Source organism: Anolis carolinensis, chromosome 5 (assembly GCF_035594765.1).
Source record: "Anolis carolinensis isolate JA03-04 chromosome 5, rAnoCar3.1.pri, whole genome shotgun sequence".
NCBI classification, from domain to species: domain Eukaryota; kingdom Metazoa; phylum Chordata; class Lepidosauria; order Squamata; family Dactyloidae; genus Anolis; species Anolis carolinensis.
The window spans coordinates 203,582,237-203,643,184 of NC_085845.1; the positions used below are offsets into that span (position 1 = coordinate 203,582,237).

Below are 60,948 nucleotides of genomic sequence, written 5' to 3' on the forward strand. Positions count from 1 at the left end.
GTACAGAGAAGGGTGATCAAAGTGGTCCAAGGCCTGGGAACTATGAATCCCACTGAGGAACAGCTTAGGGGCTGGGGATATTTATTGTTTACATTTGTGAGAAGAAGACTGAGAATAAGACATGATAGACATGTTTAAATACTTAAAAGGAGGTCACATTGAGGTGGCTAAGATACAATGGAGCAATGGATTCAAACTCCAAGAAACAGATTCCACCCGATGCAACCTCCTTTCAAACAGGGCCAGATGACCATCAGTTGGGAGGATGGATGGTGTCCTGGCAGAAGGGGGTTGAACTGGATGGCCCTTGGGATCTCTCCCCAGATTTTACTAGTCTATCATTCAGTTCAAACCTATCTCCACAGGTACAAATGCAGTCAATGACGTTCCTCCACCTCTCCCTTTTTGGCCTCCTGGTCTCCAGCTTCTTCTTACAAGGTGAGTCACAATCACTTACCAGAATCTCTCTTCTTTTAGGAAAGGTATGAAGAAAGACACATCCTTTGAAACACATTTCACACATTTTGACAGTTTTCTTGGTTAATTTGTTCTTGAACTTGAACATTTTTAATTTTTACTGTCTTAACTCCACCTTAGCTACCCAAATTCAGGTTTGTTTTACAGTTGTTTTAGTAGAAGGGTAGGAAATTTTATTTAAAGTCTGAGTCTAAAGTTAGTGCTGAAATGGAAGAAAATTCACCATGTTCCACCATGTTCCACTAGTTCCACCATGATTGATATCACATAGGACATATGATGGCCACCCAGATGGCTGGACAGCCATCTGTTGGGAGGACTTGGATTATGTGTTCCTATATGACAAAGGATTAGACTGGATGGCCCTTGGGGGTTTCCAACTGTGATACTATGATACAATTGGCAATAGGTTGTGTCTATCAAAAATAATGAGAGCTGGTAGTGTCCATGTCTATGGGATATTGTATCCAAAATGGGTTTCATTCAGAACTTGAAATGAGATATCCAAGTGCCAAATCTATTGGAAAGATAGGGTCCTTCAGCATGGATGGATTATGGTATCATAGGATTGTAAGTCTACTAGGGCCAGTCAATCCAACCCTCTGCTGTGCCCGAAGATACAATTAAAGCAGTCCCATAAGATGTCCATTCAATCTCCACGAATAGACGTCAACTAGCATTATTTTGCCTTGTAGTCATAGATCCATAACCTAGAGTTATGGATCTATAACTGCTTCAAATTCATTATGATAACATACTCACAATCATAGCAGTATTGTCATGATTATAAATGCCCCCAGAGTCCATTTTAAGAGAAGATGAAGGAGCTGGGGTTGTTTAGCTTAGTGAAATGAAATCTGAGAGAAGGGGTATGTTTAAATATCTGGAAAGGTCACATTGAGGAAAAGGGAGCAAGTGAGTTTCTGCTGCTCTGGAGACTAGGATTCAATTTCCCTCAAATCCCAACGAAACTGTCAGGGGTTGAATCGTGCTTGAAACACCCTGATTTATTGTTGAGACAAGTCCTCTCACCTTCTCCTCTCCAATCAGACCGCAGCACCGAAAAACAACACCTCAGTCGTAATTCTGCTGATCCCAGCGGTTCTAAGGCTTTATTTATTTACAAGTATATAAAGCTACAATAACAAACACTATCACTCTCTGGGCTCATGCTTCCCTGCAAGGGTAAAGCATGTCCTCTCTCTTCACCGTCTGCTATCAGTACACACTGGCAACACCCAACATTCCACTATCCATGACAAATGTTCCGTCCACGCTGTTGAAACTGGAAGACTTGACCTATTGGCCCTGCAGGCAGTCAATCAAGGCTGGCTGGTAATTAACTCGTGTGCTGCTGGAAAACTTGCCGGAACACACAGATGCAAAATCCAACAACAACATTTGATTTAACATTTCACACTAACAACAAAATACACCAACAGAAACATTAGTAAGGACTTTCTGAAGGTAAGAGCTGTTCAACACTGGTGTCCTTGGTCTCAAATGGAGCTTCCTTCTCTGTAGGCTTTAAGCAGAGGTTGGCTGGCCATCTGTCAGGAGGGCCTGAGTTGTGTTTTCCTGTCTGGCAGAAGGCAGTTGGACTAGGGATTCCTTCCAACTCTAGGATTCTATTATCATCTTGGTTGCTCTTCTCGCATTCTAGTGTATCAATACTCTTGAACTGTGGTGCTCGGAAGTGGACAAAGAACTCCCCTTGAGATCTGACCAAAGCAGGATGGCTTCTTTCCAACAAAACCTGTAATGCATTCACCATCCAATGACATGGGAGCCAACAGCCACAAACCGTTCCTTCTCTTCACTTCTTTCCACCAAATATTAATCTCTGATGATATTTTCCTCTCCCTGGACAGGCATTGAAACAGTAAGCTGCCCTGCATCTTGGTTGGAATACAAGGATAAGTGCCGTGGGATCTTTACTGAGAAGAAAACCTGGTCAGAAGCAGAGGTATGACACAGCGTCTGTCTCAGTCAGCTTAGGGTGCTGTTACACTGATGAATTAATGAAGTTTGATGCCACTTTAACCTGGAATCCTGGGAGTTGTAGTTTGGTGAGGGACTACCCCTCTTCAAGTTGGAAAGCTGAAGACCTTCTAAAACCATAGTTTTCTTGATCCGATAGCATTGGGCCATGACAGTTTAGTGCCAATCCACATTCATTCCACATTGCAGCTTGATGAGAATTTGTGTCTCTATTGATTGTCTTATTAGCTTTACTTTTATTAATTAGAATCCAGGATTTCTTGGTGGGCCTAGTTACTTTATCTTTATTTATTAGAATCATCGGTATCCATTCTTATATCATGGAGTCTCAGGGTGACATCCAATAACATCAATTTACCAAATGTCCGTTGCAGGGCATCAACTCCCTTTGAGACGTGATGCTGCAGAAGTGTTCTGTGGACACTGTGGACAGCTGTTTTGTCTTTTCTCTTTAATAGGTTTTTTAGGGGACCAAAAAAATAAGACAAGAAAGGCAGTACGAAAATGTAAGATGATAAGAGAAGGGCATTGCCTAGTCTGGTCTAAAACTGCCCAGATTCAGCGACGACTGACAGTCCATTCTCAATTAATTACTGGATCCTCACTGGATGTTCATCTGAACTTTAAAGGAGTTGTGGAAAGAGTCTGGCATCAAGAATAGCTCCCATGGAGGTCCAAACTAAAAATGGAGTAGATTCATTACCCAACGGACATGGAAACAATGATTTTGAGTCTGTCCACACTGCAGAATTATAGTAGGTTGACACTACGGCTCAATCCTACAAACCCATCAAGCCTGGGATTTATAGTTTGTTGTGGCATAAAGCCTCTCTGACATATAAATTTTTCACAAGACTACAAATTCCAGAATTGTATAGTAGTTCTGTTATAGATCTCCAATATGCCAATGATAATGTAGTCCGTGATCATTCAGAGGAAAATCTACAAGACCTTTGTTGCAGAATCCTATGAAAAGCTTGCCCTCTCACTGAACACTGAGAAAACCAGTGCTCCTCTTCCAGCAGAAGACACTAACCAACCAATCCTTTTGCAATACCATAAATACAGCTTAATGGTGTAATGCTAGAAAATTTCAATCATTTCCGCTCCTTATGCAGCCACCTCTCCACAAGAGCAGACATCAGTGCCAAAATACAGCACTGTCTGAACTCTGCAAGTACAGCATTTATTTTTCAAATGAAGGGTTTCAGGATCAGGATATCCATGCTTGTTTATAAAGCTATTGTTCTTCCAACTCTATTGTATGAAACATGGACAGTCTACAAATATCACTCTCTATTTCTGGAAAGACTTAATTAGCATTGCCTTCGAAGAATCCTACAAATTTCTTGGGAAGAAGATAGGCAGGCAAACGTCAGTATCTGGAAGAAGCAATGCCCACCAGCATCAAGGCTGTCATGGCCTGCTCCGATGGTGAGGATGCAGTATCTGAGTTGGGATCAAACAGGGCAAAAGCACCTTCAGACAGTTAAGAACCCACCACTTCTCAGGCTACAGATCAGGCATCTGATCTGAGCAGGCATCTGAGCTGGAAGCCCGGTTGCAGTTGCGGAGAGAAGGAATACAAGTTTGCAGGTCCAGTTGTTTGGCATAAAAGGGGGCCAGTAATTGCGAACAGTTGTGAAACTAGCATAAATAGCTAGGGTTTGAAGCAGCCAGTTGCTGGCAGCAACGTCGTTGTTGGAGCTCTGGCCTCGAGACTATGTGTGATTCCTTGGACCTTGTGTGATGGACTGTATCTAGGATTTTGGTTTGTATTTCAGATTCTACCTTGGACTGTGTTTGTTAGGAGATCCTGTCTTTGGAACTTTTGAACATACCATTTGCTTTATTGCTTATCCCTTGTTTTGATGATTGACTGGTGATTTGACCCTGGACTGACTCTGGACTAATCTTGTGGTGCTTGCTGATTGCTACAGAAGGAACCTTGGAAGCAACCTGACAGAAGCTATGATCCTCCACCATCCACTTTGATAGACCAAATGTTATGTTGTCTGAAACTTCGAAGCTCACCGTCTCCTAAAGCAGTTACTTTTACTCTCAGCTCAATAATAGAAAAGAAAATGTCAGTGGACAGCAAAAGACATTTAAAGTTAGGCTCAAAGCTAACCTTTAAAAATGTGGAATAAACACTGAGAGAGAACTAGAAAATCCTGGGCCCCAAGCATATAACTGTAAGTAAGCTGTGACCAATAGCTTCTGTAGGTTTTGCAGTGGCATGAATAGAGGGTGAAAAGGAGACATGGGGCAAGAGGAAGAAGGTGACTCCATCTGGAAATATACGTCTTCACTGCAAAAGACCATGCAGATCCAGAGTAGGCCTCCACAATCACTTAGACTCACAACGAAGACTCTGTCCTTGGAAAACAATCAGACTCGTGGACCACAAATGATGACCTACGATTGCTGATGATGCACAGCTATAATTCTGCAATGAGGACACGCTGAAAAAAGTTACCAATAATGCTTACAGATCGGGGTTGCATTGATGCACATCCTCTGCATCTCCACTAAATTTTGAACTCCATAATGAACTGAAACCCCCAATATCCCAGGAATAAGACAATCTGCATACGCGTATAGACCATCAAATGAACGCTATCTTGCAATGTATTAAATTTTCAACCCATGACAGCCAATCTAGAAAATGCACTTTGCTCTTCTCCTCCAGGTTGCATGCCAACAATATGGCCAGAATAGCCACCTGGCCTCCTTTCTCTCAGCGCAAGAAAATACCATGGTGGCTCAGTTCATTATTGCCAACTATCCAGGCATAGAAAGTGTCTGGATTGGATTTCATGACCCCAAAAAGGTGAGAACTCTGCCCTTCATTCCTGCCTGCCTCCATGCATGGCCCGAGGACTGGTTGCAGAAGCCAAGCTGCACAACTGCTGTCATTGTGTTGCACTGTGCTGACGTGCCTTCAAATTTGCTAGATGCATCCATTTGGTCGGGTTGCCCCTTTCCTGCCTTGTTCAGTGGTGCAGCATTGCCATTTGAGACAAGTCCCCATTAATATGCAATTCTGCATGCAGAGATGCACACTACACTATTATTATTATTATTATTATTATTATTATTATTATTATTATTATTATTATTATTATTATGCATCTCATTCAATGTATGGTTTTAGTCTTCCATGATCTTATAATGCTGCTGCTAAGTCCAGAATTATGTACACAGTTACAAATGCACAACCTCGAGTTACACAGTCATGACTAGTCATACTCACAACCCCTATATACTCACTAGAGAGCTAGTGTGATGTAGCTGTTGGATTAGGGGTGCATCTACACTGTAGAAACAATGCAGTTTGACACCATTTTTACTATGCTATGGAATAGACATGTCCAAAAAATCGTTTTGAATCGTATATCGGAATTATTTCAGATTGTTCTCGCTTTTTGATACATCCCCGGCCAATCAGAAACTTCCATGATGGACGCAAAGGTGGGGGCTAAGGTTGATGAGGATAGCTCAAGAAATGAGGGCGGGAGAGCCCTGTAAAAGTCCCCCCCCCGGTTCCTTTTTTTGGCGATTGTGCATGCGCGTCCGCCATTTTAGAAACATTTAGAATCATTACGAATTTTCAGAAATATCCGAAATTTTTGGGTGAAAAAATCGGAAATACTTTCTATATCGAAGCGCCAGCGCCCCCTACTTTAGAAACGAGAATTGAAACATTTTTTTCATCGATCGGACATGCCTACTATGGAATCATAGGAGTTTTAATTTAGGGAACCACCAGCACTCTTGGTCAGAGAAAGCAACACATCTTTGTAAAACTATGTACAGTTTCCATGATTCCATAGCATTGAGCCGTGGCAGTTAAAGTGGTGTTAAACTGCATCAATTCTGCAGTGTAGATGCACCTTGTGGCTCTTATGATCAGGGTTTGATCCTCCATCAGGTCATAGAAACCCATTGGAGGACTCTACCCAAGTCATGCATTCACAGCCTCAAAGGAAAGCAAAGGCAACCCTTCCTTTGGACCAATCTTACCAACAAACCGCCATGATAGCTTTGCTTTAGGGTCACTGTAAGTTGGATCTGAAGTCAGAATTGAAGGAATTGGTTTACATAACTATGAAATGTGTAGATGGTGGTGGTGGTGGTGGTGGTGGTGGTGATGATGATGATGATGATGATGATGATGATGATGATGATTTGACTCGCTTGATATGAGTGTCATTGCAGAATGGAAGATGGAAATGGACAGATTTAGCAACCACCAACTTCAGGCCTTGGAAAATTGGGGAGCGAATAGAGGCATCCAGTGAGAAAGCTTGTGTCTATATGGTAGGCTCAGAAGGTGAGGACCAGTTTGGCTAATCCAAGTCAGTAGTAATCTAGGAGGCTTTTGCAAAACATTGGATCCTTCTTAAACAACTCACAATGGTAGCTTTATGGTGGGGAAGAGTTTTCCCCAAATCTCTAGGAAGTTCAAGTTTTATTTGTAGGTTTCCAGTATGACCAATTGGATCATGAGTTAACATTGGCCAATAGGATCATAGATGATGAAACAGAGCCTTCAGAAACAAAGGATAAGTTGGGTAAACCCATTTAAAGGGCCATCTGGTTCAACCCACTCCTGCCAGGCAGGAATCCACAATCAAAGCACTCCCAACAGATGGCTATCTAGCCTTTGTTCAAAAATCTTCTCTCGTAAATATCCCAACTCCTTACGCTGCTCCTCAGAGGGATTCATGGTTTCCAGACCGTTAGCCAGCTTGGTTAAAGATCTTTGGATACCTTCTGGCTTGTCCATATCCCCCCTGAATACTGCCCAGAACTGGACACAGGGTTCTTCCAGGTCACCAAAGCAGAATAGAGCCGGACTAGGACTTCCCTCCATCTAGACACTTGACTCCTATGGATACAGCATCCCATAGTTTCCCACTTTGGTTTACTTTGGTGCAAAGGAGATAACCCTATATTAGAAAGAAATGATGCAGTTATGGAAATGGAGTATCTCTTGATATTGTTTCTCCCTTCCTTTTCAGGTTTCAAGGGATGGATGAACGATGATTGCAAAGTCAAGAGGCCCTATGTCTGCAAGATGAGGTAGAAAGAGCGGACAGCCAGCTTTGCAATCAGAGTCTTGCATGCATCCGTTTCCCCTTGTCTATATCTTCTATATCCATAAATAAAAGTGAAAACCCGTATATGTGTATGTGGCACGGGTGTCCGTTCACACAGCCAGCCTCCGGCCTCCACAAACAGGCTACAGTTCCCAGTGCTGAGGAGCCACCAAGTCACTCTTTTCCACTGACATTGCGGTTACAGCGAGCTCCATGAACATGTAGCCCAAAGCCTACCAATGTCCTTCCCAAACACTACGAACCACCACCCAAGGAATGCTTTCGTTTGGGGACCATTTCATCCTAGATTTTGCATTTTCCTCCACCACATCCCAGGGGTCTCCATTGGTGTGAAATTTGCATGACCCCGCCTACTGCCCTTCCCTTTCAAATCTGTCTGCAGAACAAACAGAGCAGAACTACACTTCCTGGAGGAGTTTGGGAATTGACTCCACATGGTGGAAGTTGTAGTTCACCCTGCATCAAGTCAGAACATTGTGACTCTTACTGGAGAATGTAGAGGAGTTATACTTCACCTACACCCAGAATACTATGAACCCAAACAATGATGGGTCTGGGCCAAACTGGCCATGCATACCTGATATGCTCAGATTTGAATACTGGTGGGTTTGGAGCGGAATTGGCCTAGACATTTGGGAGTAGTAGGTACTGGGATTTATATTTCACCTACAAGGAATGAGAGACGTATTTCGGTGAGCGCCCGCACTCTTTGGCAGAGAAGTCTAAAGACCTTCCAAAACTACAACTCCCAGAGTTCCATAGAATTGAGACATGGCAGTTCAAGAAGCATCAAATTGCTTTAATTCTAGATATCCCCTTAGAAGTCAAGAGTTAAAATGGAGGAGCAGATAAACATTCATTCTGAGGGAGAGATATAAAAAGAATTGAGGAGGCTTAATGAGTTACATTATGAGAAGAAGACTGTGCAGACTTCAAGGTACAAAGGCATCATTGGAATGGCACACTTGGATCTATCAGACTCCCACTTGTTGCACCTGGATGTCTGGATTTCAAGGGCTGATTCCTTCCTGTCATTTATGGCTTATGGAGACCCCAAGACAAAGGTCTCGTCGTGTTTTCTTGGCAAGCTTTCTTCCAAAGGAGCTTCTCTTAGAGGATGAAGATGCAGCCATACTTCAGAATTAATGCAGTTTGACATCACTTTAACTGCCATGACTAAATGCTATGCAATCCTGGGAGTGGGAGTTAAGCGAGTTGTAAAACTACAACTCTCAGTATTCCATAACATTGAACCACAGCAGTCAAAGTGGTGGCAAACTGCATTCCTTTAACAATGTGGATATACCCATGGAAAATTAGGCACGAAAGAACCAAAGAAGTGTAAAATACTATGATGTATACCCTTAAATACCAAAATGTGAATTCTCCATACTATAGGATTTCCATTTTCTATATGTGGATATGATGGTGGATGGTGAAGGAAAGATGACTGAAAGAGAATCAATTCATTTGAAATGCTGGCGGTGAAGAATTCTACCATCATCATGGACTACCATAAACGTAAACAGATCTGATAGGAAAGGGAGCATGAATTCTTCTAGGAAGTCAAGATGACTAAATTGAGGCTCCTGTTCTTTGGACAGATCTTGAGAAGACGGGACTCACTGCAAAAGACAATAATTATACAAGTGGAAGATGATAGGAAAAGAGGTTGGCCATGCTATAGAGCAGGGCTGTCAAACCTGAGGACCGCATTGGCCTTATTTGTGTTGAATCCATGCATGGAGAACCCATGGACGGCTAACTATAATCGTGCTGTCGAAGGCTTTCATGGCCGGGATCACAGGGTTGTTGTATGTATTCCAGGCTGTATGTTGTGTTGCCTCACAACCTCCGAAGATGCCTGCCATAGATGTGGGCGAAACGTCAGGAGAGAATACTTCTAGAACATGGCCATACAGCCCGGAATACATACAACAACCCTAACTATAATCATTTACATAGTAGTCGGAGCTCTTTAGTTTTTACCCAGTTTGGGTCCCCAGATGGTACTGAAGGACATCTCCCATCCCTTTGGGTGATCCATCCTGCAGACTGAGGATAATGGGAATGTCATCCCAAAGGCACTTGTGCTTCTGGGTTGAGACAAGGTTAAAGGACACTAAAATGTCAGGCATCCTATCCACAAGCCTTGTGTCTCAATCCAAACCCCACTCTCCTGATCCAACAGAACCAACTGCAGTCTTACAGGTGTTACTGCATCACAATTCCTATCAACTCTAGTCAAGATAATGTATACTAAGGAAGGATATGGGAGTTGGAGCTCAGCATCTATCTGGAGGGTCACATAAGATGACATGACAAGACTGATTGGTCCTTATGTTTGACACGAGTAGAATTGGATGGATTCATGAGTTTGCAAGACTTGAGTTGGGGATCGTGGAGATAGGCAGGTCCTGAACCATTTAAGGCTTTATAGGTGATAACCTGCACCATGAATTGGGCCCGGAAACTTATCAGTAGCCAGTGGAGCTGTTTAAACAAGAAAGTTCACCGCTCTCTATAACTTGCTCCCGTTATTAATCTGGCCGCAGATTTTTATACCAACTGTAGTTTCCGAACAGTCTTCAAAAGCAGCCCCATGTAGAGTGCATTGCAGTAATCCAGCCTGGAGGTAACTAAGGCATGGACCACCATGGCCAAGTTAGGCTTCACGAGGTACGGTTGCAGCTGGCACACAAGCTTTAACTATGCAAAGGACCTCCCGGCCACCGCCAACACCTCAGCCTCAAGCATCAGCGCTGAATCCAGGAGGACCCCCAAGCTCAGAACCTTAAGGGGGAGTGCGACCCTGTTGAATGCAGGTTGCCACCCTATGCCCCAATCGGCCACATGACTGACCTGGAGGACCTCTGTCTTGGCAGGATTAAGTTTCAGCTTGTTCACCCTCATCCAGTCCATCACAGCGGCCAGGCACCGATCAAGGATTCGAGGGGCTTCATTGGAGTTTGGTGGAAAGGAGAAGTAGAGTTGGGTGTCATCTGCATAGAGATGGCAGTCAACTCCAAAACTCCGGATGACCTCTCCCAGTGGTTTCATGTAGATGTTGAAAAGCATGGGGGACAGAATAAAACCTTGCGGGACCCCACAAGACAATGGCCAGGGGTCCGAGCAGGAGTCTCCCAGTTTCACCAACCAAGAGCGGCCCTCCAGGAAGGAGCGGAGCCAATGCAAAGCAATGTTCCCAATACCCATTCTGGAGAGCCGCCCCAGCCATGGTCAATGGTATTGAAAGCCACTGAGATGTCCAGGAGAACCATCAGGGTCACACTCCCCCTGTCAAGTTCTCTGCGGAGGTCATCCACCAAGGCGACCAAAGCCATCTCCGTACCGTGAACACATCAGCAAACTGGGATTTGTGGGGTACTACAGGTGTTCTGGAATTACAACTCATAGTACCTTCAGCCTTGGCAACGGTGGAGAATGAACTTGGGAGAACATATGGAGGGTCATCTAAGGGTGCAGCCACACTGTGGAATTAATGCTCTTTTGACACTACTGGAACCATGATGCCTCAATGCAATGGTATATCCAGGGATTTGTAGTATTGCAAGTTATTTAGCCCTCTCTCCCAAGAGTGCTGTTGGGTCACCAAAATATAACCCCCAGGTATCCAAACCATTGAGCAATGGCAGTTAAACCAGTGTCAAACATTATTAATTCTTCTTCACCCAAAGACAGGAAGGAGCCAACATCCTTTATCAATAATCTAAAAAGAACAAAATGAATACATTGCTTTCCTACGATCCCTAACTTGAGTTTCTTTCAACCCCCTTCCTTGCTGGGTTACTGCTCAATTGTGTGGGAGCTTCCAAAATGAAAGGGAGTGTGGGTGGCTTTGTGGTCTAACTGGTCTGCTTAAAGGCACGTCAACACATCATTTGGAGCCATCTTATATAAATGCTTTAGGAGTGTTTGGTGGGCAGCATTAATTTCACATAAGAGGAGAGGAGACAGGAACATAACGTGAGTAAGTATCATACATTGACATTCTCTTAGGGGGCATCTTCACTGGCACTTTACCCCAAAAGTATAGGGTGGGTGACTCTTGGCTTGGAAACAGTCCATGGGAAAGGGATCTAGGAGTCTCAGAAGACCTCAAGCTGAATAGTGTGATGCTGCAGTAAACAGGACAATGCAATTTTAGGATGCATCCATAGATAAGTTTCCAAATTGAGGGATATCATGAGAAAACTCTCTTCTGCTTTGGTCAAACCTCACCTGGAATAATATGTGCCCAGTCCTGGGCAAAACTATTCAGGAAGGAGATAGACAAGATGGAAGGTGACCAGAGAAGGGCCACCAAAATGTTCAAAGGTCTGGAAGCCACAAATCTCCATAAGGAATTCCTTAAGGAGCTAGGGATGTTGAGCTTGGAGAAGAGAAGACTGAGAGAAGGGGACATGTTTAAATATATGGAAGGATTTCCCACTGAGGAAGGAAAAGGCTTGTTTTCTGCTGCTCTGGAGACAGATGTGTAATAGAAGGTGTGTGAATGCCTTAAAACACTTGCCAGTTTGAATGCTACATTGAGTCCGAATTTTGAAACAGTTGGTGAAGTAATTTGGGAGATATGAGGTCCCTCACAAACGGACATTACATTTTTTATTTATACTAGCTGTGCCCGGCCACGCGTTGCTGTGGCGTAGTCTGGTGGTGTTGATAAAAAATTGTTGAGGAAGTGGTGGTATTTAATATACGTTATATTCTTGTATTTATGTTCAGTATGCATAAGGTTGTGGTGTGTACTGCAACATAATGCCTGCTTAGTAGTACTTAAAGTCTGTTATCTCCCGCAAGTTTGGTCTTGATAGAACATTGTTTGGGTTCAGTGTTGTCTTTGGTTTCTGGGTAAACTTGATCTCCCACTTTGGCTGTGCTCCTCATTGAAGATAAGGATTGGATGGGTCTGTTGATGCAAAGCTTTGTAGTGCTATTCGTGTTGGTTACTATTGTTTTGTGTTTGGAAGGAAGTAGTGAAGCTAGAGGGGGTTTATGTCCCTGTGGAGTATTGTCCATGTTTGGTGTTCAAAATCTTGTGTTTTGGGGGAAAGTATGAATGCTGCAATGTCATCCTGATTAGCATGTAATGGCCTTGTTGCTTCGAAGCCTGGCTGCTTCCTCCGTGGGGGTATTCTTGGCTGGCTGGTGTTGGCTGGCCCTGATTGTTTCCTTTCTTGAATTCCCTTGTTTTCAGATGGTTTTATTTTATTTGTTATCCTGATATATACATTATATTGTTTTGTATTATTTTTCCTGATTGTTTCCTGTGTGGAATTTCTCTGTGTTCAAAGTGTTATTGTTTATTTAATGTCCTGGGTTTTTTGGTTTTTAATACTGGAACCTTGGTTTTGTTCATTTGCCATCGTTTGTTGGAAGCTGTTAGCTGGCCCTGTTTTCCCTGTGTTCATAGTGTTGGTGTGTTTTCACTGTCCTGGTTGTAGATTGTTGCAACACTTGGAGCGAGGTGTTGTTGTTTTGCATTGGATTTCCCTTGCTAGGAACCAGACATGCATGCTGCAATGTGTCACCTTGTTTGTTATTTAATGGGCTTTTAGCATGATAGGCTGGCTGCTTCCTGGTTTGGGATTGTGGGAGTCGTAGTTCAAATGGGGGCCCATTTTGTCAGAGGACTGCTTGATGGTGCTTCAAGAAACGGCCTCGCAGCCCTTCGGAGGGCATCAGTTTGCTTACCAGACGCCCACGGAAGGGCTGCGAGGCCGTTTCTTAAAGCACAATCAAGCACTTGTCTGACGAAATGGGCCTCCATTTGGACTACCACTCCCATTGTCCCAAATAGCCGGTTAGGGATTGTGGGAGTTGTTGTTCGCCCTCCCTCCCTTCTCCTGCCAGCATTCGCGCTATGTCCTTTTAGCAATGTCCCTGACAGAATTCAAAGAAAATAAGTTTTTAAAAGCTTGAAAAGGGGAAAGCTTTCCTTCACCCTTTTTTCCTCTGCCTCGTTCACTTGCCAGATATGGTTGTTTAGGCCTATTGTCCTCCTCCCTCACATTACACAATCCGCCGGCCCGGTGGTTGGGATGCTCACGCGCAGCTACCTTTCATACATGTATGTCTTCCAAGGGTGGAGGCTACCCCGCGCATGCGCACAGTGCAGTTTTCGTTTTTGGGGTGTTTGAATGACTTCCAGTTTGAAATTTTTTTTTGGTTTGATGTCTGAACACAGCGGGGATGACGATGTCTTTTGTAGCCAAGTTTCATGGGTTTTTGGTGTTTAGTTTCGCTGTTTACTTTAAGGCAGAAATGGTCAGAATATATATATATATATATATATATATATAGAGAGAGAGAGAGAGAGAGAGAGAGAGAGAGATTGAGAGAGAGAGAGAGAGAGATTATGTTATATATTCATTACAGGGGAAAAGAGTAATCCCACTCATTAAATCTAACCATGTGTTTTGTTGCTGTCACCTTATCAATATGTTTATTCCCTCTCCATAGGTGCTAATGGCGCGAAAAAGGGTTTTCCACCTCTCCCTCTGCACTTTCCTGATCACCAGCCTCTTCTTTCGAGGTAAATAACATCCTCAGAGCTGAGTTTTCTATGCAGGAAACACATTTTCTGAATGAATAAACCTACCCGTCTCTCATCTATGCCATTTCCTTTCCCAACATCTTTACTTGTTTTGTAAGACTTGAGATGTCTCACAAAACATATAAAAAGATACACTTAAAACCATACCCAAAAAAGGTAAGATTTAAATTTTATAACACAAAATGAAAGAGAAGCGTTTAGTCATTTGGTCAATGGGTAATCCCTTTTTCATATATACAGACATGCATAATTGTATTACATTACACTATTACAGCACAGCAATAAATGATGAGTTAAAATCCTGCCTTTTCCATCCACCTTCCCTTCTTTTCCCAAGACACAGATATCCCTATAATAAATCCTATTACTGATTAATTATCTTCTAATCTATTATCTAATTTATTAAAAATTGTCCTCTCTTCCTCTTGTCTTTTATCCAACCATTGGTGAGCACCCTTTAGGTTCCGTCACCTAATCAATTACAGATTCACTTAATAATAGCATTTTCTAGCCCACATTTGACTAGTTTGCTTGAAAAAAGGTCATGCAAACCTTCTTGTTGAAAGCCTTACTATTTTTTATTGTGTCAGAAGCAACTAGAGAACATACTGCAAGTTGCTTCCGGTGTGAGAGAATTGGCCGTCTACAGAGTCGTTGCCCAGGGGATGCCCGGATGTGTTACCATCCTGCAGGGAGGCTTGTCTCATGTTCCCGCAAGTTAGAGCTGACAGACAGGAGCTCACCCCGTCTCATGGATTAAAACTGGCAACCTTCAGGTTAACAACCCAACCTTCAGGTCAGCAGTCCAGCCAACACAAGGGTTTACACATTGTGGCTATACAAAAGCCTTCCTGAAATAAAGATATGCTACATCCACAGCATTCCCTGTGTCTACTAGGCTTGTAATTCTATCGAAAAAAGAGATCAGATGAGCCTGGCATGACTTGCTTCCTAAGTGATGGAGTGTTGCCTCCTCGATGATCTGCTCCAGAATCTTTCCTGGTATTGATTGTCAGGCTGACTGGACACTGATCAAGGTTTAGATCTTCTTTTTCCTCCTTCTTGGGGCAACATTGGCCCTCCTCCAGTCTGCTGGGACTTCTCCTGTTCTCCAAGAATTCTCAAAGAACTGAATGGCCAAAACTAACAATATACATTTCAATAAGGATGAATGTAAGATGTTAAACTTAAGCAGAGATGGTTAATAGCCAACAGCAATATATCACTGCTGACCGAAAGGTCATGGGATCGAAGTCCGCGGTTGAATTGAGCTCCCGACTGTTTAATAGCCTAGCTTAACATCCATCTAAGCAGTTCGAATTCAGCTGCAGCTGTAAGTGGCGAAATTAGGGACCGCTTAATGCAGGGAGCTTAATTTAATTCAATTTACAACACCATAAAACTGCCAGCGAGTGAAGAACAAGGAGGAAATACTACGATCAAAGGACTTGGCGTCATAGTGGATGAAGCGACAGCTCCCCCTGTGGCCAGAATTGAGCATAACCTCCTGAAGCCAGAAGTTGGAAAAATATTGAATCACCTCTACTATCTGTCTGTATGTGTGTTATATGTAACTAGCTGTGCCCGGCCACGCGTTGCTGTGGCAAAGTGGTGGTGGTATTGGTTAAAAATTGTTGAGTAATTTTTCTTTGATGTTATTTGTATTTTTTAATTAATTTTATTGTAAGTTATCTTTTTATTTATTATATTTTATTATTTTCTCGTATTATTTTTAGTTATTTTCTGTTATTATAGTATTTTATTGTATTAATTTTTTAGTGTTTTTTATTGTTTTTTATTGGGTTGCTAGGAGACCAAGTTGGAGGAACTTAGCCTTCTAACTGGCAGCAATTGGATAAAAGCAATTATTCCTCTCTCTCTAATTAGGACTTTATTTTTCTTTTCTTTTTGTTGTATCAACCTAGAGGCGTGGATGATGGGTTGTGTTGTCAAATTTCGAGGTTGGGGGGGCCTGTAGTTTTGTTGTTTTGTGGGTCGCCGTGATGCCATCACTCTTTTATATATATATAGATAATGGCATTGAATGTTTGCCATGTATATGTGCATTGTGTTCTGGCCTGAGTCCCCTTCAAGGAGAGAAGGGCAGAATATAAATACTGTAAATAAAATAAATGCAAAGATACGGGATGGGTGGTGACTGGCTCAACAAGAGTCCATGTGAGAAAGACCTTGGAGTCTTTGTGGACAACAGGTTGAACATGAGCCAACAATGTGATGCAGCAGCTAAAAATGCCAATGGAATTCTGGGCTGCATCCAAAGGAGTCTGGTGTCCAGATCGAGGGAAGTCCTGGGCCCTCTCTGCTTTGGTCAGACCTCTTCACCTGGAATCACACTGGAAGGTGTCCAGAGGAGGGCAACTAAAATGATCAAAGGTCTGGGGACCATGAATCCCTCTGAGGAGCATCTTAAAGAACTGGGTCTCTTTAGCCTGGAGAAGAGAAGGTTGAGAGGAGACGTAAGAGCCATGTATGAATATATGAAAGGCTGTCATAAGGCGGATGGAGCAGGCTTTATTTATTTATTATGTATTTAGTTACAGTATTTATATTCTGCCCTTCTTTCTCACCCCGAAGGGGACTCAGGGCGGATTACAATGAACACATATATGGCAAACATTCAATGCCAACAGACAAACAACATACAGTAGACAGACTCAGAGGCATTTTTGACATTTTTCCAGCTTCACGATTCCGGCCACAGGGGGAGCTGTTGCTTCACTGTCCACTAGTGGCTGAACTTCCTCATTTCTTTCCTCGTGTTTTGCTGGCAGTTTTATGGTGTTGTAAATTAGTTAAATTAGCCTCCCGCATAAAGCGTCCCTAAATTTCCCTACTTGACAGATGCAACTGTCTTTCGGGGCTGCATAGGTCAACAGCAAGCCGGGCCTATTAATGGTCGGAGGCTTAACCCGACCCGGGCTTCGAACTCATGACCTCTCGGTCAGTAGTGATTTATTACAGCTGGTTACTAGCCAGCTACGCCACAGCCCGGCCCTGCGCCACAGCCCGGCTTTCTTTCTGCTGCCCTGGAAACTAGGACTCAATGGAGCCATGGGTTCAAATTACAGGAAAGGAGATCCCATCTGAAGATTAGGAAGAACTTCCTGACCTTAAGAAGAGCTGTTCAGCAGTGGAACTCTCTGCCTCAAAGTCTGGTAGAAGCTCCTTCCTTGGAAGCTTTCCAACAGAGGCTGGATGTCCATCCATCTGAGGGGCTTTGATTGTGCTTTTCCTGCATGGTGGATTGGGGTTGGACTAGATGGTCCATGTAGTCTCTTCCAACTTTATTATTCTACTAGCTGTGCCCGGCCACGCGTTGCTGTGGCGAAGTATGGTGGTATGGGAAATAAAGTATTGAGGAACTGGTGGTAGTTAAGGTAAAGGGTAAAGGTTTTCCCCTGACATTAAGTCCATTATAAATGGGTTATATAGCTGTATTATATGGCAGTGTAGACTCAAGGCCCTTCCACACAGCTATATTACCCATTTATAATCTTATATTATCTGCTTTGAACTGGATTATCTTGAGTCCACGCTGCCAGATAATTCACTTCAGTGTGCATTTTATACAGCTGTGTAGAAGGGGCCTCATATAATCCAGTTCTAAGCAGATATAAGATTATAAATATACAGTAGAGTCTCACTTATCCAACATAAACAGGCCGGCAGAACGTTGGATAAGTGAATATGTTGGATAATAAGAAGAGATTCAGAAAAAGCCTATTAAACATCAAATTAGGTAATGATTATACAAATTAAGCACCAAATATCATGTTATACAACAAATCTGACAGAAAATGTAGTTCGATACTCAGTAATGCTATGTTGTAATTACTGGATTTACAAATTTAGCACCAAAATATCACAATGAATTTAAAACACTGACTACAAAACATTGACTACTAAATCCAGAACTTTGGATAAGCGAATGTTGGATAAGTGAGATTCTACTGTAATATGAAATAATTACTGTGGTAATCCAGAACAACCCAATTCTGCCATGGAGGACACAATCCAAGCACGCCCAACAGATGGCCACCCAGCCTCTCAATAATAATAAGAATAAGAATATTGTACAATCCTAAGGTTAGCAGATACCCCTAAGGATCATCCAGTTCAACTTCCTTATATCATGCAGGAGGACACAATCCAACCACTCCTGACAGATGGCCATCCAATATCTGCACAATAATAACACACATCGAATCATAGCATCAGACAGTTAGGAGACACACCTAAAGGCCATCCACTCCAACTCAACTCTGCCATGGAGGACACAATCCAAGCACTCCCAACAGATGGTCACCCAGCCTCTCAATACTAATACTACTACTAATAATAATAATAACATCATACAATCCTAAGGTTTGGAGTTACCCCTAAGGGTTATCCAGATCAACTTCCTTCTACCATGCAGGAGGACACAATCCAAGCGCTCCTGACAGATGGCCATCCAGCCTCTACATAATAATGATGATGAAGAAGATGATAATAATAATAATAATAATAATAATAATAATAATAATAATAATAATAGAAGCATAGAATCCAAGAGTTTGGAGAGACTCCTAGGGGCCATCCAGCCCAACCCTTTCTACTATGCAGCTGGACACAACCCAAGCTTTCACAACACATGGACAACGTATAAATACTATACAATACTAAAGGTAAAGGTAAAGGTTTTCTCCTGACGTTAAGTCCAGTCATGTCTGACTCTGGGGCCTGGTGCTCATCTCCATTTCTAAGCCGAAGAGCCGGCGTTGTCCGTAGACACCTCTAAGGTCATGTGGCCGGCATGAATGCATGGAGCGCCCTTACTTTCCTGCCGGAGCGGTACCTATTAATCTACTCACATTTGCATGTTTTTGAACTGTTAGGTTGGCAGGAGCTGGAGCTAACAGCAGCCGCTCACGCCGCTCCCGGGGTTTGAACCAGGGACCTTTTGGTCTCCAGCTCAGTGCTTTAACGCACTTCGCCACCGGGGCTCCTTATACAATACTACACAGGGACATAGACCCCCTCTATCCTCACCACTTTCACAGTACACAAATAACTAAATGCATACTAAACATAAACCATACAACAGACATTCAATACCACCACTACCTCAACAAGTTCTCACCAACACCACCAGACAACGCCACAGCAACGCGTGGCCGGGCACAGCTAGTTTATATATATAGATGACTCTTATGATTCTGTGATGAGTAGATGTCCCCTTTGATCTTTCCCTCCCTTGAACACTCTATAGTTCTTGACTATGTGTTTTCCTCCTCTGTGGCCAGGCTTCGAAGCAGGTGTCTGTCCTGAAAACTGGATCCAAAACCAGAACTCTTGCTTTGGCGTCATTCTCCAGAAACTGAGCTGGCCAGAGGCAGAGGTAAGAAGGAAGACTTGGGGTGGCATCTACACGGTTGCGTGAATGCAGTTCGACACCACCTTAACTGCCATGGCTCAATGCTACGTAGCAAATCCTGGGATTTGTACTTCAGTGTGGCATCAGCACTCTTTGGCAGTGAAGCCAAAAGTCTTTTTAAAACTACAACTCCCACCATCTCCAAAAGTCAAAGTTGTAAGTGCAGAGGGGAACCACGCTAATGTGTGTATCTACTACCTCTAACCTCTAACTTTCTCAATTTCCAAATAATGTATGACAAACTTTGTTCTTATTTTGGATGGGGAAAATATTGGAAAATGAGGAAAAAGCGGTCTAAAGGACGTGTTTCTTGAGTGTTTGGACTGATTATAATTTTTTCAATTTGGGGCCTGTTCTACACACAATTCCCACTTGCTTTGTGCCAACAATACAAAAATGTCATGGGCTTCTTTTTGAGTGTACACAAAATAAGCGTCAAATTGCAAATAGTCCTTGCAAACTGCAGTGAGTAGATTTGCTCAAAGGACCTCCTGCTTCTTTGCTGCAGCATAAACTTGTCTGCTTTCAAATATTTTTATGAAGTTCTACAAGGGTTGAATGAAAAGTAATGCCTCCACCTTCGCTACTTGGGTTTGGATGGGAATATTTTCACAAATCAAACACAGAAATAATCCTTAGAATGTGCTCTTTAACTACCACTATTCACTTTTCCACATCATCGCCAGACAATTGGATACATTTCTGCCAACGATGAACAAGTTTTCTGAAGCCGTCACGGAAGAAGTCGACACTCTGTTCCCGCAACAAGTGTCTCACAGGACCCATCGTCCACAGATCTTCCGACAGCCAAGCAAAGCAATAATGTGACCCACACGTTCTTGTGAAATGCCAATTATGCTCAAAATTTCTCTCTGAGTGATTCCACGATCGTCCTGAATCAATCTGTCAACCTTTTGCTTGTGAAACTCAGTGGTTGCTGTCGCAGGACGTCCAACTCTTTGTTTGTCACGCAAGTCAGATGTTCCCACCTCAACATCTTTAAACTCACTCGCCCAACGACGCACAGGACTCACATCAACACAATCCCCATAAACCGCTTGCATTCTCTGATGAACCTCCTTTGGGGTGACACCTTCTGCTCTCAAGAATTCAGTGACTGCACAATGATTAAGTTGCATTGACCGACCGTCTGCGCAGGGTTCCATACTTTACACTTTAACAACACAACCGTTCAATGCTAAGGCTTCCCCATTTGCGCAGGGTTCCATACTTCACATTTTAACAACACAACCGTTCAATGCTAAGGCTTCGCTGTCTGCGCAGGTTTCCATACTTCACACTTTAACAACACAACCATTCAATGCTAAGGCTTCCCCGTCTGCGCAGGTTTCCATACTTCACACTTTAACAACACAACCTTTCAATGCTAAGGCTTCCCCATCTGCGCAGGGTTCCATACTTCACACTTTAACAACACAACCATTCAATGCTAAGGCTTCCCCGTCTGCGCAGGTTTCCATACTCCACACTTTAACAACACAACCATTCAATGCTAAGGCTTCCCCGTCTGCGCAGGTTTCCATACTTCACACTTTAACAACACAACCGTTCAATGCTAAGGCTTCCCCGTCTGCGCAGGGTTCCATACTTCACACTTTAACAACACAACCGTTCAATGCTAAGGCTTCCCCGTCTGCGCAGGGTTCCATACTTCACACTTTAACAACACAACCGTTCAATGCTAAGGCTTCCCCGTCTGCGCAGGGTTCCATACTTCACACTTTAACAACACAACCGTTCAATGCTAAGGCTTCCCCGTCTGCGCAGGGTTCCATACTTCACACTTTAACAACACAACCGTTCAATGCTAAGGCTTCCGGCCAAATGGAACTAACCGTAGAGGAGAGTCTACTGAACAAGCGAGGACCTGCCTCAGACCAGGACTGCCATCTGTTGAGTTACGAAGGTGGAGACATTACTTTTCATTCAACCCTAGTATCTTCTTTTAATTGCATTCTTGAATTGTATTTGAATATTTACCTTTAAATGGTTTTTAACTGCACTGTTCTTTAAGCTGTTAGCTGTTTCGTGTCCCACAGATTATGATGATAATGATAATGATGATGGTGATGATGATGACAACAACAACAATAATACTAATTGTAGTCCACTGCAAACGTGTCCCTGGCAGGGAAGGAGCTCCACTTAAATTTTCCAAAAAAAAAAAAAAAGGAGAGTCCACCATGGCTCAAAGAGGTTTCTCTAAACTTCTCAATGTTCTTCCTATCGTTTAACCAGATCTCTCCACCTTTCTTATAATCTTTCAGATAGATTGCCAAACCTATGGCAAACACGGCCACCTGGCTTCCTTTCAAACCAAATCTGAGTGGGATTTGGTGGCCAAATATGTTGTTGCCAACTTTAAGGACGTGGAAGACATCTGGGTTGGGTTGGAGGACTCTCGGAGGGTGAGTGCCCTGGACTCCGGTCCACAATGGCAGGTTCCCTCTGCCATTGTTAACTCTGTGTATCTTGTTATATGTCTTTTAGCAGAGTTTTATCTCTGGTTTTGATGATGTTGTTATTTTAGTGAAGGGTTCATGAAATGATTTATAGTTGCCAAATTTTGACCTCCCTGAATTTCTGTATGCTAAATAGCAAGTGTCCCAGAAGCAGGAAAAACACAGCAGAGTCCAACTGCAAGCATCTGATATTGTCTACACACTGTTTGGTAAACTCACTGATTCAGGTTTTCGTTCAAAATATAGAATAATAGAATCATAGAGTTGGAAGAGACCTGGTGGGCCATCCAGTCCAACCCCATCAGGAAAATCGCATACAAAGCACCCCCAACAGATGGTCATCCGACCTCTGTTTAAAAGCCTTCAAAGAAAGAGTCTCCACTACACTTCCGGGGCAGAAAGGGAGAAACTCAGTTATAGGTCACTAAGCAGATTCTAGCTTATACCTTCGCTTCTTTTGTCGCTTTGTGTCTCAGACCAGACAATGGACCTGGGTGGATCGGACTCCGCTGACCTTCTTCCCTTGGAATATCGGGGAGCCCAACAACAAAGGCGGGAAGGAATATTGCGCCCACACAACCATTGGGGAAGGTGAGGATGGACTCAGAGGATGGCAGTGGAGGGCTTGGAACACTCTGAAGCCTCAGTGATAGTTTGAAAGATGTATGGCCACAGAATCCTAGAGACCCCAAGGGCCACTTAGTCCAACTCCCTTCTGCCAGGTAAGAGGATATTAGTCAAGTCCTCCTGACAGGCAGCCATCCAGCCTCTGCTGGAAGACATCAATAGAAGGTGATGCCACCAGACTCTCAGGCAGGAGCATATCACACTGTTGGAGAGCTCTTACCATCCAGATGTTCTTCTCTTATCTTTAGATGGAATCTCTTTTCCTACTATTTGAACCCATGGTCTCTGGAGCAGTAGAAAACAAGCCTTGCCCCCTCCTCAATGGGACCTCTTTCCAATATTTAAATATAGCTTTCGCATCCCTTTACAGCCTTGCTTTTCTCCAAGACCAATATACTGAGCTCCCTAAGCCATTCTTCATAAGGATTCGTGGTTTCCAGAACTTTGAACATTTTGGTTGTCCATCTCTGGACCCCTTATTCTTGTCCATCTCCTTCTTGACTTGCTGGATCCAGGATTTTAGTCCAGGTGAAGTCTGACCAAAGCAGAAGAGATTGAGACTAGGACTTCCCTCAATTTAGATGAATGGTTCTCAACCTTCCTAATGTTGTGACCTGTTAATACAGTTCCTCATGCTGTGGTGACCCCCCAACCATAAAAAAAATGTTGCTACTTTATAACTGTAATTTTGCTACTGTTATGAATCATAATGTAAATATCTGATATGCAGGATATATTTTCGTTCACTGGATCAAATTTGGCCCAAATTTCCATACTGGTGGGGTTGGAGGGGGGTTAAATTTTGTCATTTAGGAGTTGTGGTTGCTGGGATTTATAGTTAACTTACAATCAAAGGGCATTCTGAACTCCACCAATGGTGGAACTGAACCAAACCTGGCACACAGAACTCCCAGGACCAACAGAGATACTGGAAGGGTTTCGTGGACATTGACCTTGAGTTTTTAAGTTGTAGTTCATCTACATCCAGAGAGCAGTGTGGACTCAAACAATGATGGATCTGGACCAAACTTGGTGTTGCACCTCAGATTAGCTTCACCTTGCTATATACACCAAACTGCACACAGGTTGAAGTCTTTTTAGTTTATTAGAAAAAATAGAAGATAAAAAAGTTCTTTAAAAGAAAAAGTAAAGTTCTGAAAGAACATTGAAGATACAGCCTTAGAGAATAGTTCCAGAAATCACAAGGTATAAACAAAGTCCCAATTGAGCATGACAAAGTCCCAAGAACCTGAACACATAGGCTGTAAGATAATCTAGGAAAAACGAGAGCTTGCTTTTTGGTAAAATGAACGTTGCTTTGACAAAGTTTTGTCTTCAAACACATTGCTTTAATACCCTTTGCAAAAGATGAAAGCATTTCTCTGGCCTCTAACCTCCCTCTTGTTAGCGATTCTCACACTCCTCCGATCCCTGAATCCCAGACGGTCAGCTCGATCTGAAGATTCCGTTCCATCAAGGTCAGCCTGCTCGTTAATGTGCTGAGCCTCATTATCAGACTGAGAACTGTCCTCCTTTTCCAAGTCAATGTGCACATGGCTAGTTTCAGTATCAGCAACATCATTCCCTGCTGTGAGAAAGTGAACTTGCACTCTTTGTTCCTCACCTTCTACAATAGGGACATTTTGAACCTGATTCTGAACCTGAATCCCATCATCCTCATCAGAGACAATCTGAGGTTCCAGCTGAGCCACAACACTTGGCATGAATACTCAATACAGTTGAATTCCGGTTAACCGATTTCCTGTTATCCGACCTACCATATTATCCAACATGCCAGGCCGGCCTTTTGGAGAAGCCCGGTGCATGTTGCTAGGCAGCAACGTGCACGGGGCTTCCCTAAACCGCTTGCCGGGAGTGATAATAGGGCCTCCCTATTATCTGTCAGTTCCGGTTATCCGACATTCGGCCCACCAATTTATGTCGAATAACCGGAACTCTACTGTATGTCCAAATGTGAATACTGGTGGAGTTTGGGGAAAACTAGACCTTGTCATTTGGACTAGATCCCTTTCACATGGACTGTTTTCAACCCAAGTGTCACCTATCCTATATCCTATATTTCATTTCTCCTGCGCTTGGCTACCTCCTCCTTGCAACTAGGCACCCATTGATGTCCCTTGGAGGAAAAATAGAATCCCAGATTTGGAAGTGACCCATGGGGTAGTGGGAATTTTATCTTTGGGAATATTCTAATCTAACTACCAGGAACCAAAGAAGTGAGTTTGGGATCATTTGTGTTTGGTGGGCATAGTTGTAGAATCAGCAACCCACGCTGGATTCTCAATATTTATGAAATGAAAAGTGGCTGGCATCAATGGCATCCCTGACCTTTCATCTTTGTTCCTTTCAGGTTATAAGAAACTCAATGATGCCAACTGTGAAATCTTCAAGAGCTATCTCTGCAAATCCAGGTTGCTGTAATAGCAAGAGCATGTCATTTCATATACAGCAAATAAGTGAATAAATCCTTCTGTTCAAAGAAATTATTGTGGGGTGTTCTCATTAGTTGCCAGAAATTCTCTAGAGTTTTCCTAGGTCTTTCTTTCTCTCTTCCTGCATTCACAGTATTTCCGAATCACTGAACAACCATGAAATCAGAAAGTCCCCTTGGTACTCGAGAAAGGGGTTTATAGTGTTTATATTCCTATTGATACAGCCTAGAATCCCATTGACTTTTTTAGCTGCCACATCACACTGTTAGCTCATGGTTAATTTTGTCAGCATGGATTGTTTTCAAGTGCTGGCCAAGGTCTTTAGGTACTGCACTCAGTGTGCCGATCACCACTGGGACCACCTTTATCATCAGATGACTAATAATAATAACATGATGATGATGATGATGATGATGATCTGATGGCCCAATATAATTCCCATCTTAATTTATTATATCTGGCACCTGAAGAAATACAGCAACAAGAGCATGTCATTTCTGAACTTCAGTAAGCATGAGCTCATACTGTATGAGTGTTTAATAGTCAATAAAGCCACTGGTAAGGAACATGGCTCCAACCAGGAATCTCATTTTGCGCTATGTGAGGAAATGTCCTCTTTCATGACTGGGAAGTAATGATCCAGGTCCAAGTACAGATTCTTTTCAATGGTCCATTTGAGGACCATAAAAGAATTCAAATGCATTTCTTATGGAAGAGCAAGAATCAATAGGCCTAAAACAATGACTCCTGATGCAGACCACGGAGGTGTCTCGAAGGAAATGACCCACAAATCAATTCCATGAAGGAATCGGTCCCCAGATTTTGTGGAGTAAGCACATCCCTACGGTTGGTTCTCCGATTATGCACATTTCACACATTGTTAATACCATGAAATGAACTCAGGATTTTCTAGATGCAAGCCATGCACCACGTCATTGAACAATGTCTTCTAGGAAGGATACGCAACATAAATATGTTTTTACTGAATGCCATTATTCTAGAACTCATTGAAATCTCTTGGTTCCCTGGTCATTACTCACAGCTAGGACGTTCCTACTGAAATGGACTTCATATACTTTTCAGTTGAGTAAACTTATGCATTGTATGCATCACCCCATCACCAGCTACCTTATAAATGGCCAGGAATATTTAGTGTCTTGTAACGACAAACATTGCTATATATTTAAGAAGCTTCAGCGATATCCAGACCTCCAGGGAGGTAAGTGTATTGCAGTGATACATTTCTTTTGAGTCACTGAAGGCTGTCTCTACACTTGCCAATTAATCTGAGGGCAATCTTCATTGAAGACCTTCCAGGAGTGGTCTGTTCTATTATATGCTAAAATGGCCCTGGATCAACTACGATGGTGGTCAGATGTAGCATCTGGACCTTCTACAGCATTTGTGTCCAGATGATCCAGCCAGGAGGAGGTCCAGCTGGAATGTCCTTTTGTCATCTATCTCACTGTCACCACTCCTTGCTGGACACAAGATCCATGCTATTGCACATAGGTTGTCCTTGGGTTGACACCATTGTTCCTCACTGGTCTCAGAACTCCTTTGGAGTACTTAGCCATCTACTGAGGTCTTAAATGGAGTGCCTATGGGATGTGCAAGAAACATAGAATGAGTCATAGAATAATGGAGTTGGAAGAGACCACATGGGCCATCTAGTCTAACCCCCTGCCATGCAGGAAAAGCACCCACGACAGATGAACATCCAGCCTCTGTTTAAAAGCCTCCAGGGAAGGAGCTTCCACCGCACTCCAAGGCAGAGAGCTCCACTGTTGAACAGCTCTTCTTGTGGTCAGGAAGTTCTTCCTAATATTCAGGTAGAATCTAGGGCTGTGCACAATTTGTCAGGGAATTGGCAACCCTGACTGATTGATGAGCCAGGTCTCACCTCTGCTCACCCGTCAGACCACTCAGACCACTCTGCAAATGGCGAAAGTGGCCCCGACCAAGAACAACTTTGCTGAATATATCTGCTGATCCCAGTGGCACTGATGCTTTATTTACATTAATATTTACAATGCTAATTAACCAAAGCTGTCAGGACACATCTTGCATCTGCAAGATCAAACACGGAACTTCTCGTCTCTCTCAGAGTCTCTGTACACTGAAGCACCTCCTCTGCATTCCACAGCCTGTGATGTATCTTCCTGTCACATAGCACAAATGGAAGTCTTTGTCATTTGCCCTTCCAGCAATCAATAATGGCTCGCTGCAATTAACCTCTTGATGCTGGGATGCTTGCCGGAATAAAACACATACACTTTCACAGCAACAATAGATTAAACATTTCATTCCATATCACAAAAACACTAACACAATTCAGTTTGGCGATACTGGGTTTGGAGAAATTTGGGGATCTGGCTGCCAGATCCCTGAAAACAGGCCAGGCAGGGGGCAGCCGAAGCCTTAACCGATAGAGATCACAGCAGCTGGATCTTTTGGCTAATGGGGGTGAGTAGCATTCTACCAGAGTCGGAGACCATGGCATGTGCGCAGCCTCTCATATCAGGCAATAGTGGGCTCCTTTTCTTCTTTCTTTCCCAGAAGACCCCTCTATCCCTTCCTGAAGCCCCTCTCCCCAGTGTTCGCTTGAAGCAAATGGAAACTCACTTTCCCAGCAGCACTTTGCACGGTGTGAGAATTGATGGAGACTCTGCCCTACCTCCTGGCGCATGATGGGAGTTGGGGTTTTTTTCTGTCCGTGTGTTTCTCACATTCTTTCTCAGCCAGCCAGAAGCCTGGTTGACTCTGCCCATTCTCCTCCCCTCTTGTTGCATGCCCTTGGGATTTAAATTCCCAGAATCTTTTTTAAAATATGTAATGGTAAAAACTTTTAAAGATTGGGTTGTTGTGTGTTTTCCGGGCTGTCTGGCCATGTTCCAGAAGTATTCTCTCCTGACGTTTTGCCCACATCTACTGGAGGCATCCTCAGAGGTTGTGAGGTATATTGGAAACTAAGCAAGGGAGGTTTATATATCTGTGGAAGGTCCAGGGTGAGATTTTTCCAAAAATCAGTGGATTGGTGGAACGTTCTGAAACTCGACAGGTTTGTAGTTATAAGTGTGGCCTACAAGCGAGGCAGGTTTCATGCTGATAGGCCTAAAAATGACAGTGAAACAAGACTCTAAAATTTCTCCATTGGCGCCAATGGACCAAATTTTACCGGCACGAAAACGGAACATCCCTCCTGATTTCGGAAATTTGTCAATAAACAGTAGGGGAGGGACTGAAAATGGGACCGAAAATGGCACTTTTTTGCTAATTCGCACACTCCTAGTGGAACCTCCTTTCCTGTAATTTGAACCCATGGCTCCATTCAGTCCTAGCTTTCAGAGCAGCAGAAATAATAAACCTCTCCCTCTTCCTTATGACAGCCTTTCAAAGTATTTAAGCATGGCTCTCATGTCTCCTCTCAACCTTCTCTTTTGAGGCTAATTATTTCATCCCCAGCTCTTTAAGATTCTCCTCTTCAGATTGCAAGGCCCCAGCAAAACTGGGGGGGGGGGGGGGGGTTAGAAGAAACCCTTTATTAAGAAAATTGAAAGAACACCTTCTAGGAATCTCTAGGTTCTCCAACATGACTTTATGGAAGTTGACCATAGAATCGCACTAGAAGACAATATAAATGCCCAGAAAAACCTGCAAATGTAGAGAGACAACAGCAGTGAGGAAAGACAGCTACAATCATACATGGGAAATCGGAAAGGTGTTAAGCAGGATCACACAAGACGCTCCTAACCATTTCCCTTCTTTTATTCAGACTCCAAAGGTGTAGAGATGGGAACAGTCAACACATTCCTCCTTTCCTTTTCGGTTATTATTTCCTTCTTCTTGCAAGGTGAGTCCTTTCTGCTGAGATCTTGAGATGTTCCTCTATCCTACAGGAAGTCATCAAAGCAATTCTTGGAGATCTGAAACTGGGATTGTTAATATCCCAACCAATAACAGCACGAGCTTCAAAAAGTATCCCTTATCTAGAATTCCAAAATCTGAAATACTCCAAAATCTAAAATTGCCCTTATGGGTTGCTCAGATAATGAGGATAGAAAATCTCTTTCATTAGCAACCTTCGATTCTTAAAATCTGATGGAAGAAAAGCATAGAAATTGCCAATCTCCCGTTTCCATTAATGGTGTGCAAAATGGCTGAAATTCAATTAGTAAGTCATTTGGAGATTTGGATGGCCTTTGTCTCGATTTGTAAAGATTTGGAGGGATCCCATTTCAATTCGTCATCTGAATCTTCAAAGTTTCGTAATTGCTTCATTAAGATTTGTTCCATTAATGGGAATGGGGAAACTTTCAACGTTTGTTTCGCTGTCAGTTTTATGGCTATCAGGATGAAGGTTGGCAAACTTGTAGACAACATTTACGACCTTAACCCTGACAAGTTTCAGTCACTCACTGATTTTAGGACATTTTAATTTTTTCCCAAATACTTAAAAAGACTTCCAAGAGTTATAACTGTACTCTTAAGAGGAGAACTTTTAGAGAACTTTGTTAATGAATGGCAATCAGTGATCCAACATCTCAATGTAAAATTAATCTAAAAATGGACATAGGGGAGCCTATCAGACAGTAGACAAGGAGGAAACAGATATTAATTTAGAGCCTATGATACCTTTATGTGTACTGTTTAAACAGAAGACTGTAACTCCCTAAAGAAAATATATTATTTGAGAAATTATAATGGAATACTAATACAGTAGAGTCTCACTTATTCAAGACTCGCCTATCCAAGGTTCTGGATTACCCAAGACATTTTTGTAGTCAATGTTTTCTATATATCATGATATTTTGGTGCTAAATTTGTAAATACAGTAATTACAACATAACATTACTGTGTATTGAACTACTTTTCCTGTCAAATTTGTTGTATAACATGATGTTTTGCTGCTTAATTTGTAAAATCATAACCTAATTTGATGTTTAATAGGCTTTTCCTTAATCCCTCCTTATTATCCAAGATATTCGCTTACCCAAGGTTCTGCCGGCCCATTTAGCTTGGATAAGTGAGACTCTACTGTAGCTGGAAAACATTGCACTGTATGCAAGAAACACTTAGAGATGTATGTTTACTTGAATAAAAAATGGGGGGGGGGGGGAAACTTCCATGAGGAATCCTGTTGAATTTTTCCACAATAAGACAATATAAGCAGGGCATCAATCCTGCAAAGGTTCAGAAAAATTTATTCATCTATTGATTTTTAGGCATTGTTTAAAGTTGTTTCAATTTAAAAAATTGTTTTTAAAACTCTTGAGGGATTCCCTCAAATTATGGCACAGTGAGACAACATGAGCAGGGCAGCAAGACTGCCAAGTTTCAGAACAATCAGTCTATCAACTGGTTTTTAGGGGGGAAATCAATTTAAGCACATGTGATTAACCTAAATCATTTTCATATCAATTAGACTTAAAGCCCCGCTCTTCTGGTGCAAGAAGAATTCTGGGAAATGTAGTTCAGGGCAGGGCCTTCCCAAAATGCATCTCCCAGAATTCTGTTCACGCCAGAAGAATGGGACTGTCTGCATTAAAGAATTAAAGTGATTACACGCAATAAGCATAATTGTAAGTGAAATGCTGGCCATGTCAAGCGAAGCTGGCAGGTAAGCAGGATCCAAAGAACACGTATTTATCTCTCTTTATTGCAAGCATCACAAAGACACAGAGAGATGCTGAGGGGAGTAGGCCAGCTTTGCAGAAAGCCACGTGATTTGGCTTTCTTGTTCTGACTAGCTGACAAGGAAAAAGAACAGCATGCAGCTGCCCTTGTCAATCATCAACCCCCTCCCCCTCCCACCCCAGACAATTACGGACAATGGAGTATATTACACTGAAAAAACAAAAAGCTCTGAAACAACAAATCTTTACAAATCTTTCCAAAATATTTGAAGGCTTATGTTTTGATTAGTAAATGCTTTGGAAGGGTCCCTTTCCGAGTAGTAACTTGAAGATTCGTATTCACGAGTCATACGATCTTTGAATTACAAAGCAGAGCTCCGAAGCTTTGCATATCCCTAATATCCATCATACATATCCACAGATAACCTTATATGTAGAAAGACACCCCCATTTTCTCCTTGCCCTTGCTTCACCACTTCTGGAAAGTCTGCAATGAGAAAGCAAAGGCAAAAAAGAAAACCTGAAGGCATCTCAAGGCCTTCCAGGTAAATCTCCAAGGATCGATAGAGCTTTTTGAACAGAAGGGATACTTATAGTGGAATCATCATTGGCTGGACTAAAGTATCCCTAGAAGTCCCCATCCATTCCAGGATTCCATGAAACCATGGCTTCTCTTTCCTCTTTCCTTGGCAGGTACTGAAGCAGCATCCTGCCCAAAGGATTGGAAGATCTATCAGGATGTTTGCTATGGAGTCATTCAAACATATGAGACATGGTCAGAAGCAGAAGTAAGTACTGGTTGGGTCTTGGCCATGAGATCCAAGCGTCATGACTATGGGGTTTATTCTGGCCTCATGGTGGAGCCCCATAACTTTTTTGAAATAGTGGTTGTTTGTCAACATGTTGACTTTTAGCAACTATCTGAGTAACTTTTAGCAACTATCTGAGTCTCCAGATTTTCTTATCCTTATGGTCTTTCAAACCCAGGGCAGCTGTGACTTCCTTTCTTTCCATCTGAAATGGGGTCTTCTTCTTTTCCTTCCTCCATTCACCTTTTCTAATAATAATAATAATAATAATAATAATAATAATAATAATAGTGCGGTTTTCTGGCATTGTATATTTTTGCCGCTTCTGTGACTGTTCATTTGGGTTTTGATGATTCCGTAGCCCACTTGTCGATGGATGTCCAGAATCAGCAGCATCCACAGCGGTCCTTTTTATCCTGGGCGACGACCGAGCCAGTATAGACTTCATTTGGGTTTGATTCTCCACAATGCTAATGGGTTAGGTGCTCTTAGTTCTGAGATCAAGCAATACCTGATCCGAAAGTACTGGCTGACCACCAGAAAAATTGAAGAAGCTTTGGAAATTGTGAAAGAACAAATTACAGCAACAGCCAGAAAAATTGAAAGGTATGAAGCCAGAATCATTCAGTACAGACAAAATCAACTGTTTCAATCAGACCAAAGACGGTTCTACCAGAGCCTGAACCAAACAACAGACACAGTAACCATAAAGCCAGAAAAAAACTGCAACAATGAAGTTCTGGAAAGAACTTTGGGAAAATAATAAAAACTACAACAAAAATGCTGGGTGATAAAGGAGTTTGAAGGAAAATTCTCACAGAACAAAATGGAACAGATGGAAATAACAACTGAAATGATCAGCAAACGAGTGCAAAAAGTCAAGAACTGGACATCGCCTGGTAGTGATCAACTTCATGGATTTTGGCTCAAACATCTGATTAGTTTACATGGAAAAATGGCCCAACAATTCAATGAGATGCTGCAGAAAGGAAGTATCAGTGAATGGCTAACAACTGGAAGAACATACCTGATACAAAAGGATCCAGCAAAAGGAGCAGCACCAGGAAACTACAGGCCAATAACGTGTCTGCCCACTATGTTTAAACTACTGACTGGCATCATAGCTGACAGAATTCAAGATTATCTTGAAGAAAAAAACATCTTGCCAGATGAACAGAAAGGCAACAAACGGAAAAGCAGGGGCACAAAAGACCAGTTATTGATTGACAAAATGATTCTGGAGAACTGTAAGAGCCAAAAAGCTAATCTTCACATGACGTGGATTGACTACAAAAATGCCTTTGACACACTCCCACACAGCTGGATCATCAAGTGCCTGGACGCCATCGGGATTAGTAAAAACGTTGGCACCTTCATTGAAAACATGATGGAGCACTGGAAAACTGAACTGTTTGTTGGAAATGAAAGCTATGGACTTGTCAACATCAGAAGAGGAATTTTCCAGGGAGATTCATTGTCTCCTCTGCTTTTCATTATTGCCATGGACAGAAAAACAAGAAAACTCATGACCATTCATCATTCACTGCACCCTCGCAGTGATGTTGACCGGCTCTATTTGCCTAGAAGATCAGGGGGCAGAGGACTCTTACAAGTCAAACAAGCAGTCAAAGAAGAAGAACATGCCCTGGCAGAATATGTAAAGCAAAGTGAAGAACCTGCTTTGATTGAAGTCAAAAATCAGAAACTCCTTAAAACACAACAGACAAAAAACCAGTACAAGAAAACCGCACTACAAACTAGAGCTGACAGCTGGCACAACAAAACACTGCATGGAAAGTTCCTTGACAAAATTGAAGGAAAAGCTGATAAGGAGAAGACCTGGCTCTGGCTCACGAATGGGACCCTGAAGAAGGAGACAGAAGGCCTGATCCTTGCAGCCCAGGAGCAAGCCATCAGAACAAATGCAATTAAGACCAAGATTGAAAAATCAGCTGATGACCCAAAATGCAGACTGTGCAAGGAAGCTGACGAAACCATTGATCATATCCTCAGCTGCTGTAAAAAATTGCACAGACAGACTACAAACAGAGGCACAACTGTGTAGCCCAAATGATTCATTGGAACTTATGCCTCAAGTACCACCTGCCAGCAGCAAAGAACTGGTGGGATCACAAACCAGCAAAGATTGTGGAAAATGAACACGCAAAGATACTGTGGGACTTCCGAATCCAGACTGACAAAGTTCTGGAACACAACACACCAGACATCACAGTTGTGGAAAAGAACAAGGTTTGGATCATTGATGTTGCCATCCCAGGTGACAGTCGCATTGACGAAAAACAACAGGAAAAACTCAGCCGCTATCAGGACCTCAAGATTGAACTTCAAAGACTCTGGCAGAAACCAGTGCAGGTGGTCCCGGTGGTGATGGGCACACTGGGTGCCGTGCCAAAAGATCTCAGCCGGCATTTGGAAACAATAGACATTGACAAAATTACGATCTGCCAACTGCAAAAGGCCACCCTGCTGGGATCTGCAAGCATCATCCGAAAATACATCACACAGTCCTAGACACTTGGGAAGTGTTCGACTTGTGGTTTTGTGAAACGAAATCCAGCATGTCTATCTTGTTTGCTGTGTCATACAACGTCGTTGTGTCAATAATAATAATAATAATAATAATAATAATAATAATAATAATAAATAAATAAACTTTATTTGTATGCAACTCTATCTCCCCGAGGGGACTCAGAGTGGCTTTCCACATAATAACAGATAAACATTCAATGCCTATACAGACAAAAAACTAAAATTTAACAACAACAATAATCAACGTTTTACAATAAGATAAAACAACAGTGACATTAACTTTAAATAATTATCATTAAAAACAGTTTAAAAGACCAAAAGAGGTAGAGCATTATTGCCTCTTCTATTGAGTCTGCTCTTCTCCTGATACAGTCAAAGTGCCTCTGTTTGGTATTCTTGGCTTCTAGGAAGAGTTCAGACCTGATTTGTTCTTGGAGATATATATGTCAGGGGTTGGTTAGCTCCGAACCACCCTGATTTATTGGTGAGTCAGGCCTCTCACCAATCCATCTTCTGTCAGACCGCTTAAGCTACTGGCTACAAGCAGCACCGACAAACAACACCACAGTCGTAATTCAGCTGATCCCAGCGGTTCTAAGGCTTTATTATATACAACTATATACAACTAAGAAGTCCATCGCTCATAGGATCAATGCTTCCCAAACAAAGGCAAAGCATGTCCTCTCTCTTTCCTGATTGTCTGCTAAGCACTTCTGCTGGTAACTCCCACATTCCATAGCAGAATGACAAATGTCCGGTCTGCACTTCTGAGACCGGAAGGCTCGACCTATTGACTAGTCAGGCTATCAATCAAGCAGGCTTGCCATTAACCCGTGTGCTGCTGGAAAGCATGCCAGAATACACAGTTGCAAAAATCCAACAGCAAAAACACTTGATTCAACATTTCACACTTACAACATAATAACACCAACAATTTATGGGTCATTTTTATCAGTCCACAGGACCCGCAAAATCATCTCAAATGTATTGATTTTTTTCCCATTCACTTTATTCACTGTCTGTCTTCTGCAGCAACACATCTCTTCCTGCTGCTAGATCCATCCAACTCATTGAAAAAATGTTGGTAGTTATTTCTTTTAAATTTCATGTTTAGAATACAAGAAGCATAGCCCTCATGTTATTCTCCCTTGTGCACCTTCAGGTCACTTCCAGGGAATCCTCAGACAAACTTTTCCAAGGGTTTTCTGGAGCTGACATTGAATGTTAAAAGGCTGGTAAATCTAATGCCAGTCAAGAGCAGAAATTTCTTGGGGAAAGATTATAAATTCAAGAGGTGTAGATAAGAGTAGGGTGGCAAAATGACAGTCTTTGTGGTTATAATTCCTATTCCTTCTCAAAAGTAAACTCTCCCCATCCCCTCAAGTGCTACATTTCTGAAGTTTGGAAGCAAAAATACTGGAAAAATCTCAGTATTTCCAATTATTTTCTTCCTATCTGCATAAGCCTATTTATGTGTATCCTCCAGAACTTCACAGATGAAAACTGGACTATGTTGTGTCCCTTCATCTCTGTCATACTTCTGAAGAGAACTAGGGCTCAGGTAGTGATGAAAAAAATACCAGCTAGGACCAAGAGGACTTTGAAGTGGAAAAATACCAGTCAAAACAGAGAGTTCAGACAAGGAAAAAGGTCAACCTAATAACAAGCGAGTAGTGGGAGAGAGGGGGGAAAATGCAAGCTGATGTAGCAGACACAAAGATACTGATAAGAGAGAACAAATAAAGACAAAAGTTCAATGAACTTCCACATGCTCAATGGTGTTGGCTATAAATGGTGTTGCACTCTCCACCCAGCAAGGTAACTTGGTCAATTAAACCTGTTGAAAACTGCTTTACTACAGTAAAACATAAAGTACAGTACACTCGGTGAAACAATGCGAAAGAAAGCCAGGAAGTCGTACTTCAGACAAAGAAACAGGTATAAATCCAGATGCAGACTTGGAGCAGGCATACAGAGAGTGAAGGCATTAGAGTCAGTTTGTTACCAGCAAGAGCTGGCTGCATCTGCTTCAGCTTTTATAGCCCTGGGTCTGCACACAGCTGCTAGGGCAGTTCCTAATCACTCAGCTGCATCTCTGGCAGCTAATCTAGCTGAAGTACATTTCTGCTCTGTTTCCTTTCGCCTCTCCTGAAATGTGGGTACTAGCAAAGTCTCTTCCTCAGACTCCAACTCACCCTCAGATTCATGAACACTTTCCTGCTCCCCTTCCTCTTCTGAAGAAGAGGAATCCCTGACAATTAATCAAATAGAAATCAGGTCCCCCCCGTCCCCTTCATATTAATCAAATGGAATCAGGTCCCTTGTCCCCTTCAGTAGCTTTATCCATGTTTGGGGGCTAATTAATAAGCGGGAACGGCAGTGAGCCCCTACAGAATCGCACAGGGGCCTCTTGTTTAGCCTCTTCATTTCCTTCCTTCCTTCCACACAAAGGAAGGTTAGAAAACAGTCCATGGAAGTCAGCTGCTCAATCTTTTAGAGAAGGGAAAAGAAGTGAAAGCAAAACAAGTTAAAGAAAAGCTAATAATCACACATCGTCTTTTCTTGTCCAGGTGGACTGTCAGTCCAGAGGCCTTGGTGGCCATCTGGCATCCATCCTTCGTGAGTCGGAGGCTGCCATGATATCGGGGATGCTCAGACACAGCTACCCGAATGTCAAGGAGCTTTGGGTGGGACTGCAAGACCCCCGTCAGGTAAGTTCTGGGTTTCATTGAATCACAGAATCAGAGTTGGAAGAGTTCAAATAACATCTTGAAGACAGGAGGGCATTTTTCACCATATTTTGGATCTTCCAGGGAGATTTTATGCCTAAGAACAGCCTCTTATAGAGAGCTATAGATATAAATGTGGTCTACCTTGAGCGTAAATTGTCCTGCAGTGGACTCAATATGTGCTGGAAATGCCCCCCACACCAATGAAAGGGCATTTGAGAACATATCCTGAAGCCAAATACCATTTGCCATACAGCTTGGAAACAAAAAGCCAGGGTTAGTCTTGAAGGGTTTGGTGTAGTAATTTACATCAGAAGCTTGGCACAAAGGTCTGTATAAGAGTGTTTATGTCCTGCTGTTTCTGTCTTGGAATGGCAAATCCAGAAACATCATATTCTAGGAAGGCTATTTCCAGGGGTCGAAATTAGTCCCAAGGACTTTTGCGCATACCTACTCCAGAGTTGTGTGTTTCTCATTATCCTCATATAGTAAGTAAGTAAACTTTTATTACGGTCAATGACCAGCTCGTAACAGGGGTACCCAGTTCTGTACATCCATGTCAGACTTCGTTAATAATAATAAAATTATAATAAAAAAATGCAAAAACCACTATAAAATTGAATTATTTACCAATTTAAAATCTAGGCTAAAGACCACATATAAGTAACTATTGAAGCCCAACTAACCCCACAGGATCCTCTGGGGCAGTCTCAAGGTAGGGAGTGGGGATGACACGGGGGGGGGGGGGGGGAGAGAGAGAAGGTATGAAGAAGGTAAGGGTGCAATTTCCCAATCAAAGCAGAGGAAAGCTGAGCTGAAAATGTTGAACCCCACCCCCTTCACACCTTTTTATTCAATACACAAGCCAGGCACAACTTTGCTTTCAGGCCTTCCATTGCCATTTAAACTCTCCAAATGGTTTTTCTTTGCCTGCTTCTTGCAGACCGGCCGCTGGCAATGGAGTGATTCCAACCCGTTCAACTTCAAAGCATGGAGTCAATGTTCAGTGGGAATTAAAGGACACTGTGCCTACATTTCCAGGAGAACTGGTGAGGAATGATTCTGATCCCTAGGTGTTCCAGGGCAAGGTGGTAGAGAGGGGCTGTTGCACCACAAAGTTACGAGAGCACTCTGAAAACCACATTGAGGCCAGATATTCAAGCAAAGCAGTTTAAATATGCAAGCAAACAGCGGAAAGAGTTAATAGAGCAAGTTGTCCATAATATAATGTCCATAATAGTTCAAAAGACAGTTCTTCAAAGTCTTTCAAAGTTGTAATCCACAAACAGAACTCAAATAGTTCCAGCAAAGAGTCCAAGTCAGTAAGCATCCAGGAATTGCACAAAGCAGGGACAAGACAGAGCAAAACGACAACTGTAATACACTTGGAGGGTATTCCTTGAAAAGCAGGGAAACAAGAGTAACAAGGTGAGGTATATTCGAGAGTCACAAGGCACAAACTCCAACTGAGTATCCTGGAAACGACACAGGAACAAGGCAAGGATCAAGAGACAGGAACTGAGATGCTTCTCCCAAGACACCGCAACAAAAACAAGGAGCGAGGTCCCTTTAAGGAAACCTCAAGACTACTGCTCAATGAGATCCAGGACAATCACAGCTTCACATGGGAAAGTTTATTAATTACTTCTTCTCAGCACTTCTCTTTGACTCCTATCCTGTGAGATAGATTGTCTCCAATCAAAAGACACATCCTCCCCTACAACAATTCCATCTGGTGAATCCAGCCTTGAGTTAACATTGGAATGTTCCCCAATTAGCTGTTCCTCTGGAAGCACAACTTCAGGCATCTGCAAAGTCATTGGGCTCTGATCCAAACCCCAGAGAGCCTCAAAATCCAAATCAGCCTCTGAGTTCCACTCCGTCTCCTGTGGAGGGCCAGATCATGACGGCTGAGCTATAACAGGGCCACTCTTGCTTTCTTGGGGTCCCACTTTGTAGGAGTGGAAATGAGAAAATATGAAGAAACCAGAAGAGAAAGACTGTTTGTTCAATTTTTTTCCGCAAACTTCGTTGCTGTCATACACCTTAAAGTACTCTCTCACGTTGGTGGCCTTGAGGTAGAGATCTGTGGCTGATTTTGGCAGAAATCATATTTTTCACACACAAACACATAAGGGTAGGATAGATAATAAATGATAAATGTATCATATGAGCAAACGCTGATACGAATGTAGGCAGAGGCAGTGAGGAAGAAGATATACCATATATACTCGAGTATAAGCCAAGTTTTTCAGTCCTTTTTAGGGCTGAAAAAGCCCTCCTCAACTTTACTCGAGTGAAGGTCCTGGACGGCTTACATTCGGGTCAGCTTGTACTTGAGTATATAAGTAATCAGAGTTGGACAGTCTTATTAAAGTCTTATTATTATCTTAAAATATAGCTTTATGTAAATACGAGGGCTATCCACAAAGTAGGTTACATTTTGGAATTAAAAAGGAACAAAGTTAGGCAAAAACATTTACCATATGCAGTTGAAAGCCACACCCAAATACCACATCTCACATAGTCGCCATTCAAATCTAGGCACTTACCATAGAGATGAATGAGCTTTGCAACTCCTTCCCCACTAAATTCTGCCGCTTGCGCCCTCAACCCCTTGTTTCCAACAATGGGGCATGGCTGGCAATGCAGTGCTTTGGTGACACTGCACAGCTGCAGGAAGGGCTGACCAGCTGGTTGAGGGCACAAGTGGCAGAATTTAATCTTAAATTCATCTTAAATTCAAAAACGTAACCTACTTTGTGGACAACCCTCGTATTAAAAACAGTTAACCTACTGATGCCTCAATTAATGTAATTGTATCGGTATCTATATTTATTTTTATTTTTGAAATTTACCAGTAGCTTCTGCATTTCCCACCCTCATCTTATATCCAAGTCAATAGGTTTTCCCAGTTTCTGTGGTAAAATTAGGTGCCTTGGTTTATATTTGGGTTGGCTTATACTCAGGTATATATAGTATTCTATTAAAAGGTTGGGGAGGGTTTGCCTTTGCAAGAGACTTGCTGTTGCAGATCTGTTCTGCACATGTTTATACACACACACACACACACACACATAATAAGAAATGAGGTCCATCATGATGTGGGTCTCAGAGACCCCCGAGTCATGACCCCGTCACCATTATGGATCAGACCGAAGAAGATATGGGGTTTGTGCCAATTCCGCAAGATTCTGCTCCCTTCCGGATGTCCCCTGTTGACAGTTTTAGCCCACAGTTAATTAAAAGGGCCCTTGAGCCAGAGCCCAGTTCTCCAGAGAGCACTCCTTTTGACCGAAGATTGTTTTGGGACACATCTCGCTCGGAGAAGCAGAATAAGAGAAAAAACGCTAGATTAGCGGAGAGAGCAAGCGCTAATTAAGCCAGTTCCCTTGAGAGTTTTCCGGGAGGGTTGCATCTGGCAAGTTGTTGACTTTAGTCCACTTTCCCTTGGGAAAGAGTGTTCAGACACCTGGCTGGAAGGGAGATTGTAGTCCCATAAAAGTTCTGGGCGCCGACTGACCTTTGTGGTGTCAACGTGTCAGTTGAGGAATTCACATCGACTCTCGTTTCTGCAGCGCGCTACTCTCGCGTTGCATCTTGTTTCCCTGCCAAGCCTGGACAGCGAATCAGCTCTACCACGACCAACTTTGCCTTGCCTTGTATCCTAGCCTCGGAATTAAACCCTGGAACTCTTTGACAGATCTTGCTTTAATCCCCACTCAAACAGCCTAGAAGTTTGAGTGTGTTTCAGTTATCGGATTTTAAACTTTGAACTCTAATACTGGACATCTACTTATACAGTTCCCAGTGCTCACGCTGCCCGGAGGCATCACAGTAGGATTCACAGAAAAAAGGGGAAAGAAAATATTTAATTGGTTTAGGTGTCCTTGTTGAACTATAAATCGATAGCACAAGCACTGGGCTGGGAAGGCATCCAAGGATAGTTTGGGTCCTCTTTTTCCTCAGAAAGGACCAGATAAAACAGAAAGGGTTCTGACTGTAAGTAACAGAAGTTACATCAGGAAGCAAGGATTTCTGACCCTCTTCCTCTTTTGTCTTCCAGGGTTTAAGGAATTTGAGAAAAGCTCTTGCCACATGTCCAGGGCTTATCTGTGTAAATCTACCATGTAATCCACATCACTGTTTGTTTCGGTTTCCAAGAAAAACGTAATACTTCTTGATTTTCTTGAATAAAACTTCTTGGTGATTTAAGATTTTGCCTTTGATGTTCAAATAATTTAACTTCTTTTCACAAAAATCTCCATTTTCACAGCCTCAAATTGTACCTGGTATATGGTTGCGATTGTGGATTTTTTTAAAGCCGTGAATATCTCATTTAAAAAAAAAGAAAAGGGATACTTCTCCCCACAGGATCCAAAGATAGGCTGATCAATGAGCATCCTTTATCCAGGATTACAAAACCCAAGGTTTTCCAAAATTATCCAAATGGGTGGCTGGGAGAGTAACGACGTTGCTTTCTGATGGCTCAATGTACATCATGTACAAAATGATTTTTCAATGACTATGAGCAGATGAGACATACATTTTGTGTTGAGACTTGGGGTCCCATCTCCAAGATATCCCATTACAGAGTCCCACCCCCCCTTCCGGGTCCTCCACGTTTCCCGGCGTGGCCTGGCTGGAGCAGCTGTAGAAGCAGCCAGAGCAACATGGCGGGCACGGAGCAAGGATCCAGCCAGTGCTAGTAAGGAAGGCTTTACTAGCTCCCCGGGGCTTGTAAGGGGGAGAAAGGCCACATAACAAAGTAATGTATAAATAAATATAGTATCCCTACTTTGCGGATTTTCACTTATTGCGGGAGGTGCTGGGATGGAACCCCCACGATAAAGTGAGGGAACACTACTATTTATGCAGGCCAATATCCCATTGGCTTTTTGAGCTGCTGCATCACATTGTTGGCTCATCTTCCCCTTCCTCCTCACCAGTGTTGTGGCTCAGCCTGACTCTGAGGATGAACGAGGTGTTCAATTACTCTCAGAGGGGGCTGTTGATTCAGGAGAAAGCCAGGTGAGTGATTCAGAAGCTGAGGTTGACAAGGGAACGGAAGGGAGGATGGAAGATTCTCAGTCAAGTAACGATAAGGCCGACCTTTCTCCTGCCTCGGATGGAAGTGGGAGTGAGGGTAATGGCTCGTTGGGCATGCCCGTTTGGAGTTGAGATCAAGGTTGTGTCCTAGTGTGAGAATTGCAAACAGGAGGGGCGATACAAGAGTGCACAGGAATGCATTTAATGTTTTGTCAAGAAGGTTAAAGGGAATGCAATCGGGGAAACCTTCATTCAGGGCAATCTCGCTTATGGAAAGGAAGCTGCAGTCAGGAAACCGTGTTTGGATGATTTTGGAAGCTCATGTATTCAAGCCATGTTTGGGTTCCTTTTGATGTTTTTATATTCAAGCTCTTATGGACTCACTGTACTACCTTTGGATTTTACCTATTATAGATGACTGCTTGAACTGTATTTTAGGATCACACTTGCCAGTGGTCTTTGCTTAGTGTTCCTGCTTTTTAATACATTTTGCTACCTTTCTTCAATAAACAGAAAAGATTTAAGTCTGCTGTGGTGGAGTTTGTGTGTTAGAGCAAGGTGAATCAGCACTGAGGTGTGACAACGAGGACACCAAGATCTTTTTCACACATCCTGCTGTCGAGCCAGGTGGCCCCCATTTCATTTTTTTTCTGCCTGAGTATCTTGCATTTGGGAGCCCAGGTGGCGAAGTGCGTTAAAGCGCTGAGCTGCTGAACTTGCAGACCGAAAGGTCCCAGGTTCAAATCCCGGGAGCGGTTTGAGCGCCCGCTGTTAGCTCCAGCTCCTGCCAACCTAGCAGTTCGAAAACAGTAGTGAGTAGATCAATAGGTACCGCTCCGGCGGGAAGGTAACGGCACTCCATGCAGTCATGCCAGTGGCCACATGACCTTGGAGGTGTCTACGGACAACGCCGGCTCTTCGGCTTAGAAATGGAGATGAGCACCAACCCCAGAGTCAGACATGACTGGACTTAATGTCAGGGGAAACCTTTACCTTTACCTATCTTGCATTTATCCCTGTTGAAATTCATTTTGTTAGTTTTGGCCCATCATCTCTCTAATCTGTTACGATAGTTTTGAATTCTGCTCCTGTCTTTTGGAGTATTAGCTCTCCCTCCCAATCTGGTGTCATCTGCAAACGTGATGATCATTCCTTCTAACCCTTCGTCTAAGTCATTAATAAAGATGTTGAACAGATCCCGACCCAGGACGGAACCCTGCTTATGGCACGCCACTCGTCATTTCTTTCCAGGATGAAGAGGAAACATTGGTGAGCACCCCATATACTCAATTTAGTATTAGGTTTTTCAAATCTCCTCCGGGCCTTTCTCCACAAACAACTCAGCTTAGTATTAGGGTTTTTCAGAAAATATTTCTGAAGACGATCCTGCAAATGAAAATGTGGAGTCTAGTAGTGAAGAGGATTCCCAAAAAGCAAGAGATGTTTCTTTGAAGTCTGAACAAGAGACAAATGAACAGAGCAGTAAATCTCTATTACTGAAAAGCTATCAGGGTGAAAGCAACACAGGTGAAATTGTGGTACAGTAGAGTCTCACTTATCCAACTTAAACGGGCCGGCAGAATGTTGGATAAGTGAATATGTTGGATAATAAGGAGAGATTAAGGAAAAGCCTATTAAACATCAAAATAGGTTATGATTTTACAAATTAAGCACCAAAACATCATGTTATACAACAAATTTGATAGAAAAAGTAGTTCATTACACATTAATGCTATGTAGTAATTACTGTATTTACGAATTTAACACCAAAATATCATGATATATTGAAAACATTGACTACAAAAATGCGTTGGATAATCCAGAACGTTGGATAAGTGAGACTCTACTGTATCAAAGTGGGCTCCTACTTAATTAAATATATATTTGTCAACAACATGTTTCGGGACCAACGTATCATCTCCTGCAAACCGTGTGAGCATTGTGATCTGCTGGAGAGGCCCCATCTCAAATACGGTTGGTCGGGACGAGAAAGAGGGTCTTCTCAGTAGTGGCACCCCAGGTCTGGAATTCCCTGCCTAAAGAAATTAGACTTTCCCCCACCCTTCAAGCCTTTTGAATGAGTTTAAAAACATGGCTCATCTGACAGGCCTTTGAGACTGTGTAGGTCTGGCCAGCTCAATGACCCGATTGAGCCACTCTGTTCCTAGTTAACTTATTCACAGACTTTATTGCACTTTAGGAATTTTACCATTCTTATCCTTTTAATGGGACTTTATGTACATTACTGTTTTATACCTATGTTATATATTTTATATTTGTGTATTCATATACTGTGTATTGTGGTTCAGATGCGACACTGTCGTGCTTCTGTGAGCCGCCTCAAGTCCCCCTGGGGAGATGGTGGCGGGGTACAAATAAAGACTTATTAACTATTTATTTATTTACAGTATTTATATTCTGCCCTTCTTTCTCACCCTGAAGGGGACTCAGGGCCAATTACTATGAATATATATATGGCAAACATTCAATGCCATTCAGACAAATAATATACAGTATAGACAGACACAGAGGCATTTAACATTTCCAGCTTCATGAGGGTATGTTCGATTCCGGCCACAGGGGGAGCTGTTGTTTCACCGTCCATTAGTGGTTGTAATAATAATAATAATAATAATAATAATAATAATAATAATAATAATAATAACTTTATTTTTATACCCCGCCCCATCTCCCCGAAGGGACTCGGGGCGGCTTACATGGGGCCTTGCCTGATACAACAATCAAATATCAATAACAGAGCAATAACACAATTATCCCAATAAAAACATCAACATCAGTAAAAACAATCATTAAAATCAACATGAATCATACAATGTTAAAATCAGGAAACTAAATTCCTGATTGTACTTCCTCATTCCTTTTCTGGCATGTTGCTGGCAGTTTTATGGTGTTGTAAATTAGTTAAATTATCCTCCCTGCATAAAGCGTACCTAAATTTTCCTACTTGACAAATACAACTGTCTTTCGGGCTGCACAGGTCAACAGCAATCCGGGCTATTTAATGGTCGGGGGCTTAACCCGACCCGGGCTTCAAACTCATGACCTTTTGGTCAGTAGTGATTTATTGCAGCTGGTTACTAGCCAGCTGCATCTTTTTTGGAAAGTACAAAGAGAAAACTATAATGTGAAGCCAACAATTCTACTGACAAGGACCGGAAATTTCTGACTCCTGTAAGACGCACTCTCGCCACATAAATGAGAAGTTATCCAATTTGCCAGCCGTATTGAAAGAGCACAGCCCTTGTACTGAGGGTAAATTGATTCCTCTCACTTCTTGTGGTCTCAGCCCTGCTCTCAATTAAGAGTCATTTGCAAGTCGGATATTTGTAACACGGGGCAAGTTAGGGAATTCTGGACAAGGAAAGCACTGTTACAAACATCTGACTAATGAACGGTTCATAGTTAAGAATGGGGCTGAGACAACAAGAAGTGAGAGGAAATCCACTCCTGGAAGAGTTACGTATAGAGATAGATAGATCTATCTACCTTAGATTGAATTTGTTTGGAAGTTGGAACAGGTACAAGTGGCTGGAATTACACTTACATTCAATTTCAACTTAAGAACAAACCTACAGAATCTATCTTGTTTGTAACTTGGGGAATGGCCTGTATCTTGAAATGACAATGACAGAACCCCCAATGTGAGCCTTCCAGGCTTCAGAATTCCTGACTGTTGGCCAAGCTGCCTGAGGCCTACAGATTGTTGGAGTCCAAAAACCTTGGAGGACCAAAGGTTGGGAACCCACCACACGAAACTATATAAGTTTGGATGGTTTGTATCAGGCATGGGCCAACTTTGGACCTCCAACTTTGGACCTTTGATGCTTTCACGGATGATCCCGATTGCCGGCCATGCTGATCTCCTCTGATCTCCACGCTATCCATGACAGTAGTGTTTTGAACAGGGATGGGCTAACTTCGACCCTCCCTCCAGGTGTTTTAGACTTCAACTCTCACAATTCCTAACAGCCGGTAGGCTGTTAGGAATTGTGGGAGTTGGAGTCCAAAACACCTGGAGGGAGGGCCGAAGTTGGCCCACGCAAGGTTTATGGGCATTTTACTGGGGCGGATGGAGGACCCTACAAAAAGTACTCCTGTCATTGAAGGATAACCCCTTTCCCTGTGTATTTCTTTCCATTCAAAGGCTTGCTACTGCAGGAGGAGCCCCCCGAAATGTCCCTAAAGGCAAACAACCCCTCCTCGAAGGCAAAACGGACGCGGAAAGGGCCGGCTTTCTGGACTGATGAGACCGGGGAGACGCAGAAAGTGAGGAGGGACCCCTTTGTGCCCCTGGCCCAGCCGGCCTGGGAGATCCAGGACAAGGTCCCCCCTCCCCCAAGTACGTCCTATTTTCGTATCACAAATGACAAGTCGAACACTTTGTTAGCTGCCACTCAAGGTGGAGTAATAATAATAATAATAATAATAATAATAATAATAATAATAATAATAATAATAAAGAACTGGTGGGATCACAAACCTGCAAAAGTATTGGAAAATGAGCACGCAAAGATACGGTGGGACTTCCGAATCCAGACTGACAAAGTTTTGGAACACAACACACCAGACATCACAGTTGTGGAAAACAAAAAGGTTTGGATCATTGATGTCGCCATCCCAGGTGACAGTCGCATTGACGAAAAAAACAGGAAACATTCAGCCGCTATCAGGACCTCAAGATTGAACTTCAAAGACTCTGGCAGAAACCAGTGCAGGTGGTCCCGGTGGTGATCGGCACACTGGGTAACGTGCCAAAAGATCTCAGCTGGCATTTGGAAACAATAGACATTGACAAAATCATGATCTGCCAACTGCAAAAGGCCACCCTACTGGGATCTGCACGCATCATCCGAAAATATATCACACAGTCCTAGACACTTGAGAAGTGTTCGACTTGTGATTTTGTGATACGAAATCCAGCATGTCTATCTTGTTTGCTGTGTCATAGAATAAAATAATAATAATAATAATAATAATAATAATAATAATAATATAATAATACAATAGAAGAAATGCGGTATTATTATTTGTTATTTGCCACTCAAAGTGGAGTACCAACATGGGCAAGTCACACAGATATGATGATGATGATGATGATGATGATGATGATGACAGCATATTAATACTATTACAATGGAAGAAATACATTATTATTATTATTATTATTATTATTATTATTATTATTATTACTGAAACAAAGACATAGTAAGACATAGCAAATGAGATCTTAATAGATAGAATAACAATAAAGTAAATTATTATTTTATTGTATGACACAGCAAACAAGATAGATATGCTGGATTTTGTATCACAAAATCACAAGTCGAACACTTCCCAAGTGTCTAGGACTCTGTGATGTATTTTCGGATGATGCTCACAGATCCCAGTCAGGTGGCCTTTTGCAGTTGGAAGATCGTAATTTTGTCAATGTTTATTGTTTCCAAATGCCGGCTGAGATCTTTTGGCATGGCACCCAGTGTGCCGATCATTACAGGGACCACCTGTACTGGTATTATTATTATTATTATTATTATTATTATTATTATTATTATTATTACAGTAGAGTCTCTTATCCAAGCTAAATGGGCCGGCAGAACCTTGGATAAGCGAATATCTTGGATAAGAAGGAGGGATTAAGGAAAAGCCTATTAAACATCAAATTAGGTTATGATTTTACAAATTAAGCACCAAAACATCATGTAATGCAACAAATTTGACAGAAAAAGTAGTTCAATACTCAGTAATGTTATGTTGTAATTACTGTATTTACGAATTTAGCCCCAAAATATCACAATATATTGAAAACATTGACCATAAAAATGCATTGGATAATCCTGAACCTTGGATAAGTGAGTCTTGGATAAGTGAGACTCTACTGTATGTTGTTGTTGTTGTTGTTGTTGTTGTTGTTGTTGTTGTTATTATGTTACCTGTCACTCAAGGTGAAGTACAACATGATTAAAACACACAGACAGTAATCATAATTTTAGAACTCTCTCTCTCTATATATACACACACACACACACACACACTGTTCCCTCACTACTTCGCGGTTCACTTTTTGCAGATTCGCTGTGGTTTTTCAATAAACTCTAAAAGAATATTATAAATCATAAAAAAATTACAATTTATACCCTAAGAAAGGGAGGAAGGAAAAGCTGAAGGGAGAGAAAAGGAGCCCAAGCGTCAGCGGGAGGAGAAGGAGGTGATTGATCAACACACGATTGGTAGATAAAGACTTAAAATAGTGGATAACTACTAAAATAATGTATAAATATTTAAAAAAATATAGTGTCCCTACTTCGCGAATTTTCACTTATGGAGGGTGGTTCTGGAACCTAACCCCTGCGATATGTGAGGGAACACTGTAAGTGAGGGAACACTATATATAGTTGAATTGCTGAGTGCAGAATCCATGGATACAGAGCTCTGGCTATATTGATTATAAATTATGATTATTCAGTCTCCAATATATAACTCCAATATATAATATATAATATTGGAGAGCTAACTATTTATTAAGCTTTTACAAACATAAGCTATTTTTATTTATTTCGTGTCAAAAGCATTGCATAAAATAAGTTTAAAACTGATAAAATAAAGGGATCACAAGCTATTGATTTCTGCTCACTGAAAGTCATTTCCACTGTTGGATGGGCATCTCTCAGGGATGCTTTAGCAGTGCATTTCCTGCAGAGCATGGACTAAATGGCCTTTGGGAGTCACCCAAACAATAACAATTAATTCTCTTCCAATATTATTTGATTGCATTGTTCTTTTAAATTGGGAGTCACACTCAATCCCAATTTGGCTCAAAAGGAGACTATTGCAGTGCAATAATTGTTGTTGTTGTTGTTGTTGTTATTTCCACCAGAGTTTTTTGGCCTTGTCAGTTGGTGGCAGTTAACAGCTGTGGGTTTGGTTCTTATAACCATGGTCCTGTTCTTCTTTCTGATACATCTGATTGCTGTCTGTAAGTATCTATTTCTTCCTTTTGGAAATAAAAATATTTTATTCAAACATACAAAAAGAAACCACAAACCCCTCCAGACGCACAAAAGAAGGAAAGACAAAGGGACAAAATTAAGAATCATAGCATCAGAGAGGAGTTGGAAAAGACCACAGAGAAAAGCCGAGCAAGAACCAATACCATAAAAAAAACAGAACCAAGATTTTCAATTAAATATAAAATTAAACTACAAAAACTACCGTATATGCTCAAGTATAAGCCGACCCGAATATAAGCCGAGGAACCTAATTTTACCACAAAAAAATTGGGAAAACATTGACTCCAGTATAAGCCGAGATACCAATAAAATTACATTAACTGAGGCATCAGTAGTTTAAATGTTTTTGAATCTTTACATCAAACTGTAATTTAAGATATCACTGTTCAACTCTAATTAAATCATTATTTTATCTTCTTCAATGTAAATGTGCCTTTATGTATCCTTTAATAATAAGAGTGAAATCATAAATGTAATAATAATAATAAATGCAGTAAAATAATAAATGTAATAATAGAGTAAAATAATAAATGTATTATTAATAAAAATAGAGTAAATAAATGTAAAAGTAACAACAATAACATAGTGAAATTATAAATGTAATAATAATTAATAGAGTAAAATAATAAATGTAATAATACCAATAATTATAGAGAAAAATAATAAATATACCATATATACTTGAGTGTAAGCCGACGTGAATATAAGCCCACCAGGACCCTCACCCGAGTATAAGCTGAGGAGGGTTTTTTTCAGTCCTAAAAAGGGCTGAAAAACTAAGCTTATACTCGAGTATATACAGTACTTTATTTACAACACCCAACCGAAACATTCTAAACAGAAATGTACTAAAACTCATCTATAAGCCTCACACTTGCTGCCTGCTGGTTTTGACTTCCTACTGGTTAGTTACTACTCCCTTTGAGGCTGGATCTACACTGCCATGTAATCCAGATCAACAACACAGATAATCCAGATTATCTGCTTTGAAGTGGATTATATAAATCTACACTGCCATATAAACCAGTTCAAATAAAATATTAAGGATTTTATATGGCAGGGAAGATCCAGCCTAGAATGATTGATGATCTGGAGACCATGAATCCCTATGAAGAGGAAAAACTTAAAAAGTATGTTTAGCCTGCAGAAGAAAAAGAGGAGACATGATAATCACGTATAAATATTGGAAAGGTTATCCTAAGGAAGAGGGAACAGGCTTGTTTTCTGCTGCCCTGGAGACTAGGACTCAACTGAGCCATGGTTTCAAATGACAGGAAAGGAGATTCCACCTGAACATTAGGAAAAACTTCCTGACCGTAAGAAGAGCTTGTTCAGTAGTGGAACTCTCTGCCTCGGAGTCTGGTGGAACCTCCTTCCTTGGAGGCTTTGAGGCTGGATGGCCATCCGTCAAGGTAGTCTTGATTGTGCTTTTCTTGCCTGGCAGAAGGGGGGTTAGACTAGATTATTATTATTATTATTATTATTATTATTATTATTATTGACACAACGACGTTGTATGACACAGCAAAGAAGATAGATATGCTGGATTTTGTTTCACAAAATCACAAGTCGAACACTTCCCAAGTGTCTAGGACTGTGTGATGCATTTTCGGATGATGCGTGCAGATCCCAGTAAGGTGGCCTTTTGCAGTTGGCAGATCGTAATTTTGTCAATGTCTATTGTTTCCAAATGCCGGCTGAGATCTTTTGGCACGGCACCCAGTGTGCCCATCACCACTGGGACCACCTGCACTGGTTTCTGCCAGAGTCTTTGAAGTTCAATCTTGAGGTCCTGATAGCGGCTGAGTTTTTCCTGTTGTTTTTCTTCAATGCGACTGTCACCTGGGATGGCAACATCAATGATCCAAACCTTGTTCTTTTCCACAACTGTGATGTCTGGTGTGTTGTGTTCCAGAACTTTGTCAGTCTGGATTCGGAAGTCCCACAGTATCTTTGCGTGTTCATTTTCCAATGGCCATCCAATATCTGCACAATAATAACACACATCGAATCATAGCATCAGACAGTTAGGAGACACCCCTAAAGGCCATCCAGCCCAACCCAATTCTGCCATGCAGGACACAATCCAAGCACTCCCAACAGATAGCCACCCAGTCTCTCAATACTAATAATAATAAAAATAAAAATAATAACATCATCATACAATCCTAAGGTTTGGAGTGACCCCTAAGGATCACCCAGATCAACTTCCTTCTACCATGCAGGAGGGCACACTCCAAGCACTCCTGACAGATGGCCATCCAGCCTCTACATAATGATGATGAAGATGATGACGATGATTATAATAATAATAATAGAAGCATAGAATCCAAGAGTTTGGAGAGACCCCTAAGGGCCATCGAGCCCAACCCTTTCTACTATGCAGCAGGACACAATCCAAGCATTCACAACACATGGACAACGTATAAATACTATACAATACTACACAGGGACATAGACCCCCTCTACCCTCACCACTTTCACAGTACACAAACAACCAAATGCATACTCAACATAAAGACAACCATACAACAGACATTCAATACCACCACTACCGCAACAAGTTCTCACCAACACCACCAGACAATGCCACAGCAACGCGTGGCCGGGCACAGCTAGTATATAATAAAAGTGAAATCGGAGTATGTATCAGCGTTTTGATTGGCCTGGCGGAATATGTGCTCGCGTTTTGATTGGCCGCCACTATCCCAGGCCACTGAGACCAACAGGAATGACGGATCTGCACCAAACTTGGCACACTTCATCCCCACGATGCACTTTATGACCTGCTGCCATTTGGGGGAGGATGGACCACAGATGATGGGATTTGCAGTACTTCCAAACACTTTAACTTCCACAGACTACTGCAATGCCCACCAATGATAGAAATGGACCAAACTTGGCACACAGAACTCCTGTCGACCCCTTTACATCCTGATGTATATTGGGGCAGGATGGACCAAGGATGATGGAATTTGCAGTACCTTCCCTCACTTCTTGAGACCACAGCAACTGCCACAAATCACACAACTGAACCAAACCAGGCACACATATCCCAAATGACACACTTCACATGCTGCAGCAGTTTGACGGAGGGTGGACCAAGGATTATGGGATTTGCAGTACATTCTTCCAATTCACCTCCCACAAACCACTGTGATGCCCATGAATGACAAAACTGTATCAAACTTGACACGCAGGTGCAGGGTAGCCCACTTTACATCCTGGTGCAGTTTGGGGGAAGAGGGACCGTGGATGAGGGGACTTACAATATCTTCAGTCACTTCCTGGGACTACTGTGACCCCCACCAATGACTGATCAAGACCAAACTTGGCACATAGAGCCACCATGGCCCACTCTACATCTTGGTGAGATTTGAAAGAGCTTGGACCTTGGATGATGGGACTTGCAGTATATTCATTCACTTCCTGAGACCACTGTCACCCCCATCAATGTCTCATCAAGACCAAACTTCAAACAGAGAACACCCATGACTCATTCTACACCCAGGTGCAGTTTGGAGGATGATGGACCATGGACGATGGGACTTCCAATACCTTCACTCACCGCGACCCACACAAATGACTGATCAAGACCAAACATGGTACATGGAGCCCTCATGACCTATTCTACATACTGGCTCTGTTTGGACAGGGATGGACACTGGACGATGGGACTTGCATATGGGAGTTGGAGCTCACCCGCACCCACTGAACCCAGCTGACATTGGATATAGGCTACACTTGGAACACAGGCAAACAATGCCTTTCTCAAATGACCCGGGCATCGCCGGGTCTCCAAGCTAGTTAAATAATATAAATAATTTAAACATTTTAAATTAGATGGCCCATGTGGTCTCTTCCTTCTCTATGATTCTATGATTCTAATGATGAGGAATACAGGAGTGGGAGTCTAACATCTAGAGGGCTCAACAAAATAAAACGTCAAGCTCCATTTGCCCCACAGGCCTTGAGTTTGACACATGTGGAATAGACAATTCTCACTGCAGTGGCCATGTATAATAGTAATCTTCCATGCTTCTTTTCCATTTGATCTTCCAAAATTCCCAAGAAATGCAGTTTTAGGGTCATTCTGGGCAGGCTTTCTATAGGGGAGGCTTATAGAAAATCAGGGGGACATGGGAGAGATCAAGAGTTGCACAAACAGCCCCATGATTTCCTTACGCTCCTCCATCTCTTTTCCCTTCTCCTTTGTTTCAGATATGGTGGAAGCGGACACTATTGCCAACAAAGCTCCGATGCTGGATCACTCCAAAAATAGGCTGAAGGAGGCGGTGAGGTGGTACTTCTCGAGCGTCATCACGAGTACGTACATCCCGAGGGAGAATCCGGAGCCGCCCCATGCTCATCTATGCACTGGGCAGAATGTCACGCTCCTTTTCCAACCACCCTCTTCAGCATTCAAGTAGACTTACGACTGGTAGCAGGAAATTGGCACATCTGTATTTGCGAGAGAAATGTTCCCGTTTTGATTGCTTGTGACAAAATGCTAACAAAATCTGCAAAATCCGCAAAACACTTCTGGAATTTACTGCTCCCTGTGAATCTGATGGAGTCTCCTTCTCTGGAGGTTTTATGGGCATCTCTTATAAGGCTTGGTTTCTAGTTTGTAGATTGCTGCTCAGCAAATGGGGTTGTGTTAGGAATCTATTGAGCGGTTAGACTCAAAAATAACCCTCTTTTGGGGGTGATTCCTCAAAAATACAGCAGAGTGGCAGAACCACGTTTCTTAAGCAGCAGAAACTTAGGTGTGGTGAGCTTGGAGAGGCCTTTGTTTCTCAGGATGGCAAAGGATTGCAAAGTCTCCTTGAAAGTTCAAAAATCATTTATTGAGGTAAAAAGAAAATCCATTGTGGGTAGAAAAGGTTCTTGGAGCTAACTAGCTCTCTAGGCTAGCCACTAAGGAAGGTAAGAAGGTGAAAATAACAAAATATCTAAATAGCTACATTTTGCCAGGAGAGAGGGCAAAATGTGACCTTCTCAGGTTGAAGACAAAGGAGGAAGAGAGTCAAAATGGGGCTGACTGAATGGTCCATGTTCATGACGGCATTGGTGTGCATTTAGTACCACTGTACACATGGATATCCATGTGCTTTGTAGTGAGGCTGGGACCTCTCTGGCTGGGAATTGTAAAAGGCCCCGCCTAAACTGCAAATCCCAAGAGTCCACAGGAGGCAGCCATGGTAGTTAAAGTGGAATAACAGCTAGGGTTGTGCACGGATCCGTTTTCAAAAATAGTCTTCAGCTGGTCCAGATGCCCGTAACTGGATGAGCTCTGCCGCTATTTTTTCCCCAGCCGCAACAGAACAGTGGCTGCTGAAAAACTGTAGTTTTAGGTTTCTTTCGACTACACATGGAGTACAGGGAGGGAGGCAGCCGCTAGAAGGGAAAGGATCCCAGAGAAGGTGTTTTCTTAAACCCTTGACTGAAACCCAGGCCTCCCTGAAAGACAGAAGGGAAGGAATCTCAAAAAATGATGGAAAGGAGAGCCTTGTCAGTTCCCCATTGCCACTAATGGGTCAGATACTCCCGGATATTTCGGTTGCCAAAATGTTTTTTGTATTAGCCGATTTCAAGAGTCTATCAAAAGCAGATCCAGGTACCCACCGAAATTCAGATACCAAAAATGGATCATGGTCCAGCCAAATTGCACAACCCTAATAACAGCACTTCAACAGTGTTGTGTGATCATTTCCTTCAAATGCCGATTCAAAGCACTTTCAGCTGTCTAAAAATGGTAGCTTCCAGATTGAGCACTGGTTTGGGGTGACTTCACAATGATGTTGTACAGTTATCGGTGCTTCTGTTTGTGGTAGGGAGCTTTAAACCAATTTACGAGGGTTGAATGAAAAGTAATGCCTCCACCTTCGTTACTTGTGTTTGGATGGAAATATTTTAATAACTCAAATGCAGAAATAATCCTTAGAATGTGCTTTTTAATTACCACTATTCACTTTTCCATATAATCACCAGACAATTGGATACATTTCTGCCAACGATGAACAAGTTTTCTGAAGCCGTCACGGAAGAAGTCGACACTCTGTTTCCGCAACCAGCATCTCACAGTTCTCTCAACGTCTCAACGTTTCATTGCAGGCATCAGCATCCTAGGTACCCATCATGCACAGATCTTCCGGTAGCCAAGTAAAGCAATAATGTGACCCACACGTTCTTGTGAAATGCCGTTTATGCTTGAAATTTCTCTCACTCGTCCTGAATCAATCTGTCAACCTTTTGCTTGTGAAACTCGGTTGCTGTCACAGGACGTCCAACTCTTTGTTTGTCACACAAGTCAGATGTTCCCACCTCAACATCTTTAAACTCACTCGCCCATTGACGCACAGGACTCACATCAACACAATCACCATAAACAGCTTGCATTCTCTGATGAATCTCCTTTGGAGTGACACCTTCTGCTGTCAAGAATTTAATGACTGCACATTGCTTAAGTCGCACTGACCAACCGTCTGTGCAGGGTTCCATACCTCGTACTTTAACATCACAACCGTTCAATGCTAAGGCTTCCCCGTCTGCACAGGGTTCCATACTTCACATTTTAACAACACAACCATTCAATGCTAAGGCTTCCCCGTCTGCACAGGGTTCCATACTTCACATTTTAACAACACAACCATTCAATGCTAAGGCTTCCCCATCTGCACAGGGTTCCATACTTCACATTTTAACAACACAACCATTCAATGCTAAGGCTTCCCTGTCTGCACAGGGTTCCATACTTCACACTTTAACAACACAACCATTCAATGCTAAGGCTTCCCCGTCTGCGCAGGGTTCCATACTTTGCACTTTAACAACACAACCGTTCAATGCTAAGGCTTCCCTGTCTGCACAGGGTTCCATACTTCACATTTTAACAACACAACCATTCAATGCTAAGGCTTCCCCGTCTGCGCAGGGTTCCATACTTCACACTTTAACAACACAACTGTTCAATGCTAAGGATTCCCGCGAAATGGAACTGTAGAGGAGAGTCTACTGAACAAGCCAGTACCTGCCGAAGACCAGGACTGCCATCTGTTGAGGAGTTACGAAAGTGGAGGCATTACTTTTCATTCAACCCTCGTACAGTCTCCTTAGGATTTTCACAATCATCATAGAAACCCTATGATGGGTTGGAAGAGACCCCCAAGGCCCATCCAGTCTAACCCCTTCTGCCAGGAAGGAAGACGCTGTCTAAGCACCCCTGACAGATGAACATCCAGCCACTGCTTAAAAACCTGCAAAGAAGGAGATTCCACTAAAATCCCAGGCAGCAGTATCTTCCACTGCCAAAGAGCTCATCAGGAGTGGTCTTCCTAATATCCTGATGGCAGCTCTTTTCCTGCCATTTGAGTCCATGGCTCCATTGTTCCTAATCTTCAGAGCAGCAGGAAACAAGTCTTGCCCCCTCCTCACTGTCTTTAAAGAGACGTCAATCCATTCAAGGATTCGGTTGAACATTTCTACATTATATGCCACGTTTGAATTACACAAGGGTTTTGTACCATATCTCCCCAAGTAGGGGTTTACACCTGGCCACCCCGCTGTCGGATCTTGGACGCTGAAGACTAAAACCCAAGAAATCTCTTCTTCCTTTACATCCATGTTGGAGAAAGGCTGTAGATCTGAGACATTGCTGGGGATGGAGGGAGGTGCTCAGGATCGGAAACGGGCGGAAAGGAACCAGTTTGAACCATGCGCTTTCTCTTCCCAGCCTTGGACTGCAGACCCTGCCCGGACCATTGGCTGCAATGGGGGGATAACTGCTACCTGGGCACCTCCGAGATGATGTCCTGGGAGAAATGCATCCCGCACTGCGAGACCTTGGGAGCCAGCCTTCTGATGGGAAGGACAGAAGGAGAAATGGTGATGCAAAGCCCGTTCAGGGTCTCTCTTTGGCATGGAGTAGGGCTGGGACACAAAGCACATTGGAATCCATTTCCTACGTGCCACTGAAGATTTTTTTTCCTTAAAACATAGAAGAAATGAAAGAAACCCCTCTCTTCCTCCTCCTCATCCTCCTCCATTATTTCTTTTTCCTCCTCCTCCATCTCCTCTTCTTCCCTCTCCTCCTGCTTGTCCTTCTCTACTACTATTACTTTTTCTTCTCCTTCTCCTTCCTTTTGCCACTTTTTTTCTTCCTTCTCCTCCATTACTCTCCTCTTCCTCCTCCACCTCCTCCTTCCCGCCTCCTCTCCTCTTACTCCACTATTTCCTCTCCTGCTTGTTCTTCCCTACTACTATTACTTTTTCTTCTCGTCCTTCCTTCCTTTCTCCATGTTTCTTCTTCCTTCTCCTCCATTACTCTCCTCTTCCTCATTTTCCACCTCCTCCTTCCCGCCTCCTCTCCTCTTACTCCACTATTTCCTCTCCTGCTTGTCCTTCTCTACTACTACTATTACTTTTTCTTCTCCTTGTCCTTTCTTCCTTTCTCCACGTTTCTTCTTCCTTCTCCTCCATTACTCTCCTCTTCCTCCTCCTCCACCTCCTCCTTCCCGCCTCCTCTCCTCTTACTCCACTATTTCCTCTCCTGCTTGTCCTTCTCTACTACTACTATTACTTTTTCTTCTCCTTCTCCTTCCTTTCCCCGCTTTTCTTCTTCCTTCTCCTCCATTACTCTCCTCTTCCTCCTCCACCTCCTCCTTCCCGCCTCCTCTCCTCTTACTCCACTATTTCCTCTCCTGCTTGTCCTTCTCTACTACTATTACTTTTTCTTCTCCTTTTTTCCTTCCTTTCTTTTCCTGCTTTTCGTCTTCCTTCTCCATTATTATCCTTTTCCTCCTCCACCACCTCCTCCTTCCTTCCTCCTCTCCTCTTACTCCACTATTTCCTCTCCTCGTGCTTGTCCTTCTCTACTACTACTATTACATTTTCTTCTCCTTGTCCTTCCTTCTTTCCTTTCCCCGCTTTTTCCTGTGTATTTATATTAATAAGATGTTGTATCTATAAGATTCGGATCATAAACGTTACAGGGTTTCCTCCCGCAGGCCTTCCTGATAATCGAGACTGAGAAATGGCTGGCTGAGGAGTACCAGTGGCGCATACCTGGAAATTTCTGGATCGGGCTAAAATACAACTCTTCTCACGGTTCTTGGCAGTGGATGGATGGGAGCAATCTGCACCTCAGAATGTGAGCCTCCTGACGCCGTTCCCAGTGTGATTTCAGAATAATTGAACCCTAGAGTGGGAGGGGACCCCAAAGGCCATCTGGTCAGACCCCCTGCTCAATGGAGATCTCAAGCAAGAGCATCCTCAGAAGGGAGCTGTCCTATCTCCTATCTCTTAACCACTCTTATCACAAAGAAGTCCCTTCTCTTGTTCAGTTGATATGTAATTAATTAATTAATTAATTACTTTGTTTTTGTACCCTGCCTCCATCTCCCCAAAGGACTCGTGGCGGCTTAAATGGGGAGGAGCCCAATCAAAATGAAATTTGGTTTAATTTGTCTTCTCCTTTTCATCTGTTCAGAATCATTTAGAACAATATACAGATCTGCTTTGGTTGGGAGCTCAGGACCTCGAGAGAAAGTGGGAAAATCGAAATACTTTTTTTGAACCTGACTACTACTACTACTGCTTCTTCTACTTCTTCTTCTACTACTTCTTCTTCTACTTCTACTTCTTCTTCTACTTCTACTACTTCTACTACTACTTCTACTTCTTCTTCTTCTTACTATTCCGCTTTTCCCCTCCAAAACATCATCATCATTATTATTTATACCATGATTTTCCTCTCCATAACATCATCATCATCATCATTTATACCATGCTTTTTCTCTCCATAACATCATCATCATCATCATCATCATCATCATTTATACCATGCTTTTTCTCTTAAAAAAAGTCTTAAAGCAGCTTACAGTAAAACTGATACAATACAATTTAAAGCATAAAAAAAATGAAAACATTAAAATTGAAAAATGTATTAATGGTATTAAAAAATTAACCCCAGAGACGCACTGCAGGACTTAGCAAACACTTCTCTAAGACCTCCAGCACAAATCTATAGTCAAAATTGACCATAGAAACAATAATATAAAAGTTAAAAGACAATTACATCTCATTGTGTTGTCGAAGGCTTTCATGGCCAGAATCCCTGGGTTGCTGTGAGTTTTCCGGGCTGTGTGGTCATGTTTCAAAAGCATTCCCTCCTGATGTTTCGCCCACATCTGTGGCAGACATCCTCAGAGGTTGTGAGGTCTGTTGGAAACTAAGAAAATGGTTTGTTGTAAGAAAATGGTATTTATATATCTGTGGAATGAACAGGATGGGAGAAAGAATTTTTGTCTGTTTGAGGCAAGTGAATATTGCAATTGCCCACCTTGATTAGCATTGAATAGCCTTGCAGGTTGAAAGCCTGGCTGCTTCCTGTTAAGAGGTGTTACCTGGCCCTGATTGTCTCCTGTCTGGCCATTCAAGGCTAATCAAAATAACCAATTACATTCCCACTTGCCTCAGACAGGCAAGAATTCTTTCTCCCACCCTGGACATTATTCCACAGATATATAAACCCCAGTTCCCTAGTTTCTAGCAGACCTCACAACCTCTATGGATGCCTGCCATAGATGTGGGCGAAACGTCAGAAGAGAATGCTTCCGGAACATGGCCACACGGCCCGGAAAACTTACAGCAACCCAATTACCTTTCAGTTTCTGTTTAAAACACACAAGGTAGACTCACAAATTTTAAAACAATTTTAAAAACACATTCGAAACATGAAGAAACCAAGCATCATTTACATTATTAAGAGAACAATCTGCTACAGCAAAATAAAGCCAGAGGCCACCAAAATAAAAAAGGTCTTCCTATTTCCTCCCAGCCTTTAGGTTTGTATTTCCACTTTGCAACAGATTATTCCAATTTCTTTATCCCTGTGGTAGCAAGAGCAAGCGAAAGGAGATTCCCAGGAACCAACCAACGGCACGTCTCTCTCCCTTTTCCTTGCAGAACCGAGGTTTTTAAGAACTATCTTCTGGAAATTGATTTCTGTGTCCTGTTTGGCCGCGGGACTTTAAGCCTCAAGACATGCAACTCTGTGAACCACTGTCTGTGCAAGAAAACGGAACATTGAATGCGGTGATGGAGGTGAAAAGGCCACCTTCGTGGAGGGACCTTCAAGCCCAGTGCGCCTGATGATAGGAAATATCAGCAGACCTGGAAGGAAGACTTTATTGTAAAGAGCATTTCCTTCTCTGCCAAGTTGCCTTTAGTGGCGAGCCTTTGTCAATGGATGCCTTCAAATAAATGGTATATATTGGTTTCAATTCGATTAGTTTAGTATTAACTTTTTTTTGGGGTGTTCTCATATGGTTTGTTCTGTCGGCATGGGGTTCAAGTAAACAAACAAAACGCCCAGGCCAGGTAGGTATGTGAATCAATCATTTTGATCTTGACCACAATTTCTCATCCCCATCTAGCTGCACATGGGACTGAAATTCTCTCAAGACAAGCAGTTAGTTCAGATCCAAAACACTGCAGATACTTTGTCACAGTTAGCAAAGAGTTATAGTCCAGCGGTGACCTTGTTTTATAGCTCACCAGTTTAATAAGCACACTTGAGCTCTGGCTTTCATCCAAACTCCTTTGGAAGTTTTTATTTATCACTGTTGCTCTATATATACAGCTATTTTTACAGGTCTGCTAACAGTATATACAGAGATATATACTCACAACCATAGCAAGGTGACGCACGTGGCAAGATGTCAACGATTCAATAAATAACAACAACAACAACAACAACAACAACCTTACTGGGATCTGCACACATTATTCGCTGATACATCACATTAAAGTAAATTTAAATATACATATGCTATTGACCTTAAAGAAAATTGGCTTAAATTATTACACAGATGGTATTTGACCCCAAAATAATTAGCTTAAATGTATAAAAATATGAATAATAAGTGCTGGAGATGTAAAGAAGAAGTGGGCTCCTACCTACA

General features: G+C 42.4%; 4 protein-coding genes across 4 annotated transcripts in view; all 4 read left to right on the plus strand.

Moving 5' to 3' along the window:
- LOC134299573 (lymphocyte antigen 75-like) overlaps positions 1 to 7,667 on the plus strand; it is a 56,918-nt gene extending 49,251 nt beyond the window's left edge. Inside the window, exons 8-12 of the mRNA XM_062982753.1 lie at positions 366 to 438; positions 2,349 to 2,443; positions 5,171 to 5,311; positions 6,700 to 6,814; positions 7,506 to 7,667. Coding sequence (XP_062838823.1) covers positions 366 to 438; positions 2,349 to 2,443; positions 5,171 to 5,311; positions 6,700 to 6,814; positions 7,506 to 7,570 — 489 coding nt within the window. The 3' untranslated portion in view covers positions 7,571 to 7,667. The remainder of the gene's footprint in view (positions 1 to 365; positions 439 to 2,348; positions 2,444 to 5,170; positions 5,312 to 6,699; positions 6,815 to 7,505) is intronic.
- Positions 7,668 to 11,487: 3,820 nt separating this feature from the next.
- Positions 11,488 to 25,232, plus strand: LOC100566580 (C-type lectin). The gene is made up of 6 exons (XM_062983434.1): positions 11,488 to 11,595; positions 14,088 to 14,160; positions 19,488 to 19,582; positions 21,907 to 22,047; positions 22,578 to 22,692; positions 25,100 to 25,232. Exons 2-6 carry the CDS (start codon positions 14,094 to 14,096, stop codon positions 25,168 to 25,170), a joined length of 489 nt encoding a protein of 162 aa, XP_062839504.1. The 5' UTR covers positions 11,488 to 11,595; positions 14,088 to 14,093; the 3' UTR covers positions 25,171 to 25,232.
- A 1,029-nt stretch (positions 25,233 to 26,261) lies between these two features.
- LOC134299712 (regenerating islet-derived protein 4-like) lies at positions 26,262 to 41,120 on the plus strand. Its single transcript, XM_062983427.1, has 6 exons — positions 26,262 to 26,400; positions 28,957 to 29,034; positions 31,511 to 31,605; positions 36,747 to 36,887; positions 37,849 to 37,954; positions 40,972 to 41,120. Exons 1-6 carry the CDS (start codon positions 26,277 to 26,279, stop codon positions 41,037 to 41,039), a joined length of 612 nt encoding a protein of 203 aa, XP_062839497.1. The 5' UTR covers positions 26,262 to 26,276; the 3' UTR covers positions 41,040 to 41,120.
- Positions 41,121 to 45,645: 4,525 nt separating this feature from the next.
- Positions 45,646 to 60,267, plus strand: LOC134299710 (killer cell lectin-like receptor subfamily B member 1A). The gene is made up of 7 exons (XM_062983425.1): positions 45,646 to 45,708; positions 46,120 to 46,314; positions 48,850 to 48,948; positions 53,204 to 53,308; positions 56,718 to 56,869; positions 57,991 to 58,133; positions 59,951 to 60,267. The coding sequence occupies exons 2-7, from the start codon at positions 46,149 to 46,151 to the stop codon at positions 60,072 to 60,074; spliced, it is 789 nt and encodes a 262-aa protein (XP_062839495.1). The 5' UTR covers positions 45,646 to 45,708; positions 46,120 to 46,148; the 3' UTR covers positions 60,075 to 60,267.
- The last annotated feature ends 681 nt before the right edge of the window (positions 60,268 to 60,948 follow it).

What these genes read in the sequence shown, in the direction of transcription:
- LOC100566580 (XM_062983434.1), top strand. Translation starts at nt 14,094, where the DNA reads ATGGCGCGAAAAAGGGTTTTCCACCTCTCCCTCTGCACTTTCCTGATC. An exon ending in TGAGCTGGCCAGAGGCAGAG is followed by an intron (nt 19,583 to 21,906) that starts GTAAGAAGGAAG and finishes ATAATCTTTCAG; the next exon opens with ATAGATTGCCAAACCTATGG. An exon ending in CCACACAACCATTGGGGAAG is followed by an intron (nt 22,693 to 25,099) that starts GTGAGGATGGAC and finishes TGTTCCTTTCAG; the next exon opens with GTTATAAGAAACTCAATGAT.
- LOC134299712 (XM_062983427.1), top strand. Translation starts at nt 26,277, where the DNA reads ATGCATTGTATGCATCACCCCATCACCAGCTACCTTATAAATGGCCAG. An exon ending in TATTTCCTTCTTCTTGCAAG is followed by an intron (nt 29,035 to 31,510) that starts GTGAGTCCTTTC and finishes TTTCCTTGGCAG; the next exon opens with GTACTGAAGCAGCATCCTGC. An exon ending in AGACATGGTCAGAAGCAGAA is followed by an intron (nt 31,606 to 36,746) that starts GTAAGTACTGGT and finishes TTTCTTGTCCAG; the next exon opens with GTGGACTGTCAGTCCAGAGG.
- LOC134299710 (XM_062983425.1), top strand. Translation starts at nt 46,149, where the DNA reads ATGTCCCTAAAGGCAAACAACCCCTCCTCGAAGGCAAAACGGACGCGG. An exon ending in CAAGGTCCCCCCTCCCCCAA is followed by an intron (nt 46,315 to 48,849) that starts GTACGTCCTATT and finishes TATTTCCACCAG; the next exon opens with AGTTTTTTGGCCTTGTCAGT. An exon ending in CTTCTCGAGCGTCATCACGA is followed by an intron (nt 53,309 to 56,717) that starts GTACGTACATCC and finishes TTCTCTTCCCAG; the next exon opens with CCTTGGACTGCAGACCCTGC.